Source organism: Falco peregrinus, chromosome 5 (genome assembly GCF_023634155.1).
Source record: "Falco peregrinus isolate bFalPer1 chromosome 5, bFalPer1.pri, whole genome shotgun sequence".
Lineage (NCBI taxonomy): Eukaryota > Metazoa > Chordata > Aves > Falconiformes > Falconidae > Falco > Falco peregrinus.
In genome coordinates this window covers 46,755,719-46,819,350 of record NC_073725.1, presented here as the reverse complement: position 1 = coordinate 46,819,350, position 63,632 = coordinate 46,755,719, and the positions used below count along the sequence as shown (strand labels likewise).

General features: G+C 43.2%; 1 protein-coding gene across 1 annotated transcript; it reads right to left on the bottom strand.

The window, feature by feature from the left end:
• Nucleotides 1-44,351: 44,351 nt before the first annotated feature.
• On the bottom strand, nucleotides 44,352-58,079 carry LOC101916009 (uncharacterized). The gene is made up of 6 exons (XM_005233959.3): nucleotides 58,016-58,079; nucleotides 55,689-55,842; nucleotides 53,712-53,872; nucleotides 51,147-51,350; nucleotides 50,862-51,043; nucleotides 44,352-50,568 (listed from the first exon to the last, which is right to left on the bottom strand). Exons 1-6 carry the CDS (start codon nucleotides 58,074-58,076, stop codon nucleotides 44,986-44,988), a joined length of 6,345 nt encoding a protein of 2,114 aa, XP_005234016.2. The 5' UTR covers nucleotides 58,077-58,079; the 3' UTR covers nucleotides 44,352-44,985.
• Between the last annotated feature and the right edge of the window lie 5,553 nt (nucleotides 58,080-63,632).

Genomic DNA, 63,632 nt, shown 5'->3' with positions numbered 1-63,632 from the left:
CATTGATAAGATCCCTCTGAGCCTTCTCTTCTGCAGGCTTAACAGTCCCAGGTCTCCTAATCTCTCATCATATGAAAGAAGTTCCAGTCCCTTCGTCATATGCTTGGCCCTTCACCGAACTGGCTTCATGAAGTCGGTATCATTCTGATGAACTGGACAACTCGGCAAAGGGCCCTTGTTTCTGCGTCCAGCAGAGGGCTTATGCCTAGGTTAGTGTAACTGTGCTGTCTTTATTCGACTTTCTCTTAAGCACGTTCCTCACTAGGTGGCCATGGCAGCATAATAACAAACACTCTGCATCATTAGATCTTTCCTTGTGATGTGATACAGCACATCAGGATTTTGGAAGGATTTGCAGTACTGAGGTTGAGTAACTCTTTTGCACTTTCATCACATTTCTCTTGCACTTAGAATATGCTATTATTATGAAACTGTCTATCGAGGCATGCTTATAGTCTGTTGCAACTCCCTTTTCAGAAGAGGTGCAGGTAGTTGGTAGTTCTATGTCTGTCTAAAAATGACAATGATTTTGTAATATATTTGTATAATCCCTTTCTCCTGAGTGTTATCTGCAAACTGTCAGCAGCTCTTTAACAGCCACTGTAGCTACTTGAGATCTAAGCCAGAAACTGTGTAACACATTAACCTTGAATACCAAGTTAGAAGAGAAAGCAAGGCAAAATACAATCCTGATTTGAAATGGAAGCCAAAAAGTAGATGGACACAGTCAAAATGTAGTGATGCTAATAGTACCCTTATACTGTTGCGAAAATTGTGATGGGAATCTACAACTCATATTCATAATCTTTTTTGTTACTTCTCATTTGATACAAAACAGTACCAGTAAATGAGCAAGCCTCCTTAATACCAAGCTGAGGTACTGATTTCCTATTATTTCTATGTTTCCACTGCACAAATGTCTGGAGACTTTCATTAGAATTGAGTCCAACTGCGTTCATTTCTGTGAAATCACAGGGCTTTTGAAACTGTTGAAAGAGGAAACTGGCCCTACTTATGCAGGCATTTTCCCTGTAATGTATTGAGGTTTTCTTGGTGATACCTGTCTCCAAATAGCGATCAGGCTTTATGTCCTGGATGGCAACGTTAAGTATAATCTGCTGTCATCTCCTCATGACAACATGTAAGCCAAAACACTTGCAAACAACCAAAATATTTTCTTCTGGATCAGGAGTTTGAATTAGATGACTGAATTTTCCTGGCAGGAGAGGATTATTCCTTGTCTTTCACCTAATCCTCTTCTGTTATACAATATATATAGTTACACATAGTTTTTTGTTTCCCATGCATTTGAAAAGATTACTTTTCCATTGAGTTTCCTGCATCACTGTAATACTTCCCCTTGATTCTCTAGTTTCATCTGCTCAATGCTGTGTTTGTAGTGTGTCCGGTAACCTGAATGAAGTTACAGTTTTTAGATCTGTCGTTTAGTCTTTGGATATACTACTGGAGTCCCTAAGGTCCTGTATTCAACCTTTAATATCTTTTGTTCCATCATCCACCATCCATTGTGTCAAAGTAGGTTTTCCCACAAGTGTTTCAATTATGAATTGATCCTTAGTATTGGTAAAGACTGGAAATCCTTTGGTTTCCATTTGTCACTTGAGCTTTCCACCTCAGGTCCTAGAAGCACACTGAGCTTTGGAAGCACTTTTGCAGATCTTGTATATATTTGATCCTTTGATCTTACGTATCCTTTGCATTCATGGTTGTTTTAACAAGATAATACAGGTTTAAATCATCTCCATTACAATTTGAGCTGATGAGGCACAGTATGTTCACTCCCGTAAATGGCAGGAGATTTTAAAGTCCTGCGATATGAGTAATTTCCTGTTTTCTGTCACCTTTTTGTAATCCATGCACCTTCCTCAAACAAAATTCTTTTTCAACGCACAATACCTGTGGCTCTATCTTGACAAATATTTGACAGTGCATGAATACCTATTGCTATTGCATTTCAGCAAACCTGTTATTTGGCTTTCCCATGGGCAGTCAGGGTTTCTGGGCTTCTGTGGGCTTTTGAGTTTCTTTGGCTGTTGGTTTTTCCATTAATTTCAGGTTTGTAGTGTTATTCAGTTATTAGTAGACAATACAGTGGTGCTTTTTCATCTTTATTACTGAATATAAAGAGTTAAAATCACTTCACATTTTGGCTTTTTTTCAGCTCTTTTTAAGATCAGTGAAATTAATCTCTTCTTGACTGGAATGTCAGCATGACAAATTTAATACAAAATTTTTTACTTCCGGATAATTTCTAAGGTTTACGGTTTGTTTCAATACATCTATATGCAATCGCAGTTGGTGAAATTAGAGAAATTCTTCACATGGTATTAAGAAATTGTTAAGTTTTTTTCCATAGGGGAAAAAAAGCCTTGCTATTAAATTGTCTTCCAGGAACCTAGAAACTTTTTATAGAACTATTTAATCATGAGCTTTTGTTATTTTGAATCTGTATATGTTTAATATCTGAATGCACACACTGAGCACGAGAGGATGTAAACCGTTAGCTGTCCAGTACCAGACTTCTTGTTTTCATTCACTACCCACTTATACAGGGCTTTGGCCCTGATCCTAGGAAACGGCTAACAAATCTCACAGTGATTTCTGTATGAGCAGAAGTAAGTCATAATGGTTTCCCTCTCATATAACATGCACTCTGTTCCCTTCACACTCTGCAGTGATTCCTTGCACGTAATCATGTAATACCTGTTTTTTTAGTCTTCTGTAGGTTTTGTTGCTTTCCTTCTTAATTTTTTTTTAATTTGGTCTCAACTGTGGCTTCTTGGTACATCACATTATGTTGCTCAGTGTTTTCAGACTCACTGAGTTACATTTTCAATAAGTTTTTGTTCATCTAATCTGATTCAGTGGGCTGTGGTGGAGAATGCACAATGCTATACATAGGGAAGCATTTTCACATAATATTTTGCTGTTCAGCATGTGTTAATGGACTTGTATAGGCAGAAATGGCCCATAGGGTTTTTTTAATTTGCAAAAATAGCTGGAGACTAACTTATTAACGATAATCAACAGTCATCGTCTTGAACTATTTGACATACTCTGGTATTTCCCTCTACTCTCTAGGAAGGATGATGTAATTTATCAGGAAATGTCAGCTTCTTAATACAAAAAAATATGAATGTGGGAAAGAAATATGGTAGAGCTGTTCTCAGGGGAAGTCTTACCCAGCTTGAGGGATCCTGGAAACGGGGTAAGCTGTGGCCTGAGGTCAGGACACAAGGGTGACTGCGGAGAACAATTGGTGGAGGGGAGATATTACAGAGGAGGCTAGTCAGGAAACCAGAGGAGGCTTTTCAGCCAGACAGAAAGGTCTGAGCAGATCATAAACTCCCCCTGCCTTGAAGTTTAAGCAACCACCTAATTTTTAGCCAAATAAGCAAGCACAGGTTCTATAATAGTACGTTTTCATAAATACATGTGCAAGTCAATAGCTCTTAAAATTGCTTAGAGCTTGTTATTTCATGTTTCTGTTTAAAAGAAACAGTCTCTCCCTGAGCATGGCTACAAGTTTTTTCTTGAGATATGACTTCCCATACAAACAACAGCTGTGCCACTCTGGCTGAGCACACACAGGGAAGGACCCGTTATGTATTGGCTAGATCACACCATGGGGATTTGGTGGCCAGGGTTCAATTTTAAGGCAGTTGTCTCTATGACCTATAAAAATGACACTATGTATTTATGGTTTTATTACCTTCCTTTCTTCATTTGTATATTTGGAACAAGAAAATAAGCTCCTTTACAGAACATCTCTAGTGATGGAAATCGTTGTGAAAGAGACAGACATTGCTATAGAGCCATACTGTGAGGCAGAAATAGTGTGAAATTTTAGCTCCAAATGCTGGATTGTGTCTTACAGGCACTACAAAAGCAAAGAAAGTCGATATGAGAAAGCTTCCTTTTGACCTTTAGACACCATAAGCTTTCTGCTTTCAGGGCACATTGGCAGATGGCTACTAGCCAACATGTGAAAGGGTCTTCCTGTATTACAGACATAAGTAATACTGGCTACTTCTTAATAGTTTCCTTTTATTTTAAAGCAGCATTCTTGCTACGATCATATTCTAGTCAAACTCAATGAGGTCCTACTTCTTCCTCAATACAAGCTGAAGGCATGGTCCTGCTATTCTGCCTGTGACATCTGAGGCACAGCAAAAGGAGACTTTTGCTCCTTTTGTACGTGGTCTCTGTGCTTTGAGAGCAGACAGTGCAAGGGCATGCTCTGCCAGTTGTCATTACTGCTGGGGAGAGCAGGGCAGTCCAGGGCTGCCAGCCATTCCGTCCTCACTAACTCCATGGAGCTGCAGTAGATTCACCGCACAAGCTTATGTAGCCCTGAGACTGTACTAGCAACACAGAAAAGGTTCATTTTTTCCCCACAGCTCCCATGGAAAGGCCCTTCCACCAGGATAAGTGATCAGGCTGACTGCAGGTTTCAGGATTTACTCTTTCAAGAAAAAAATTAGAGTTTTTCTTCCTTGCATAAAAATGTGCTAAATTGTGTGGCTATTAGTAAAAATATGCTAGCAATTAAACCAGTATAAACAAAATGAGCCTTATCCTGCTGTGTAATTCAAATATTCATATGTATCATGAAAGAGGCAGGCAAGCTCTGCCTAGATGTTACAGGGAACTACAGGCTGTAAAGGGTTATAAACTCTTAAGTAAAACCTAAAGCATGTTTTAATTAATAACCTGTACAAGAGATTGAGTAGGTCCAGGGCAAAAGTTGAGATTATAACCATCTGTATTTTAGGAAGAGTGTCATGTTGTTATTCTCTCACCTGTCAAAATGAAGGCCTCCTTCCTAATCAGTTTTCAGGAAGGAAATGTACTTGCCAATATGACAGATGAGTTACATGATTCAAGTGCCACAATATGAAGGAAAGAGTTTGTGCAGCTCCTACAATCTTGTTTTGACTAAAGCTAAGGAGTGGCTTTATTAGCTGTCCAAACAACCTTAATATATCCTCCACAGCACAGGCAACCAGGGAGCACTCCACAGGTCGCAGAAGCCTCTCTGAGTCCATACTGCTGCCAAAAGCAGGGACTTCATTTATTTATCTTTATTCCCACTTGCAGCTACATGCTCCCACTGCTGCCTGATCATGTCAGATCAGCAAGTCGGGCCCAGTCCCCCATGGCTGCGCTATATGGGCAGAGCGGGCGCAGGTGAAGTGGCAGGACCACGTTACCAAAGGGGGCGAGGGGGTCCCCCGGCTGTCAGTGGCAGCACAGTCTTAGGTCCACTTGAGCCGTTCCTGCAGCCCTCACTCAGTATGAAATTAGATGATTTCAGGTTATGCAGACAACAGGAAATTGGTAAGCTTTACGTCTGTAGGAAAATACCTTCATTTTCACAGCAGTCTATTATTAGTTTGCACTTCTCCATCTTAATTATGTAAATTAAGCAGAAAAAAGGACATTTTATCTCTACCAATTTTCTTCCAATTTTAGTTTAGCTTTATTTCTGGAAAATTTGGGCAAATATTTAGACGAGCAAATAGTTACCACTGAGTTCTATCTTGATTCATAAATAGAATCTGTAAGTCAGAATCTCTGTCTTGTGACAAAGAGGGTAGCCATCTGCTTGGAATACTGCTGTTGTAGATTCTGCAGACAAGTGATAAAAACTTTTAGTGGGAGAGATTAATTCAACCACGCAAGGATGATTTCACCCACCAAAGCTACGGAAACAGGATACAAAATTGCAAACATTACATCATCAAAATTTTATTGCCTAATAATACCCTTGTGTACGTGAAATAGGAGCCAGCAGCTTTGGGCAGTGGATGACATCTTCTGTAGACATCACATACACTGCTGAGCTCATTGCAGTGTCCTGGGAGTTTATAACAAGCAGATCATATATCCACAGGTGATATAAACTTCCATTGCTTTTAAATTATTTTGGAGGTATATACAACTCCAAGCTTGTTGTCTAGTTTAATTTTTCTTGAGTGGTGGAGACTGACACAATCCAAGTAAAAGCAGGATTGTTTAAGGAAAGAAAGAAAAGTTTTCATAAAAATTATTCAAAGACTGATAAAGTCTGAGGACTTGCTAAGAACATAGACATTTCTCACCACTGTGAATTAGATCATTAACTATTATTTTACTAATAGATGTCAGAAGAAGAATTTGACACTGACTATTGAAATACTTGAAGTTTAGCAGGCATGCAGAATTCAGAAACTTTGAACTAGTAAGCCTTCATAAAGTATCACATTATTTTCTGCTACAGCAGAACTCTAAAACTATTAAAAGTATAGAAATTGCTTGAACTTTTTGAACTCTTGAGGGTTAAATTGAGGAATGAATAACAAGTAAAATAAAAATTATCATCTTCTGGTAGCGTGATGTTTTATTTACTGTTTCTACTGCTTTTGGGCTTGCACTTTCCTTCTAAAGCTGGTGCAACATGCATATTGATCATGCTGCAGAGTACATCTTTGACCGGCCTCAGTATGTTGTAATCGTGTGTGTTTGGATGGCAGAAAAGTACATTGCCTGAGATGAGACACTGTGTATAAATTCTATAATAATTCTTCTAAGTAAGCAATCAAGGGCTGGATGGACCTCTTTCCATGGCTCCCTTAGTTTCAAGGGCTGGATGGACCTCTTTCCATGGCTCCCTTAGTTTCAAGGGCTGGATGGACCTCTTTCCATGGCTCCCTTAGTTTCAAGGGCTGGATGGACCTCTTTCCATGGCTCCCTTAGTTTCAAGGGCTGGATGGACCTCTTTCCATGGCTCCCTTAGTTTCATTATAGATGAAGTACAACACAAAACACAAAACATTTCAGTAAAAATATGTGGAGTTTTCCTCTTAATTCCGTGAAGTCTATGCTACTTCCTTTTATCAAAAGTATCATAATGTGGATTTTTCTGCCCTATCTTTTAAAAGTCTGGGCACCTAGTTTTTGCTCAGTAAACCTTTCACTGCATAAACAGTATCATCCTTTTTTTTTTTCTTTTCCTCTGCCCTATATCTTTGCACGTCTGAAATCTGGCTGCTTGGCACATCACCTTCCATCACAGCAAGTGGTATATACACATGTGTTGGTGAAGAAACCTGACCATATACTGTCTGTGTACTCAGTGTTCAGTCTAGTGAAAACCAGAACATGATAGGTTCATAAATTGTTTCCTATGATCTAAACTGATCTGTCTAAAGTCTGCTTTTGGGGATTGTTTTATAATTGCTGTCTGGAAGCTTCTTTCCGGGTTGCTTCCTCATCAGCCCTGGCAATGAGCCCCATCTCCTGGCAAGTGTCGTCCCAGCAGAGAAACTTTGAAGACTCTTTCACCTTTTGCTCTAAACTTCATGCTGAGCACAGAAGGCTGGAGAAGACCGCTGAGGGGGAGTAGGAGCCCTGATTGTGTCCTGTCCCGGCAGTACTCCCACCGGCTGGCATCCCGGAAAAATCAATGGCTGTGCTGTGCATCATGACACACCGGTGCAAATATTGAAATGCAGCTACGTGAGTCTAATCCTGTGTAACGTAGCCCATCTTCTGTCCCTTTTGTCTGTAAATCAAGCTAGACTCCTGCAGACTCGGTGTACTCATAGCGTAAGTAAAATAATCTCTCAACTCAGCTGCCAGGACCTGTTCCTGGTTTCACACTGGTAGAAGTCTAGAATCATTTTACTGAAGCTAGAGTTACTAAGCAGCAGCTGAAGAGGCTACTGGGGCAGCCACAGGACCTGTCTGCTCGTTTGTGGAGATTACAGTTATCTGCACTGCACCAGGGCTTACCAGACAAGCAGTAATACCTGAGCCCAGATGGCTAATTGTCCCCTACTGCCATCTCAGCCTGTATTTCCACAGATCAAAATTTTTCTCTGCATTAAGAATTTTTTGCCCTATGGGCAAAAATTCCAAAATTATTTATGCATGTGCTGGGCCCTCTGCCTTATGGAAATTCATGATGCATTATGAAATTACTAGCAAAACCATCCAGAATCAACAGGAATGACAGGTGAAATTCACAATTTTCCTTGTTTTACTGCTCTCTTGTGATCTCTCCTTACTTTCATCATTAGCACTGCTATTGAGCTGTTACTGGCTAGCAGGGAGAAAACACTGATGGAGCTGGCAGTTTCTAGCGACATATTTGACAATCTGATGAAAGCTTTGCAATAGAGCGAACCTACCAGGTTTTAGGTTTATGGTGGGTTTTTTTCAGCAGTACTAGTCCATATCCCATCAATGGTGGTAACAGCAGGAAAACAGTAATGATAATATTAGGAAAGAGCACGCTGACTAGACGCTAGTATGGGAATCATTTTTAGGTTGCTTGCCTTTTCTGCAATCCTGCTTTTGAAGTTCTCAGCTGGTAGCAAAGGGCTCTGCTGCTGACCTGATAGCAGCGGTGTTGCTGCTTGCAGAACTCTCTGATGACAGAGAAGCCATGGAATTCAGCAGCAGTGGGCACAGAGCTCACCTCTGCAGCACCCACTGGGTGAGAACCGCTCACTGACGAGATAAATCTGGTTACCAGCTGAAACTTTGCCAGGTTCTTCTTCCTACAGTAAGGAGCTAACCAACTTGAGGTGTGTGCGCTGACTTTCACCCTAGGTTTTCCTTCCTGCCATCCTTCTGGTAACTCAAAAATTCAAATGCCAAGGCCTATGCCCTTTCGTAGGACTGGAAATTTGAAGGTCTGTTCCCAGAAGTCTCTGTTCTCCAGACTTCATAATCTGGGTGGGAAGGAGCTGCCCACAGCACCTACACTCTGTGAAGGCTGTGAAGCAAATGCCATGAATGAAGAAGGTTGCTGCCAGAGCATGTTTTCAGGCAAGACCCTTTGTCTTCTCATGATTCTCAGGACATAACGCAGTATCTCCCATTTCTTTCCTATATTCACTTGGGCCACAGAGAAGATCTTTGCTGGGTCAGGATGAGGCTTTTACACTCAGTTCCCTGTCCTTCTCCATTGAGAAGCAGGACACTAGTCCAGCTACTAAACAAGCAAGTTGAAATTATGTCTTATTATCATAATCCTCAATATATTTTCAGTATAAAGTAATATTATTGAAGTTGGTGCACCGAATAGAAGAGGAATATGTGTGCCATTTTGTGTCATCCAAGGCAAACTAAGAGAGAGAGACACATGGCTGAATGATTGAGAACTTTTGCTTTCTTAGCAAAAAAGAAGCAGACTTGATTAAAAAGCTCCTTCTCCCACAACCACTCCTGATCCACCTCCCCAGCTACATTTTGGGGGTAAGAGTTCGTTATGGTTGACAGCTGACAGAAAGAAATGAGGAGAGGTCTGTGGAAAGGAAAAGCCAGACAGCATTTTCACAACACTGTTTTTAGAGTGATACCTCCCTTACACGTTTTCAACATTGTAAAGTCTATTTAGTGGCCCAAATCTGCCCAAAGTGGCAACATCCAGCTCGCACCTGAAAAAAGTTTTAGCTCTAAACACCAGTCATGTATTATAATATTTACCATCATATATCGTCATCGTACCTCTTAGGAGCTTATAAACAGAAAAGTCTAGCAGCATCATAGAACAGGAAAATTGTTAATAGATGTGTGCTCCAGAAGGGTCTAGAGACCATCTGCTCCACTATGTGGCACAAGAACAGTACTTACCAGAGGAGGCTTCCCCACCAGGGTGGCCAGGTAAGGGGTTAGTGCTGATTTCTTTTCCTCCTGCTGTAGACTTTGTATCAAAGACGCGCTGCTATAGAATGAGATCCTGCGGTTATGTATCAGTCCCAGTGCCCTTGATAACTTTGATAGCTCACTGATAGCAGCTTTAAAATCTGGCATGACTCCACAAATTGTCCAGCCTGTTCCAATACAAACAGATGGCTTCAAAGCACCCAGATGTCTGGTTTTGTCCTTGGCTTTCTCATAGCATGAGAGAGCCTTCAAGAAATATTCTAAATGTGGCATGGATTTGTATAGCAAGTGTGACATTCCTTAGCTTTTCCTTTCACAACGTCAGTGGTTCTTCACAGACATCCTGAATATCGACTTTTTCCAGAAAGCACAATGTGCCAGGCCTCTGCATTGCTGTCAGTAGAGGTAATTGGCATGGCAGTCCTTAGCAGTGTTTACTGAAAGGTTAGAGTGTGCTCCAATATGACCCTAAGAGCGTGCCACTGCAAACAAGACTTATCCTAACCATGCACCAGTATTTAAGTAGGGAGCTGTCATCTGGTCAGCCTCACCTCCGTGCAGGATTGGGCACAAAGGGTGAACGTATGGGGCAGTCCTTCTGCAATACTGGCAGGGTGAAGCAGCAGCTGGAAATGCACCTCTTGGTCCAGGAAAGTTGCAGTGGCCTTTAATATGCTTTGAAAGAGCAACATTAAACACCTCCTGCCTTGCCAGCTAATGGCATCATAGTGCTGTGGGGTCATTTCAACACAGCAAGACTAAGCTGAGTAAACCCTCTACCACCCACGTAGGAGAGCTGAGGAGAAGGAGAGCTTTTGAGGTATGCTCTGTAGAAGTTGTAAAAAAAATGCATCTGTGGAAAGATATAACAGATTTACTGATGATCAACCTTTTTTTTTGATGTAATAACAATTTGATGGGTTTCTATATTGTAAGCCCTAATCAAGCCCTAACTCTTACAATTTGTTGCAGACTTTGTAATCAGCTTAATAGAAACAACCAGCTCTGTACCCTTGGTTTCGCTCAGGCAATGTATGGAATTACAGCAAAGAATGTCGCTGATAAAATGTAAGCCATGATCAGCTTCCCACAGACTATGTGAATGTTTATAGAGAGAAACATATTGATCTGCAGCAGTAAAACATTGATTTGTACTGCTTAATTTTATTTTTTAATAGAAATAAAAGCAAGATTAATACAAGGAGGAAAATTATACTAATTTCTTTGGAAATATCATGAAAGTTAAATCTGCTTTTCCTGGGCTTTTCTTTTTTTAAAAAAAGGACTCTGGCATTTTTATCCTTTTAGTAGATCTTGATACTGAATCACAGAAGACCAAGGGACCAAGCTGTTTTATTGCTTGGTGAACCAATTCTGTACAGAGATATTTTTTTCTCCCATTTAATACAGGTAGTTTGCTTTTCGTAGAAGCTACTTATACCTCTCCTTGTAGGGTTTGTCTGAGGTTTTTTTTCAGTATTTCAGCTCCCCTACAAACCAACTTTATTTGCCCAGTATCACAGATATTCTGCTAGTTCTACAGTTGGCCATTGTGTCTTTCAGGAATAGCAGGACACTGCACAATTCTGTTTTGGATGTAAACGTATGCCGAAAAGTTCTAAACCCAATGAAACCTTTTTGTATTTTAGTGCCTGGCCATAGCTCCTATAGCTATCATAAATTTTTGATCTTGCAAGAAACAGCTGGTGCAATAACCTTTAACTAAGTTAGAAGGGGAAAATATTGATGCAGCCTGACTCTTAGAAAAGAAGATGTGAAAATTGTCCTGAAATTGTACGTTGTTAAGTTTTAACGTATTTGTTGTTTTCCAAGTGTGAACCGTATGTAAGATGCAATAAATGTTCTTCCAGTCTCTGATAGAATCTGAATTTTTTCTGTAACAATTGCACAGATGCCTTTCGTGATGTCTACAGGAGAATAACTCAGTTTTCTGACATTGTAAGACAATATTCACAAGCCTTTGGGATAATAAGTAGAGATTAGTTTCAAGCAGGACTTTGTAAATGCTACAAGTTCAGAGAGCCTTGAAGTAGAAAGGCACCAGAGCAGAATTCACCCTGTCAGTACAGTCAATTTTTCAAGTGCCATAAAAGCTTCTACTCTTTCCACTGGCTTTAAAGGATGACTAGCACCAACTATGGGCATCTACCTCATAGCTGTTAATTCAAATGCATCCTCACTGCACTCACTGCTAGGCCAAAAAGGGCCAAGCACGACCACCACCCATGCCAGCAATTCCCAAACTGAGGTGGTGACCCAAAGTGGGGCTGTGGCAGCCTTGGAGTGGAGTCACAAGCCTGACAGAAATGCGGTCATTCATGTCGATATTTTGTAATTCTGAACCTGACTGATGTGAAGCTGCAGGTGGAAAAGCTGAGTACTGCAGATCGGGTCCCAGAATAGTTACCCTGACAAAACACACTTGCTTCAACTAGAATGGAAATTTTGTGGCCTTCTTTGGAAACAAAGGGCCCCCGTTAGATTTCGTTGTTGTCCACTTTGTTGCTGAATGCTTTGTAGTCATATATTAAACAGAAAGAAGAAAACAGTGGCAGCAAGAAGTTGAAGCGATCCACTGTATAAAGGAAAATGTCTCCTCTCTGAAATATTCACACAAAGAAAGGGGAGGGAGGCATTTGAAAGCACCCAGGATACACTGTATGTAGAATAATGGGACATAAATGGAAGAAAGAAATGCCAAAGCTATTAAATTATGTTTTGTCTGTCCTTGATGTTGAAAATTGTTATTATTCAGCAGAGTCCAGTCCGTATTTGTTTTGTTTTAATGTCTGGAATACTTCGCATTTCACCCTAATAATCCACTCTGTTCTAAATGTTTATACAGCATGATTTACTACAATGTGGATGTGTAATTATAGTGATGATTAGACAAAACATCTTTGACAAGAAAGGAAAACAGTAGTTAATAATGTTTTCCATCTGTTTGGTAAAACCTCACTTAAAAAGAAAGAGCTCCTTAGCATATAGCAGGGTCCAAGGCAACACCTATGTGAGTACATGACAGCAGGATAAATGCCTAATGAATTCATTCTGATCATTGCTCACACATTTTTGAAAGCACTACCATCTGTTTTATAGATAAATATTAAAGTAATTAATGTCAGCACATGTTTATATTATATCATTTCCAGAGTCTTATTTTAGAGTTAAGACCTTTTTCTTCTCAGGGAGAATAATGGCATATTTTAAGCTATTGGCAGGAAATGCAATGTTATTAGGATAAAATGAGTGCATTTCAGTAATGGCTCACTTCTTTATTGGAAAACCTTAGTGTATTTAATGCTTCTGTTCTTCATTAAAGGCCAAATACTGGGTCAGTGACTACTCATGGAAAGCCCAAAAGAAACTTAAGCACTGCTGAATGAGGTAAAACTATAGCAGATAATACCATGAAATCTCTGAGCTCCTGAAATTGGTATTTTAAGTCCCTGTGGCACCCTCCTGATGACTGGACATTGAGGGTTTATTAATACCTTGCAATGGGCACTCTGGCCCCACATTAGCAAATGATCCAGGTTTAAATTAAATGCATGGATTAGCTCACATCCCTCTAGGACTCTATTGTTTCTTGCTGTTTGTAAGGCCCTGGTATTGTTGGTTTTGTCACTAACAATGCATTTGCCTCATGGCAAGAAAGCAAAGTATTTTCATAAAAATTTTGCTGCTTCCCCACCCAAAATGCTAGGAAAGGTGTCCACAACAGTGCAAAACAAAAGAATTAATCTGATTCTCATTTAAGACTTCTGCTTACATGATGTGCCAGTCAAGGGCTTGGTGAAAAACCGTCTGAAGTAAATTTAAAGACTTATGTTTACTTCTTTGGGCTTCAGATGAGGATTTATCTTCACTTGTGCTCCAAGAAAAATATGTTCCAGGTGCACAAAAGTGTGGGTGACAGTCCTGAAACATAGTTGTTTTCATTGTGTTCATTATATCAATAACTTTCTCTCCTTCCCAGTGAAACTGAGTCACAGCTGAGCTTTTATTGTTCTGTTGTAAATATTCCATGCACCTGTACAAGGACCTGCTATTTGACAATCTTTGCCTAGTGACTGACATTGGTGAAATTTGGTTTTTTATATGCTATATCTCTTCTTCCCTTTCCAGATTCCACGCTGCCAGTTCTATCTTTCATATGAGTATTGATATTGCACTTTAGCATGGTTTATTAGCATCTTACATTTATTTGACTTTCATATTTTTTTTATTTTATTTTATTTTTTAGCAAGAGCTGCAGGAGATGCTGAAGTTGCTGAATCTAGTTGAGATTTAAGCATCTCTGGAGAGACTTAAATCTTCCAACACTACTCAGTACAATCTGAGCCGCCAATAGATTTTCCTGGATGTCTTCCACCATGGATTCCACTTAAGCAAGGTTCCTAAGTATCCATCTCAGTTTCCAACCAAGTAATTGCTGCTAAGATGTCTTGCAACGAAAGCTACTCCATGCTTATTTCCATTAGAAATAAAGAAATAACTGGAGAGGGCAAAAGAACTGGAGACTAAAAGAGGAATGAGAAATAAATAGCAGTCCTATCTACTTGCAGAATGAAACTGTTTCTCCCTGAATATCAGTTACCTGCTAGCTAAAACTTCACTCATTTCTGGGTGCTTGGAGGAGCTTCCTGTGATAGTATGTTTTCCTGGAGGACACAATGTCCAAAAGTTTGGTGAGATAAGGTTGAAATACACAGAACTCAATGCAGTTAATGGGAAGACACCTACAAGGATCCAATCTTCTCTTCCTGAAAAATCAGAAATGTTACCATAATTTTTAAGAAGGCCAAGAAAGCTGACAGCAATCTGCCACAGGCCACTGAACTAGAACATGGCTTTCATCCCTCTTAGAGCCAGCAAGAGAAAACAATGAGCTACCAGCTTCCTGTCCCATTCTTTCTCTTCATTTCCATAGTGGTGATGGTGACTTTGGAAGAATAAACTCCAGAAAGACTGGAAAGCCAGTCTAAAGTTAGGAAGGACTTTGCTGTAGAGGTACAAAGAAGAAACAAAAACTATTTTGGAGAACAATTTATAGTCAAGATAGAGTGATGTGGTTGCCAGTGGCACCATGGGATATGTGCAAAAAGACCAAGCCACAAAATTCATACTCATACCTAGATCTGACCTATTTTATCCTCTGAGGGAAGGGGAGGGAAAATGTCAAAGTTTCAGAAAATTCACTTGTATCACGACTATGAGTCTCTTGCAAAGTTCTGCTCAAGATTTAAACTGCAGTCAGTTGTGAGAGGTGTTCAACTCTGGAGTTACGGAGCAAGCTTTTAAATGCACCTACATTCATGTAGCCCTTCTGCCTCCTATATCTCCTTCCTTCAGAGTCTGTTGAAGGATGAAATATTACATTTTATACAGTAACCCCAAGAGTTAGGAACTCCCACCCCAAGAGGGAGCACAGTAGCTGCTTAACAACGAATGATTTTGAACACAAGCTTAGAACTGGAAGTAGAGAAGGGTATCATATACTTCTTTAACAGCTGCAGGATTTGGGTAGTTGGAAAGTAATGACATGTGTGGCTCTTGGCCGCAGTTTTGGTGTTGACACTACAAAAGTAGTTTAAGCTCTCTGATGACCACAAGAACTGAGGGTCTCAGTTTTATGTCTTATCTAAAATATGGTGAGTGCCTTCCTCAGAACAGGCCTTCTCAGTATAGGCCTGGGATGCTCATTCAGTCTGTTCTGATGGTAGAGCTCAATCTATCAAATCACCCATGCCATTTTCCAATCCAGAGATTTTCCAGTTATGTAGCAACTTGGATTAATTCTGCCTATTGAAAGGGCTATTTAGAGACTGTTTGTAAGGTCCCTTGGCTAGAAAGGAAGTTTATTCCCTTGCTGATATCAAACAACGTGCATGCAAAATGTATTACAGTGATCAATGTAAATATTATGGCCGTGTTTTGCAAACATTAGTGTGTGCAAATGGAACAACTGTTACAACCTTTGGCACTCCTATGTTACACACATAAAATGTAAATCAGGTTAGATTTTCTGACTATGATTTTGAGTATCCCTAATACATGAAAAAAAGAAAAAGTAGACAAAACAGTGGATGTACTCAAATTGCACAGAATAAAGGGTTATTTCTGAAAGTATACACAAACATATTAGTCAGGGAAGCAGAGTCTGGAGTAGAAAATCCAGCATTACACTTACAGATCCAGGAGAGCTTCCAATTGTTTTACCTGCTTGTTCGTATTTCAACTTTCAATTTCTCTCTTTCTCTAATAAAATACAGAGCCAGGATTGGAATCCTAAGTCAAAACTCCCATTTAACAGAAAAGTCTTAACCACATTCTGCCCAAAGGTGTTGTCATGTTATTTCATTTCTCGCGTTAAAGAATGACAAGAGAATGATCCAGTAATTTCAAGGTTAGCATTACCGACTCTTCCTATATCACAGCTGCTCTCTATTATTTTCTGAATAGGGTATGACTGTGTGCTTATTACTGGTGTATTTCTGTATAAATCTGTTGATTTAGTTTAACAGCACACTGGAAGAATAAGCAAGACATATGACAGTGGCTGAAGACTGCAAGTCTACTAACGCCATTAATAGAAAGGGTATTCGCTTAGATGTTTTACTCTTAAGCCACTGTTGAACTCACTGGAATAGGTTTTCTTGTGAACACAGTGGAAAGAGATCAGCAAAATGACGAATACAGCAAATTAAAAGGACATGTACTCTAAGCAGGTGAGACACTGTTAAAAGCAAGGCAGACATGCAGAGCCAGAAGAGTAGGCCAGTTTGGAGCAGGGGAACAGCCCACAGTCTAGGGAATTGAAGGCTGCTTGAGATCAGGACGGCAGGTACACACACATGTGATATAAAAATGCTACTTAAAATCCTTTTTTTGTAGCTGTGATTATGCTGCTATTGTTAATACAAAACAATGCTTCAATTAAAGAAAGCTGCCTGCTCCCTCTGTTCCTCACAGTTCCTGCAAAACTGAGAGGAAGAAGAGGGCTGAAACCAAAGGCACTGCACTATAAGCCAAGATCGAGAGGAGAGCAGAAATCCCTCCAACAGGAGGGAGTAGAATCCCGTTCCTGGTCTATGGTCATCTGAGCCTAAGCTGCCTGACGTTTCACACTGCCTAGATGGTGGCAGGGTGGTCTGGAGCAAACCAGGAGGCTCTCCCTGCAGAGAAAGGCAGGCATAGAGTAGGGACTGCCTCAACCTTAACGTAATAGACTGAGTTCAAGTCTTTTGAACTCTGAAATCTTAAACATACTTACCAACGGATGGCTACGGAGACACGGAAGACAATGGAGTTGCTTGTGATCTTATACACGTTGCACTTATTTCTCACAAAATATGGTGTGCCCCCTACTAAATTCATGCCGTCCCCTGGCTCAGCTGTCACAGGCCTATTATCTGTTGTAAAAGTAGATAAATTTACTCAGTCTTGTTACTCTCCACTTCCCTGATGCAAGAGGGTATTCAGTCCTCAGCAAGCCATAGTATGCTTGTAGTATTTTAACTGGACCAAATGGCACATGCAACATCTATGTCACAACCTATGCATGTGGGTTTTGTCAGCAGTTTCATCCAAAGGATTAGAAAGGCAAAAAAAAAAAAAAACCACACCCAAAAAAACCCAAAACCAACCAAACAAAAACTCACAACCAAAAATAACCCCAATGCCTTCTTCAGAGCAGGAACAGAGCATGAGGCGTGCCCTAGAGACTGGAACAAGTGTTCTGGAGCCTGTGTTCTCAGAACAGATAGTAAATCATTTAAGCCATCAAGGGAAGAGCTGAGCCAACTAAATCAGTCTGGATAGTAATACTGCTATTAACAAGCAGCCAAGAAACTATAGAAGACTGTGATTAAGCACTTGATGAGTAATTTTGCATCCTTTGTTGTAGAAACAGACTTCTGAAATGGGGCTTTTCAAAACTTCTTTTTTCTGGTAAGTTATTTTTAGACTGTACCCCCTAAATTTTCATGCATTTTCAGGCTGTTTTTCTCCATCAGTGGAGATACCTTATCAGCAGAACACACATTCTCTTAATTCTTCATATTAGAGCATATAAAAGATTTAGATTGCAAACATTAGCAGTTGATGTATTTTTTTCCTCTTATACATTTTCCACTGGTTTTCATAAGAGCAGGTTTGTATTCTTCTACTCAGATCCTTTTCTTTTGCTGAGAGGACAGGATTTAAGATAGAAAGGCTTAGTGTATTTTAATTTTCTGCAAATCACTTCTTTAAAAAGACTTGACTTTGACGCATGAGTTTAAGTGGCACAGAGGCATTCCAGCAATTTGTAGGAATTACAATCAGAGATCTACATGAGCTTCAAGAAGAAAACGTGCATCATAAATAATGAGTCTTGGCTCATTGCTGTTCTGAACATCCAGAAATAGCAAAGAGAACTTTGTACCCTATGAGTTATGCAAATGCGGTGTACCTGCTCTGACCTCAGACAAAGCATACAATACCCTATTTAAAAAGCAACTAATATTATTTAAAATAAAAATATGGCTTTCAAACAGATTAAGAGTGTTAATGCTATCATTTTTTAACTAACTGGTTGCTTTGTTTGATTTTCCATTATTTTTACAGGCCTTCTGCCAATAAATCACTAGAAATAAAAGAGAGGCACACTAGAAACCCTACTACTATGCATCTATTTTGCCACTGTGTAGCAAATGGGTATAATCCATCATCTCCAATACCCCTTTCAATAGTATCCTTCATATTTCACATAATTTAATAGTCCAAGTGACAGTCTTAATTCTTTCCTTTGATAGCCAAGATGTTTTAAAAAGTAAGTTTTTTCCCCCAGTAGCACTTTCTGGATTCTCTGCTGAAATAGTCTTTAGATGCAAAATTCCTTCCCTTTTTGGCCAACTTGAAGAATGTTGGAAAGATCTGGAAAAGACATTTTCATTTTCAGGTCTCTCCCAAAAATCTTCACAATCTTCCTGTCATTTCTATTCCTTTTCCAATCCATCTGATACTGGATCCTCATCAAATGCCTGAAAATATTTAGGTGAAATGTTTCGTCAATGGCAATCTCGAGACAGTAGATTGTGGGGTGATTCTTCTGTTCCATCCTGTCAGGATCCATTAATGGGAAACGAGTATTTATACTAGCAATGGGCCATGTATTGCTTGTTTGACGGAGCTGAGTGCCATCATCCTTAGTGGAAAGAGCATGGAACGATCTCAGGATATGACTGTATATTTGGGTACTGTTGGGACTTCTGCATTGCAAGGTCTCCCTACTAGTTTGTACAAATAACACAAACCCCACTGCTTAGTACTAGGAAAACAAACAGGGAAAAGCAAAAATAATTTAGCAACGGAGTATAATTTAGTCACTCAACAACACAGTTCATGTCACCACTTCAGCTCTCTCCTAGATTATGCCCAGAAATCAACCTAGTTGAAGCCTTCTGAACAGGTCTATGCCGAGGAGAAAAACTAGCCCTGAATCTGTTGTTTGTAACTTCTTTTCACAGCGTTGGATGGTTTAATCAAGTGTGTTTGTAATTGTGCTAACAGTATGATTGTTTTGAAATGTTATATGCTGCTAACATTCATGGTTCAACAGTGATACCCAGGGGACATATAATGCTAAATACTCGTCATTCTCTGAAGGAAAAGCAGACAAATTCAGGACAGTATGTGCTTCCCATCTGTGCCTTAGAGTGAAGTTGCTTTTCTCTATCAGTCATCAGCTTTCCAATGCCTGATAATCCAATACATTTTGCTGTTCTTCACTTAGGCATGGTGACGGTTGCAGCAAGCAAGAATTCAGTAAGAAAGTGAGATACACATTTGCTGCTGTGGCGCTTCACGTAGCTCGCCTTTATCTTTATAGTGCTGCTGCCTAATGGGGATTTCACGTGGCAGCTCTTTCTAAATACTGTACTGGAAAAATCCTACGTATCCTATTTGTCAAGACCGTTTCCTTTCTGCAGCTGTACAGCACTGGTGATCCAACTGCAGTAACTGATGTTGATACAGCAGCAAGTGTATTGTATTTATATAATATCTGTTCAGTTCAAGAATCCAGATGCTTCTCACAAAGAGGCAGCAAAAGGAAAGCACTGGGAATTGGTTTTGAAATTACATAAGTGGTCTGACAAAAACTTCACTGAATAAATAGCCCCTTTCAAGAAGGATGAGCTTGCAGTGCTTCTTGTATCAGAAAGCAAAGCATTCAAGAGGGCAAGAAGTTCAGCAGCACCAGAAAGAAAAAAAAAAAATGAAAAGAAAAACAGGAATGGAAAATATTGCTGGTTGCCATGTGGAATAGTATTACTATGAAGACTGTCACTTTTTCACCTCTCACTTGTAAGCTAGCAGCTTTAGATTTAATCTTAGATTTTCCATTTTGAATTCTGCACGTTCTGTAAAGAAGAAGAAAAAAACCGAAAACCACCAAAACCCTTCCCTCAAAAGAAAAATTTATACTATAGGAACACAAGGTCCTCAAAATTCCTCCATAGCTAATATAATATCCTTGCTAATATTTGTGTGCTATCATTCATTCACTCATGTCACCTCTAACCAGGCTGTTAGCTACTAGAGTATGCTTTAAAAAGTCGCTGTAAATGTGTGGGTTTAATTAAACAAACGCTTTACGCGTTGTCTGAGCAAGAGCTGCACAACGGGACCTGCACAAGGTTTTACACCACCCTGGGCAAGCAGAGAACTGCTGACCCTGCACCCAGCGGCGCACGGAGCTCCCCGCGCCCGCAGCCACCCGCAGCGCGGCCGCTGCCGCCCTCGGTGCCGCGGCTCCCTGGGAAGCGGCCACCCGTGCCCCAGCACGGCCAGCACGGGGTTATTGCCCTCAGCTTCGCCTGCGTGCAGCACAGGGCGCACGCTCCCCGCGGCCCCGCTCTCCCCCGCACGCTCGGCCGGCGATGCCGGAGCAGCTGGAGGTGCGAACGCAGCGCGGCGAGTGCGCCCCCGGCCCGACGCGGCCCGGCCCGGCCGCTGCTGGGGGGCTGGCGCCCCCTGCTGCACCTTGCTGGCATTGCAGCTCTGCGGGCGGTGCCCGCCGCGGGGCAGCGACCCGATCCCCCCGGCAGCCAGGCACGGTGGCAGGTGGCTGGTACCACCAACAGCCTTCCACCCGCATCCCGTCCGGAGCCCCGGCGGGAGAAGGACACCGACCTGTTGGAGCGGGTCCAGAGGAGGGGATGAAGATGATCAGGGGGCTGGACCATCTCTCCTATTAAGACAGGCTGGGAGAGTTGGGGTTGTTAAAGCGGGAGAAGAGAAGGCTCCGGGGAGACCTTACAGATGCCTTCCAGTACCTAAAGGGGGCTTCTAAGACCGATGGGGACAGACTTCTAGTAGGGCCTGTTGCAACAGGACAAAGGCTAACGGTTTTAAACTAAAAGACGGTAGATTTAGATTAGGTATTAGGAAGAAATTCTTTACTGTGAGGCTGGTGAGGCACTGGCACAGGTTGCCCAGAGAAGCTGTGGATGCCCCGTCCCTGGCAGTGCTCAAGGCCAGGCTGGATGGGGCTTTGAGCAACCTGGTCTGGTGGAAGGTGTCCCTGCCCATGGCAGGGGGGGTTGAAACTAGATGATCTTTAAGGTCCCCTTCCAGCCCAAACCATTCTGTGATTCTGTGATCTTTTGAATGAACAAATTTCATTGTTAAAGGACACTATATACAGGATAACACTGAACCACTCACAGACTTTTTGGAATAGATGAGCATTTAAAGGCCTGATTTGAAACCTGGTTTCCCATTTATTGTCCCAGCATCACCAGCAAGAACATTAAAAATCATTATTGAAAATTCTGCTTTCTGATATTCATGTCTTTGTCTCGACTTCCAAGCTTTCAGTAATAAGTACTAGAAATATGTTATATTATAAAAAAATTAATTCTCACATAGTCTTTACAATTCAAGAAACTCAGACCCTTAAAAAAAAAACAAAACAAAAAACCAAAAAACCAAACCAAATTAAATAGCTTGGTATTTGTGATAAAAGCATGAAAAACATCTACCTGAGGTTCAAAACTAATGGTAGTTATTACACGTGTCATGTACATACTGAGGCACATAACTTGCAAGTTCAAAAGTCAGTTTCAGATTTGGAAAGCTCTATCGCACTATTAATGAGAACATATTTTAAGTGCTTTAAGGAAACACAAAGATTTAAAACATTATCTACTCCATGCACTTTTCTTCCATGTCCTCCAGCTGGCTTCCATTTTCAGAATTAAATATGAACAATATAATTGTTTCTAAAATCTCCCATTACAGAAACCTCCCTGTTGCCACTCCTTCTTTTCCAGCACCAGAAACAGAGACAACAGATCCCACTCCACCCTGTTCCACACCATTTCTACCATCTCCTCCCAAGTCATCCTGCTGCTAATATCATTAATGGCCACTCAGAAAGCATGTGATGGCCTTGAAGAGTTGACCAGACACTTAAAGGGAGCAAAAGAAAGTGGCCATGGGGAGGGAAGATAATGGTGTACAGGAAGAGCATCTATGAGGTCCCTGGAAAGGGAATTACTCTTCTCCACAGCAAGAAAGTAAAGGGAAGTCTTACCCAGCTCCTTTTTGGTTTGCATTTTGGGTCATATTGTTGAAAAAACTAATGCTGAAAAGGGAGCCCAAGGCTGTGATATCTCTAGTGCTGTAGTCTTGCAACCAGTTAGAAAAACATCTGCATGGGAGCAGTTCCTCAGGCAACAAACTGACTATACTGTCGGTGGCACTTCCCCCCCCCCCCCCCGCCCCCCTTTCCATGAGCAGATGAAAACGGGGAAAAGAGCTTCCTCCTAAAATTTCAGCCCAGGAAATGAAGAGAAATGTAGTTAGACAAATCATTTTGCTTTCATGTACATTTCTTCTTTCTTCTCTCCCTCTCAGCTCTGCCTCCTGATTTTCAGCTCAAAGATGTGATAGTGGCAAGGTCTGAGGTGCCACTGTCACTGGTCTGTGCAAGTGTGAGGCAATGGCACCTTTAATGGGCGAGTTAGGAAGGCTGGAGTTGGAAGTGTCTGAAGCAGAGGGAGATTCCTATTTTCAGAATTTCAGACCTTTGGGTGACATTAAGAATTCCTTTTCAGCTCCCTGAAAATTGCAATATTAGAATGAAAAAGCACCTTAGGCCTTCTAGCTTGTAGATTTGTCATCCCAAGAGGTTACTATACGATTTAGCTAATTGGAAGATGGTAGGAAAAAGTGAGAAAGAAAAATCCTTTAGAGTTTGAGAGGAGGCACAAATCATAAGGGAGAGCCAAGAAATTATGAGAGGAGGAGCTGAGGAAGATGGGTTACAACAGAAAAAGGGCATGCAGGTAATTTGAGAAGAAATTACCATCTAATGTCATCTTTCACAAAGACATGTTTTAAAATGAAAATAAGTACATAATTTTCAAGTAGGACTCTTCTCTAAGTGCTGCCAAACAACAGATAACCAGTTTCTGCTGTAAGAGAACTGGGATAACTTTTCCTCAAACAGCTAAAAGGAAGCCCAGAAAATTTGCTATTGATAATGTCTTAATGTTTACTCACTTTATGATAGTCTGTAATCATTATTTCAGAGGATACTCTATAGGTGAGTTTTGTTGCAGCTTCTGTACAGGTATTTAAAGGCCAATATTTGCATATTTTAATAATTTAAAAATCTAATAAAATAAAAAATACAAATTTTAAATTTTAATAATGAAAAATATGTTAAAAATATCACCAAGTAAGTGTTGCGAACAGAGTAGGTAAACCTGTCCCATAGGGACTTGGCAAAGGGTTTTAGTCTTGTTGCAGAAGCCTTGTTGGTCGTTTCTGCAGACACCTGAAACATGGGTTTACAAATAAACTTGTGGCAGCCCTACACAGAAGTGCTCAAGGAAAAAGCAGGATGTTCTAGAGTCTGGTGTCAGACTTAGGAATTTAAAAATCGCTTGAGACGCATACAAAACCTGGGAACTTTTCTGAAAAGAAGACTGAAAAAAGCAACTTACAAAATGTAGCCTTTGCGTGGGGGCCATTTCTGATGCATTTATGGGTGATACTGATGTAGCACCGTAGCCTGCCACATCCCACATTGGACCCCCGGCAACAGGACACTCCTTTACCCAGGGGCTGCTCATCCATATGCAGTGTCAATGTACAGCAGTGGACAGCTCTAATTATAGGAAAGCTTTACCCTCCAAGAAATGCATTCTTGCCATATGCCCTTCCAACAAGCATTTAGGGCCATTGCCTGCTTGACTCTTCCCCTCTTCCCCAACCACAAACAGCATCCTTCCCAAATTCTGGGAATTTTCCCTTCTTTCTGTTGCTTCTTTTACAAACTCTCCTTCTGTTGCTTCTTTTACAAAAATCTCCTTACAAGCTGGCATTGCTTCTTTGACCTTGGAATAAATTTGGACTTTTTTGAAGGATAGTGGAGATGATAAACACTTTTCCATGGAGGGGTGAAGTCAGGGTGAGGAGCAGTGGACTTGCAGGATGAAGGGAAGGAGGTCACTTGCAGAGCCAGCCTGGATGAGCAGGAAAGCACCCGCTGCAGTGGTAGCACCGTTCAGACTCCTGTTCATTCCTCTTGGAACTGGGACATTGCTGTTTGATTTTGAGAGGTTTTCTTTACTATAACAGCCTAGCTGACTTTAGCCTCAAGCAAATCAGGTAGCTTGAGTTTAATTCAAAAACTCACAAACAGCAGAGGGAGGGAGAATGATACAGGGACATGAAGTGGGATTGGGCAGGTCTCTGCTTCCAAATCCTGGTACTTTGCTAAATTATAGAACATTATAGGATGGCATGTATTTCTCTGTAAGTATTGTAACTCTGCAGTTGAAGACATCAGCTAAAGAAACCTCTGTATTAATCATGACAATAATTTTTTTATATTTTCATGGGGATTAAAGTGAAGGGCCACCTTTGCATTTTCCTATTGTCCATGTGCCTTCATTGTATATTACTGCTAATTACTCATATCAGTACATAGACTTGAGAATGATTCCCCCATCAGAGATGAATATTCAACTTATTTACTTGCTTCTTTTTTCTACTAGATCCCCTAATGAGCAGACATCTCAAAATGGCTTGCCTTTCTTTGTGCACTCATAATGGCAATTTATAAGGGCTGCATTTGTAGGTACAGATCACATATCTGTTCACATGGAATTCCAGGAGTGAAGATGGGAACATCTGCTAGTGTAAATCCATATGTAGAGATATATGACAGGTATGAGGATTTTTAAATTCTAGCCTGAGGAAGCTGGTCCCTCAGCCTTCTCCCTCTTTCCTTTGGAGCCCAGCAGAGAAAAACTCCGGATAGGTTAGTACTTCTTAGTTGCTGAATTTTTCTAGGATTTTTGCTGTCTTTAGAAAGGCATATGCACAGGACACTACACTTTTGACTAAGATTTGGATTGTCTTTGTTTCTGTGTAGAAGAATGAGCAGTCAGTGGGCTGAGAAATGACAGCACTCTGTGTACGGAAGAAGCTAGCAGAGAAAGCACAATACCTTACTTGATGTGTCCTTACAGGCACTTTGAAAGCATCACCAATTTGACTCTTGTAATTATTTTCTGATGAACTGTTATGGCAAGAAGCCAGGCATTGCCATGACCCCTGATCAGACTGTAAATTCTTCCTCACCTCAGAAAGGACTCATATGGATTTGGGCCAAGTTCTGCGATGGGATTTGTGCCTGAAGTTAAATAAGCCATTTTCTATTTTAATCACAGGCCACGGCAAGCTGTTTATGGATTCTGTCGTCCAACCGTGCTGCTGTGGCTTAGGCCTTGAAGTGCTTCGTTGCGACTGCTGACAAGAAATATATTGCAAAATCCTCAGATGATCAGTTCACAGAAGCGTTTCCTCAGCACACATGCTGGAACTGAATTGACTACATCTGGTCTAATTCATGCTTCCAGCAATTCTGGTACAAAGCTATGTGAGGACAAAATTAAGAGGCTTGACTTAATTTAAGGAGATTTATTTTTTTTAAGTAACTTTAATTAAGTCAAGATAGGAAATTCTTACTCCTAAGTGAGCGTTCACACATAAACGTGCACTGAAGTATGTGCAGCTGTGAAGGAAAAGATTCAGTTACTCTTAGAAAATAGCTCAAGACAGTGTCAGAATCCCACTTCTTGCATCTTTGCTAAAAATCCCCATGAACTTTGCTTTCCTAGTGGAGGAACACACTGGGGGGACTTCAGGCACCACGGTGTGGCCTGGGAGGAGACACTTGAAGACAGCGGAACTCAGCCCTTTCCCTGGCTGCTGGGAGCATGGAAACAGGCTGATCTCAGCATCCCCCACTACCCAGCTGAACCTCTCCATGTTGGCCCTGGGGCTGCCACAGGCACCGGCTCTGTAGGGCCATCGACCCATGGTACGGCAGCCACGGAGCCAGTTTGCCCTATCTCAGCTGCTGCCTGGAGCTCCTGCAAGTTCCTGCACCAGATCAGCCAGGATGCCTTCAGGGAACATTTCCTCGGAGACACTGCCCTGACAGTCAGCTGGATTATCTGAGAAATACCTCCTTAGCTGGCAGGAAAGTGCATATATTTCATCAGCTTAGTGCGATCAGGATCTGTCAGCTTTGGGAGATTTGCTGTGCAAATAAATGGCCGAGGCACCAGGAATTAAGAGGGGGGAAACCAGAAGTCATTGTCCCAAAACATTTCCTCCTCTCACTGTACATGTCACAGAGAATTAAATGTTTCTGTGTAGGAGAGATGCATGTGTGTGTATTTCTGATGTTACTCTTGCAGCCTGACTACTACCATGCAGGCAAGGTGACTCAACAGCAGTAAAAGAAGGATGAACTGAAAGCTTTGCATGGTGATCTCCTTGTCCCTTGCCCTTTGGCATGCAGAAGTACAGACACTGAGGGAGGCTGAATGAAGCAAGGCATAAATGCTTTTGTCAATACAAACATACCTCTCTCAGTCAATTCTGGCTTAGGGACTCAAATCACTTTGGCATGCCTGAAAACATTGCTCAGAAGATTTACCACTGCTTTTGGAAAGCTGAGGGTTGTGAAGCTGTTCAGTGGTATTGGCACAGTGCTTAAGCAGAGCCCTTAGCCATGATGCGGTCCCTTATGGCAGGATTAGTACTGACAACAACAAGAAGCAGAAAGAATACACAGCCCAGAGGTGTATGCGATGAAAATTTTAAGTAGCAAGTGCTTACAAGCATTGCTTACTAACTCATTGCAAAGCCTGGAGGATGAGAAAAAAATGGATGTTTCCTCCCTGTGCCTGATCTGCAAGCAGTAGCAGCCTGTAGAAGGTCACGGCATATTCATTCTTTGAACTGATGTGGAAAGTCGTCTGATTTCTGTTTAAGCTGGCAGTGGTTTAGGTCCTTTTCTTTCAAGCATAAGCATCAAAGCCACTTATTGCTCCCTCTGTCTCAAACTAGGACTTCCATCTTCACCATAAGCAACTTCTAGGTATCTCCATGTCCGTCAGAAAGCAGGACATTTAGTTTTCCGTGCATATCTTCTGTTTGCTTTTGTGAGCCGACTGCAGGGAACAGAACCGGCATTCTCTCTTTTCTCGCATGTAATGCCAAAGGGAGGGTTGTTACTCTGCTTTTTAGAAAAAAAAATGAAATTCTAAAAATTTCGCTTTGCCGTTGGGGAAAAGAAGACATGTCCTCTCCCACCTCACACTTTATTTTTTTTGTATCCACAGTACAGTGAAAAGAGTTTCATTTCTGTTGCTTTTGCTCATTGTGCAATAAGTGTGTTTGCTACTTCTTTGAAACGTCGGGATGAACATCTGGTTTTGGTGCTCACCAGCCTGCCAAGTCGGGAAGCTTTGAATATTTTGCCAAACCATTTACCCAGCCCTGAATTTATAACTAATATCAGGAAAATCACTAGGGGAAAATGTAAGCAGCTGCGGACTGTGTAACAGCCAAGGTCAATTCTTAAAGGATAATTTTTACCGTATTAATTTTATCAATGTGGTTCACAGACAGCTGCCTCTGGTTCACAGCAGCATATTCATGTCAATGAGCTGCTTTGAAAATATGCAACCCAAATAGTTTCATAATGAATGTACATCAGTGAAAGAATTTTGGGCAATAAAAACAGATTTTGGAACTGAGTCATCAGCAAGTGATAGATAGGAAACAAAACAAGTTGCCTCGATGTTTTAAGAAACCAAACACAGAGCTTCAAAGCTTCAGAAGAGCCACATAAAGAACACAAACTACTCCATGGAAACGGGCAGGATGACAGGGAAGGGGAAGTGCTGAGCAGCACCGCAATGCCTCAGGAGCAGCTTTCCCCACAGCTAAGCGCTGCAGCAGGTTACTGGAGGGTGCTGTGGGATGGCCACTGCTGGAATTCTTCAAGGGTCACGCTAAACCACTATCTGCCAAGGAAGGTTTCAGGAGAACCCGCCCTGCCTTGGGTTCTCTCTTAGGATCTTTTCTTTGCTTGTCTTCGATACGGTAAACAGAAGAAAAAACCCTGGAACAAATCCCTCCTGCCTTCCCCCGCACTGCCCCGAGCTAACTGGGCTTTTGCTGGGAGGTTTCGCTTGTTTCTGTTCCCAGCCCGCAGCAGCCCCCGCCCGGCCTGGGCGCCCGGCGCTCCGTGCCTGCACCGCGCCCCCGCCCCAGCCCCGCGGCGCGGCCGAAGCCCCAGCGGCGCCGAAACGGGAACTCAACGCAGACCGTGCGCCGGGACACCCGCCCCGGCACGCTACCGGCAGCCCGAAGGCTCTCTGGCTGTCCGCCGCAGCCAGCGCTCCCCAGCCGGTGAGCTGGCCCGGCGCTGGCGGGAGGAGGGCGCGCAGCGGGGCCTGCCCGTAGCGGAAAGCAGGCGGGACCGCCCGGCGGCAGCGCGGTGGCCCGGCCGGTCGCCACGGCAGCGCCGCGGGTGCCCTGCCCGCCCCGCCCACCGCCCCCGCGGCTGCCGGCCAGCGCAGCCCCCGCCCCCTGTCGGTCGCTCCGTGCCACTGCCGCCCCGGGCACCGCGCCGCCTCCGCGCCCGGTGTCCCCCCGCCCTGAGCGGGCGCCCCGGAAGGGGCGAGCAGTCATTCGCCCCCGGCGGGGCGAGGTGGCCGAGGCGCCTTCCCTGCGCTGCCGTGGCGCTGGACGGGGTGTCCCGGCTCCAGCTGGAGCTCAGTCCCTGCAGCCTGGCAGCCCCCTCCCCTGCCCGCGGAGGGCGGGAGCCCTTCCCTGCGGTGTCTTTTGATTGTCTCGCCGTGGGCGGGAACCGCTTTGCCATTAACAAATCCAAAGAAAGAGGGAAGGGAAGGGACAGAGAGGTGTCGTGGGACACCAAACGAGAGGGAAAGACAACGGGGAGAACAGGGGGAAGCAGAGGCTCGTGGCTGGGCAGCCAGGCCACCTCCCCGCGGACATTCCCAGGCACGTGGGCTGGAAGTCGGGGATGGCTGGAGCTCTGTGGTGGCACACAACACAAACTGCTCCATCCATCCATCCATCCATCCATCCATCCATCCATCCATCCATCCATCCGTCCATCCATCCCTCTCCCTCCCCTCTCAGAGACCAGCCCTCCTACTGCACTTCGGACATTTACTCTGCGGGGTGCGTCCTTTTCAAAGGAAAGTTAGCCAAAGACATCCAGACAGATAATCACCGTATTACGGCTTCAGACGCGAAGCAGGTTTTAAGAATTTGCCTTTCCTTGCAAGACAGGCCAGAACCACGCAGGAATTAAAATCTGGCAGCACCACAGGGAATACGTGAATTCCGGGCTGCCAGAGAATTTCCCTTCAGGTTTCCGGGCAGTTTTACTGAGGACAGTTCAGCAGAAAGTAGTTCACTGGCTGGTGTCCAGGAGAACAGCAGAAAGCTATGGGATCTCCCAGAGGAATGAGGAAATCCTCGCAGGCAGGAGGGAAGATTCCACCACTAACCATGTCCCTAAGTGCCACATCTACACTTCTTAGATATGTCTATGGGTTGTGACTTAACCTGGGCAACTTCCCTGGGCAGCCTGTTCCGATGCTTGCACGGTTGAGCACATCACATCATGCTCCTTTCAGTGGGGAGAAACAAGACTTAGTTCTGAGCCCTCTGCCTATTTCTGTATGAGAACTTTATTTGTGGTTAGTTGCCACAGAAGGTCCTCTCTCCCCCCTGCCATGAAGGGAGTCTGGAAACCTGGTTCAAACACAGAGACCTATGTGCTTAGTCAAATGAACCCATCAGGCCCAGGCAAAGCTTACTCATGGCTGAGATCCAGATTCATGTCCATGCAACAGGCCTAGGAAACTCCTGAATCATGACAAGGATAACTTTTTTGATATAGTTACTATGGGAGCTGACTAGGAAAAGTGCTGTCCTAGATCTATTCTTTCCAAATAGGAATGGTCTCATGGGTGATGTGATGATTGGTGGCTGTCTTGGCCAGTGTGATCATGAAATTGTTGAGTTTCAAATCTTTGGTGATACAAGAAAAACTGTTAGCAACGCTACTATGCTGGGTTTTGGAAGAGCGAACTTCAGACTGCTTAAGAAACTAGTAATGTCCCCTGGGAATCTGCTTTGGAGGGCATGAAGGTCCATAAGTGCTGGTAACTTTCTGAGAGCCACCTTTTAAGAGCACAGGAGCAGGGAATTCCAATGTGTTTCAAGTCAAGCAAGTGAGGCAGAAGGCTGGTTGGCTGAACAGGGATCTTCTGGAATTTGGTGGAAAAAGAAAGTATATGGACTTTGCAAGCAAGGTCAGGCTACCCAGGAGGACTACAGGGATGCTGTTCACCACTGTAGGGAGGAAAGAAACATGTAAGGCAAAAAGCACAGGAAGGGCTGCTGGCTCTGCATGTCCTGGGCTAAAGTAGCCCACCATGTATAAATGCCTTTCCCAGGCTGGCCCGTAGAAACCCTGAAAGCCTTGGATTTCTTAGAACCATAGAAGAATCATAGAATCATTTAGGTTGGAAACGACCTCTAAAATCATCAAGTCCAACTGTAAACCTAACACTGCCAAATCCACCACTAAACAATGTCCCTAAACACCACATCTACACATCTTTTAAATACCTCCAGGGATGGTGACTCAACCACTTCCCTGGGCAGCCTGTTCTAATGCTGGATAACCCTTTTGGTGAAGAATTTTTTCCTAACATCCAATCTAAACCTCCCCTGGTGCAACTTGAGGCCATTTCCTCTGATCCGAACACTTGTTACGTGGGAGAAGAGACCGACCCCACCTGCCTACAGCCTCCTGTCAGGGAGTTGTAGAGAGCGATAAGGTCCCCCCTGAGCCTTCTTTTCTCCAGACTAAACCATGCCAGTTCCCTCAGCTGCTCCTCATCAGACTTGTGCCCCAGACCCTTCACCAGCTCCGCTGCCCGTCTCTGGACACGCTCCAGCCCCTCTGCATCCCTCTTGCAGTGAGGGGCCCAGAACTGAACACAGTATGGAGGTGCGGCCTCACCAGTGCCCAGTGCAGGGGGACGATCACTGCCCTTGTCCTGCTGGCCACGCTGTTTCACATACAAGCCAGGATGCTCTTGGCCGCCTTGGCCACCTGGGCACACTGCTGGCTCGTGTTCAGCCGGCCATCAGCCAGCACCCCCAGGGCCTTTTCTCCCGGCAGCTTTCCAGCCGCTCTGCCCCAGCCTGTAGCCCTGCCGGGGGTTGTTGTGTCCCAAGTGCAGGACCCGGCACTGAGCCGTGTTGAACCTCATACAACCAGCCTCAGCCCATCGGTCCGGCCTGCCCAGACCCCTCTGCAGAGCCTGCCTGCCCAGCTTGGTGTCATCTTGAAATTTACTGAGGGTGCACTCAATGCCCTTGTCCAGATCATTGATAAAGATATTAAACAGAACTGTCCCCAGTTGTATTGTCCCCAATACTGAGCCTTGAGGAACACCACTTGTGACCAGCTGCCAACTGGAATTAACTCACTTCACCACCACTCCTTGGGCCCGGCCAGCCAGCCAGCTTTTTACCCAGTGAACAATACACCCATCCAAGCCATGAGCGGCCAGTTTCACTAGGAGAATGTCATTGGAAATGGTATCAAAGGCTTCTCTACTTATTTGCGAACAAATACTGAGTTAAGACTGAACCTGCGTAACTAAATATGTTTTGAGGAGCCTATCTTTGCCTCCCTGGTGAAGGGAATGGGGAAGCTTGTTGCCTTTACAGTAAATGGAAAACCCACTTCCTTGTCCCACCCTTCCACAGAAATGCCTCAAATACAGAGATACAGTCCACACCCCATTGTACTAACTGGAAGAAAAGAAAGTGACGTGTCCACCACTTTCAGCTTTGCTCCTGAGCATGGCCCTGTGCCATGCCTGGTGGAGCTGCGTCCCTGGAGTTTCACAGTGCAGACCCTGGCACACAAACTTAACCCTTGGCCTAACACATCCTGGTTTACTTCTTGTCAGCACTTGTTTATGATGTCATGTCCATCAAGTCTAGCAGCACTATTTTGTGAACACTGCAAAAACTTGCAAGAGGAAATACAATTTTCAGGAGACAGATGTAGGTGATGCTACAATTACTGGCAGTAGTCGCTGTTCTCAGGTTTCTGCTCTATTTCATAAAAGCATCCCTAACTGTTTAAAAAATTTTATTCTAATGCTCAGATGTTGTGCTGGTTTGGGCTGGGATAGAGTTAATTTTCCTCATATTAACTAGTGTGAGGCTGTGCTTTGGATCTGTGCTGAGAACAGCGCTGATAACGCGGGGCTGTTCTCGTTCCTGCCGAGCAGGGCTTGCGCAGCCCCAAGGGCTTTTCTGCCTCTCACCCCCCACCAGCGAGCGGGCTGGGGGGGCACAGGGGGCTGGGAGGGGGCACAGCCGGGACAGCTGACCCCAGCTGACCAGAGGGACATTCCGTACCACATGGCATCATGCTCAGCAGGTAAAGCTGGGGGAAGGGGGGGACATTCGGCATTATGGCATTTGTCTTCCCCAGTAACCAGTAGACTTGGTTGCAGCTGGCTTTCCTGGGGATGGCTGAACACCTGCCTGCTGTGAGAAGCAGTGAATGAATTCCTTGTTTTGCTTGCACTCTCAGCTTTTGCTTTACCTATTAAACTGTCTTCGTCTCAACCCATGAGTTGTCTCACTTTTACCCTTCCAATCCTCTCCCCCATCCCATAGGGAAGTGAGTGAATGTCTGCGCGGTGCATAGTTGCCAGCTGGAGTTAAACCATGACAGGTGTCTTGCACCTGTTCTTTCTGTCTGTATGACAAACATAGTAATGGAATTTAAGTTGAGCAAAATGCCAGGGTTTTTACTTAGCTTTTGTATTTTTGCCACTGCAGCCTCTGCCTTTGAAGTCCATAACTAGCAATGAAAAAGCCTTTGACAATTCGAGAGTCAATACTTCCCAGCCACAGAGATGTCCAGACAGACCATGAGGTTTTTTTGTGATCAACTGGAACGGCTGCTGGGACACTCTTATTAATGATTCACATGAAGAACAAATGATGCACAGATGTTCTGCCAGCCAGGATTACACTCCAGGTCAGACAGACTTGTGACATTCATTGTTAGTGCACAAGGAGGAGTAATCCTCCTTTTCTGCCAAGTGTCTGTTAGGTATCACTTAACCTCTCTGAGCCCACATTCCTACAGATTCTTGGGTTTTCTCCTATTTCTGCACTATTGCTTGCCTAAAACCAACACGACCTCAAGTTTTTCACACATTGCACAGTGACCTCCTCTGCAGCCATCCCAGGCAGTGTTGAATCTACTTCTGTTGATTTAAATCAAACTTTTTTCCCTGTGGTTTCTAGTACTGGATTCAAGCTGTGGAACACAACAGGAACATTTAAAAAATTAAGACAGACATTCCTTCCTGCTGAGCGCTAAAGGCAATTACTTCCGCAAAGCACTAGCAATCTTGACATTTCTATGGGCAAGTAACTTGGCAAGTCCAGAGAGAACAATTGGTTTCTTGCATTCAGCTGCTCAGCTGTGTTTTCTCTTGTCTGTTTGAGGTATCAGTTTCAAGTGCAGAAAGGAGAAGTAATTGCAGTGTTCCTCTTCAGGAAGGAGCGGCCTGTATTTGCATAAGCCATTTCAGACCTCATTTCCCCTAAACCTAGCCCTGTTTATCCCCACACTGTCCCAAACTCATCATTTGTGTAGAGATACTGAAAAAAGGAGGTGCTACTTCAGGAATCTGCCATGCAGCTATTTAAGGAGCACAAATATTGAACAATGTCTTCATTGATGTGATGTACACATCCTTAGAAGCAAATTGGTTTAAGCCCAGTTGATTTTCAACCAAGTCAGTCTCCAGAGAAGGCATGTGTGAAGAGTGCTCGACTGATGAGCAGTCAACTTAATAAATAGAGCAGAAGGAGTTTTCTTGTTTGAAACTGATCTGGGTTTGCAACCAGAGTACGGACCATCTGTTGTCATTTACCAGACTAGTATTTATAGCAAATAATCTAGAAAGTACAGCTATAATAGTCATTCAGAAATGTCAATGAGAATTATCAAAGCTGTTCCTGCCATGGTGGCTAGTGTTCAACAGCTCGTGTGTTTCTATAGTTTTTAATTACTTCTATGTATTTGAGGGGATACATGCCTCAAGTTGTAAAAAAAAAAAAAGTCTCTCACCCTATTGACTTTATGACCAAAAATATTTGGATCTGTATGTTTGGTCCCTGTGTCACAAGTTTCCAATGTCTTGCTGCTATGTGTGTGAAAAATACATGACTTCTACAGTATCTTCTTCCCACCAGAGAGTGCCCTGGGAATTGCTGCATATTCATTTCTAGTCTAAACAGCAGCTCATGGGGAGCTCTCCTTTAAGGAATCCCATTCTGAGAAACATAACCTTGTGTTTGAAGACCTGGACTGTTTTATCCACTGTTCTGCTGCTACAAGAAATACCCTGTTGTTAATGACAGGCCAGGTCTTGTGGTTTTAAACTTTAGGACCCCTCCCCAGGAATTTTTCCTCACACTTAGCTGTGAGTAAAGTTATCTTGACTTCAGTAGGTCTGCTCAGTTCAATAAAGGGCTTCTGTTTACTGTTATGCAGCTTCAGGAAGCAAACTAAACATTTTCTCTAAATAACATGCAGAGCAATTCAAGTCCTTATTCACTGAAATTATTGGGAACTAGTTTTTTCAGCAGAAAACATTCCAGATACTTATGGTACATAGCCTGATATATGTACATACAGAGGTGCGCAAACACCTGTTGCAGTACTATCAAAACTAGCCGGCTGCAACAATGCTTTTATACCATCCCACACCAGGTTAACTCCAATAAGTAGCTCCCACACCCTGCCCCAGCACAGCCACCAACCCCCACAAGGTTTCAACAGTTCATCTACTGTCTGTGCTGTTTCTTCATCCTCTTCAGGCCAACCCACCCTACTTCTTGCCTCTGCTGCATGCAGAGTCTTCCTTCTCTGGGCTCCTCTTCCAGCCAGCCTCTCCTCATCCAGGCCCCTTTCTTCCCCTGGAGCCTCTCCTTGTCTCTCCTGCATCCAAAACACACTCTCTCTCTTCATCAACTCCTCTTTTATACCCCTTAGAGCAGGAACCAGCCACAGCTGCACCTTGTCCACATCAGCCAACCCACCACCCCTGAAGCAAGCCCACAGCTGTATATTATCAATGTTAATTAACCTGCCTCATTCATCTATAATTCCTCTACAAACCCGCCTTTAATCTTTGAAGAACTGCTTCATGAGTAGGCTTATAGCTCGTTATCAGCTATAGTCCCATCTTGTGAACTTCTCTTTTTTACAAAGGGGTCTTGCTTAAAGCAGTGCTGACACAGCAACTATGGTATTGCTTAGAGGATGCTTGTTGATTTGGAAAAAGGTTTGCAGCATCAGCAAGCAAGTTAAAAACATATTTCAGCAGTTTCCAAAGAAGCAGATTCATTCTGCTGGATTTGCACTGAGTGATCCTGGCCATGAAGGGACTCCGCGTTGTCCCCTTAGCCACATCTAGCCACAGCAGCAAATGCAGAAGGTGAAGGCACAGGTAAGTTGCCCTGTGTGCCCATCTGCCCTTGTGAAAGAGGCTCTTACCAAATAACAGCTGAGAGATGTAGAACTGTTAATCTGGACATGACCATAAAAAGAGATGGGGAAAGTTTCTAAAATAAACAGTTCAGGGAATTACACAAAAGATACAATCTGTCATCACCACTGCTACCTATGGCCCTTCGGGGATTTAAAGCCAAGGAGCTGTACCAGACAAAGAATGGATTAAATTTCTGGAAGCCTAAGGAGTAACTGTCTACATGCTTACTGAGCAGGCTTCCACAACTCATGAAAGCCAGTGTTATTTACTTCATGAAGAACACAATTAGTCACTCCATGATAAAAAAACTAATTAAAGTTTTAGATCACAGTAACAGACTTACCCATAGGGAACGCAGCTCAGACTGGGCACATTTTTCCCTGTGTGCATCATATTTTTATATTAAATCTTTCCAATATTTCCATCATAGGAATTTTGTCTACTTCCAGAAATTGTCAGTTCCACCAACTATTGACTTCATTACTTAAAAAGCAGAATAACCAGCTATTTTGTCCTCAGTTCACATATGGAAGTAAAGGTACATTATGTCAATATGAAACATTGCCTTCTTTGGATTTCCTGATGGTTTGGGAAGAAATTGCATCGATGACAAGAAATTACAGTTCTGCACAGAAGCCTCTTCTTCATATTCTTGACTATTGAAAAGAAACCCACACCACCTGGATGAAACCTTCCTTCACTTCTGCCTGAGGAATGTGAGGGTGTCTTTCTAAACCAGTACTGTGGCTCAAGTGGTTTCATCAGTTGTCATCCGTATCACAAGCATGGACAAACTACTCTCCTTCTGAGGGCTGATACACGTAGACATGACATGAGTAACACCTTAATGAATTTTGTCTGACATTTCCCATGCTCAGCCCCTTGTCCAGTTGCCACAGACTTCTGCCAAATATAGGCCAGAAGGCTAAAGAGTTTCCATCCATCCCTATGTAGGCTGAACTTTTATGACTATCCAACAAAATCAGTTTAGATGTTTCCAAGAGCGCACTATGTGAGCTGACTGCCCTGGATTCCTCCTGCTGCCAGCAGGAAAGCAGGTATTTTAGAGAGGGCAGTCATCAGGCCTCATTCAATTTTTTTTCTTGGATAGAATTTCTTTTTTCTTGTTTTTCCTGGACGGGTGTGATTAACTTTGCATCAAGGATGTCACTCTGCTGAATCTAGCCTTCAAAGTGAGACAAGAAGAGGTCAGCTTGTTTCTCCCAGGGTCACATGCTATTGTCAAAATTGTCAAAACTAACATTGGAGCTGAAAAGAGCAGCCTGTCTGCTCTGTGAGGTGTGTCAGCTATTCTCATCTCTGCTAGGAATTTAATATGAAGTACTGTTCTCACCCTAGACTAATCTAGAATGCTTTGGTCTGAGCTGAAGAAACTAACGGAAGGCCTGTGTTTGAAGCAGTAGATAAGGTCATCATCTCTTAATGAATATCAGGTATTATATAAAGTCACAAGGAATGACTGCATGTATAGAAATTGTATTCTGTATTTGACTGATGCATAGGATTTGCTTTTAAGTTTGCAATAGAAAATGCTTTCTTAGAAGTATGAAATTGATGTCAGATTTGAAACTGAATACAATGCTCTGATTTTTAACAAAAATGCTTTTAAAAGTATGCTGGGATTTCCAGAATTAGCTTACAGCTACATAAGTATCATTAAATTTGTTTCTCTGGGCACTTCTTTCCAAAGGTCTTCCTTTAGAGCATGAAGGATGATCAAAAGGGACATAAAGAGGAAAAGGGAGATCAGTCACAGGCTTCTGAATTGATCGCTTTTTTCTATGAGGCTTTATTTAATGTGGTGGTGTCAAACATTCCCCAAGATTTGACTGATGGACATGGTCAAATCCATTCGCCAAGGGATTTCACAGAATCACAGCACGACTGAGGTTGGAAGGGACCTCCAGAGGTCATCTGGACCAGCTCCCTCCTCAAGCCAGGATACCTAGGACCTCTTTCCCCGGACCATGTCCAAAAGGCTTTTGAATATCTCCAAGGATGGAGACTCCACAACCTGTGCCTGTGCTTGGTCACCTTTACAATAAAAATGTGTTTCCTGATGTTCAGAGGGATCCTCCTTTTTTCAGTCTGTGCCTGTTGCCTCTGGTCCTGTCACTGGACAGACACACCACTGAAAAGAGCCTGGCTCCATCCTCTTTGCACCTTCCCTTCAGGTATTTATATTACATGAATAAGATCCCCCTGAGCCTTCTCTTCTCCAGGCTGAACAGTTCCAGCTGTCTCAGCCTTTCTTCATATGTGAGGTACTCCAGTCCCTTTAAGCATCCCAACAGCCTCAGATGTCTGAAGAACTTTGCTGTAGCTCTCCAAGGATCCTTCAAAATATGTACCTTGTTTTGCTATTAGCACTACCATTTCTGGTAACTGTCTTATAACTGTCTCTGAGGTCACAGGTACAAACACTAAGTAGCAGTCAGGACTACACCAGCATCATAGGAACAGCCTGTTGAGTAAGATGCATCTTAATTTGTTGACTACATTAATTAAAACATCTACGTGGATCCATTTAGGATAGAGCATTTATACTTTACAGTGATAGTCAATGTCTTTTGCAGTAACAAGCTATGACTGAAGGAAGCCATTCTCAGCAACATTGCCACTATCATCTGAGTAGCTGCTCCTCTGGGATGTTATCTGAAGAAGAAAATGCTGGTTGGCTTCATAAGATCCTGGGGTTTGGCTGCCTGGCTTCAGGGCCAAGGTAGCTCAGCTGGGACCATGGGGAGAGGCTTCCAGAGGCACTGCAGGGAGGCCACAGCCACAGCCAGCTCTGGTCTTGGGGACATGCTTGTAAGCTGAGGCTCCACCACCCAGCCCCTGCCAGAGCTACAGCCACCGCTGTGTCACAGTCCTGCTGCAGCCTGTGGCTCCTGACCCAGGTGCAGACCTCACCTGTGGGCTGACGTGCATGTCATCAGGCATCATGCGACCCAGGCAAAACAAGAAACAGATACTGGTGTACTTACAGGAAAATGAAGTTGTTAGTTCAGCCTGCAAACTCCTTTTACACAACAGGAGGATGTTTTGATAAATTGCCTCGGGCAGAAAGCAAAAAGTACATCCATGAACACATTTTGCAAAGAAACGGTGGGGCTCTTTGCCATTAATTCTGTATTTATGTTGCTGCTCTTTAGAACTTGTCTGACTAATTGCATTTATGGTTGTACTCAGAGAAAGGGAGACAGATGTTTTAGCAGTTTGGCTAAATGTTATATCACTTGAGGCTCTGACTGGAAAAATTAATACTGTTCCAAGTACTGTGCTAGAGTCATGATTATCTTATTACTGAATATGCATCCTGCTAATTGGATCCTTCCTCTGATAACAGGATTGAGAGTTTTGAGACTGAGAGCACAGAATCTTTAAAAATATACCCCATGTACTTAACTCTGTCTGAGATTAATTGCAAAGACTGAACAGCATTGTCACTAAAAGCCTTCTGTTAAACAGATACAGACTTTTTTCACAAGTGATTTATCTAATTACAATTCTTATTTTGAGCAGAACATCATTTTTCAGGAGGAAATGACAGCCACATCTTTCTTCAAATGATCATGTTTGACAGCAGCTGATGAAGCAAAAAAACCCCCACCTTTTTAAATTAATTCAGAGGCATAAGCAAGAACTGCAAGGTCCTGTTTATGTGTTCCAGTTATGATGTTTGGTACTACAGAGCAGCACTCAGGACTTTGTCACTGCTCCTACAGCACTGCGGGTTGCTTCTGTGTTTTTACAGTTCATTCTGTTGATTGTGGGTAACTTTTCCTTCTTCTCTAGCTGGTGGTTGCTTTCAGGACATCAAACGTATCTTGGAACTAACATGTCATCTGTGTGGATTTTCCAGGCTGTTTTTCTGGTCATATGTTGTATGTATTTATCGGACACAAATGAAAGAGCAGTCAGTGCTCTGTCGTTGTTGTCTTACCCTGCGTTACAAACTGCTGCTGTCAGAATGGTCAATTCTAGTTGCCCTGGCTGCAGCTGAAACTCGATTTTCCAGAGTATTTTTCAAGATCAGTTCTATTACCATATTTTTGGGGGCTGGCAATGGTTTTATTCAAGTGTTCTGGCCTCTGGAACATTTATGGCAGATCCACAGAAGCAGTCAAACCCAAAACAAATAGAAGATACAAGCTCCCTCAGCAATACCTCAGAATAAAAGCCTTATTAGTAGATGATGAAAACCCAGCTTTCATAGTGCTACCAGAACAGTGAAGACCAAGAGCAGCACTGGCTGTAGCCAGCCAAAGTCGGTGCTTCAGTCTCACAGAATCAGACTTGCCTTTATCAATACTAGAATCAATAGGTTCAGTTACAACTGCAAAATGTGGAGATGAGTGAGAGATTCTCACACCTGCCTAACAACACAACCTGGCTGCCTACAGGCGTCAATGTATGTACCAGCCTCAGGAGCTGGGGGTGCACGCTTCAAAGTCATCCTTCTCTGCATGACCCTGTCAAGCTCTGGCTCCCTTCCTTCTCTCTTCCCCACTACTCCTCTAGTTTCACATCCCATTTCTGCTTCCATCATCATAACACAATAGTGGCTTACAAAACACAGGGTGGACAACTTCGTTTTGGAGTGACAACAGATTGCTTTTTCAAATGTAGGGCATCATCAAACAACGTGTTCAACAACTTAAAGCAATAGTAAGATCACCTATATAAAAATTATATGAAAATTTTCGATTATGTTCTTCATATAGTTATGGCTTAATTCTTAGATTATCAAAGAAAATATCTGGGCAGAGTACAACAATCACAATACTGGAAGCTTACAGGGCAAATAAAAGCATATCTAGAAAAATACATCTAATGGCCATCAAATATAAAAACTTGTCTTTAAAAAATCTAAACAAAATATTCAAAGGTCTGGAAACTAACTGGCTGGAATATAATTTTTAAACTACATAATAATGTGCCTCCTTATGTAGTGCAGTCATCAGCCTCCAGCTTCCCTCTACACAAAAGGCATTTCTGTGTCCCAGCCAAAGCCCTGCCTTCCTGAAATCCAGCAGGCAGGAAAACCCACCTCCCACTGATCCTTTTCCAATGTCCAGCTCGTGGGTCCCTAAGCCACACTTGGACTTCTCCCCACTGCCTGCCTACCCTGTGGACCTACCCGTTGGATGCTCCATTCACGCTAGGCCTCTTGCATGGGCATCTGCCACCATGTTGTCCCTGGGACACCCCATCCTGCACCCATGAGGTGTCTCAAGGCTGGCCACAGCCCGGAGCTGCTGCTGCTTCCCTGCAGCTGCATCAGCACTGAGCGGCGCAGCAAGCCCCAAGCAGCCGCTGGGCAGCTGTGGGCCAGCCATCAGCAGGCATCATGGCTCACCGCTTGGGTTTTTGCGTTGCAGAATATGTCTGCTCGCTTGAAGCAAGCCTCTGGCTGATGAGCTTGGGGATGGAGCAGGGGTTTTCAGGAGCTCAGCTTTAACTGCTTCATTTCCCAAACCATATGCCAGCTCGGAAACAGGCTGCTTCGTAATGACATTCCTTTTAAGAGACCAAGGAAGAGTCTTTCTCTGCAGTCCCTCCTCCTGCCGCTGTACTAAGTAAGAAACCATAGCTACCCTTGCTTTGAACTTTGATGGTGACAGTTTGTCATGGGGTGTTGAGCCTCCTTGCATCTTCCACATCTGCTGCTCTGCCAGGAGTTGACATAGATGGCTTTAGCATGGTTCAATTAACACATATATAGCAGCTCTCTGTAAGTTAGCTGCAGTGCCTGCGAGGCCAAAGAAGCCACTTTTGAGTTCAAATTGTCTTGAAGTCCCAATGATGCTTTACTGCACTATCTTCTCAAAGGGACGTGCTCCTTTGGCTTAGGTGTTGTGTTGAGTTCCAAGCACTTCAGTGACACTGTGTATTTTCTCAGCAGCCAGAAGAGCATGCTGAGCTTCCTAAAGTCCATGTGAAACCTTTGATTCCACCTTTTTCTTTGCAGAATAAGATGACTAGAGAAGCTCAGGGCTTTGCTCTCCTCCTCTCCAGAGCACTTGTCACATTTTTGTGGACTTGCTGCCATGTTTTTGCTGTTGTCTGGCACAGGTTTGTTCTTTGGAAATGATTTATGGGCTGTGCTTGTAGTCAGGCCTGATGTATTGGAAGCTGGAAAAATACTTATTAAGACTTTATAGCAGAGCTGTAATCTTTGATTTCTCAGTGGCCCTGCAGCACTTGCTTTAACAGCTGCTTTATTGTGAGATTGAAATGTGTCTCATAACACAGATTTAGTAAAAGTATAAATGTATATATCGTAGATCTATCCACGTATAGAGACACAGCAAAGAGAAGCTTAAGCAGTGTGATATCAGCCTCACGCAGGTGATAGATAATCTATCCACTCGTGGCAGTAAAGGTGACACGTTAGTAGTCATTTTTCTCTCCTCTCTCTTCCACAAGAGATTTTCTCAGCCTTTCTTCATAGCAGTGATGCTCCAGTCCTTTAATCATCTTCGTAGTCCTTCCTTAGACTCTCTTCAGTATGTCCATGTCTCTCATGTACTGAGGAGCTCAGAACTGGACGCAGCACTCCAGATGTGGCCTCACCAGGGCTGTGTAACATTCAGACAAAAAGTTTGCTGTTTTGCAGGTTGGATGTGTTTGTTACTGACACAAACATTTTGGATGGTCAGGATGACACAGGGCAATGTTTGTGGTATTGCTGCCTTGGGCAAGTTGGGCGTATGGTGCAGTGCAGAAGCGGTCCTCTGAGGCAATGGGAGCCTCCGCTTCCTTCCATTACAGTGTTGCACCAGTGCGGACATTTATAGCAACTGCTATTCACTCTGGTTACTTCCCTGGTTCACATATCATGCTCTGTCAGTGCAATTCTTGTGACTACTGGCTGTGTTTGAATGAACCACAACCAGCCTTGGCATCACAGTTTCCAAGGAGTGCCCCTCAAGCCATCAGCAGACCAGAGACCGATGTCCTGAAGTGTTTTCCAGCCTCTGCGTCAATGTATCTTTAATCTACACTTTCTGTGCAAAGCAGCCCCATTACATTACTGCTTTGATATTGCCATCAGTACTGCAAGGTTCTTATACTTTTGTACAGGGAACAGCACAGGCAACAAATATGATCAAATAAATGTGTGTGATTCTCTGCTTTGTGAGTTGCCTGGCTGTTGGTCATGTTCTGCCGCACCAGAACCACTCTGGATTTAAAATCCTCCCTGTGCCTTTCTGCATATGTGTATGTATACGTATACATACAGAGTTATTTGCTCCTCACTTCTTTACCATGCCTTCCTCCAAAATGTTTGGGCATGGGCACGGGGATCTCTGCCCATACAGAATCAGAATGATTCAGGCTGTAAGGGGGACATGAATGCAGAAGTGGTTGGCAACAACCAGCATAGATTTTCCAAAGGCAAATGGTGCTTGACCAGGTTGATTGCCTTGAAGAATGGAAAAACTGGCTCTGTGGATGAGGAGAGAGAGAGAGAATTGTTACTCACCTTGATTCCATCGAGACTTTCAGCACAGTCTCCCAATGCATCCTTGTAGACAGATTGATGTGAGATAGATTGAGAAAGAGGACTATAAGCTGGACTGCCCACTGGGCTCCCAGGCCTAAGAGGTGATGATATCAGCAGTGCAAAGTCCATCTGGCATCGAGTTAGTAGCAGCATTCTGCAGGGTCTTTATTAACAGCCCAGCCGACAGGACAGAGTCCACCCTCAGCAAATTCATGGAGGACATCAAGTTAGATGAGAGCATTTGACACATCAAAGGGGAGGGCTGGTATCTGGAGGGACAAATAGCTTAACAGAATCTTCATCAATTCCAGCCGTGGTGAATGGAAGGCCTTGCGCCTAGGATGGAATAGGCCCCTGCACGTGAGACAGCCTAAGCTCCACAGCGTTGTGGGCTGGGGACCAACTGGCTGGGGAGCAGCTTAGATGAAAAGGACTTGGGGTCCCTGATGGGCAGTGGACTGAGCACGGTGTCACCACGCACACTGACTGCAACAAAGGCTAACGGCCAACTGGGCTGTACCGACAGGCGCAGGTCAAGGGAAGTGATTCTTCACCTTTACTTGTTACATCAACTGGTGGTGTAATGTACACCACACTTTACTCGTTACACCACATGTGGAATCCTGGTCCAGTTCTGGGCCCACCAGTGTAAGAAAGATATAGATAATATTGAGCAAGTTCAGCAGAAGGCCATCAAGATGCTTGGGGGCTGGAGTACCAGAGCTATGAGGACAGGCTGTGGGAACGGGGCTTGTTCAGCCTAGAGAAGAGATGGTTTCGGAGGGGCTTCATTGTCCATGGATACACCATGCACTGGAGAATACTACCAGAGCTGCAAGGGACATCTCAGGGTGAATGATAATTAGATATAAAAGGGAGAAACAATACAAGGACCCTATTCCCACAGTAAGAGACTATATATATAAAGTTTCCTTCAGTGTCTTTGTGGACAAATCTGTATTTTCTCACTAGAGTAAAATAAGGGTGGGTGTCAGAATTAGGAAAATTTATACTAGGAGAGTGGATGAAGCACAAAAAATTAAGACAAATATACGCTTTAGGTTTTGCTTTTTACACTCTTTTGCTATTCTTGTTTATTTAGGCTTTTACTGAAAATGGTTAATTAATAAAGGAGAACAGTTACTTTACTGTGTGCTTTACAACTGGTAAAATTTTAATATTTTTGCAAACAAAAGGAAAAAATGAAGTTTAATGTTTTGACTAAAGAACTCTGCAACTCACAACATCTAGAAGTCTTTAAAAACAATGCCCCCATTTATACACATTTAATAATATTTTAAAAAGAATAATACTTTAAAATACAATAATGAAAAAAATGGTGACAATCCTGTGCTGTTTTACATGTGCATTCATCACTGAGTGGTGCAAACATACCATTTTCATCAAGACTTTAATATAGCTTAAAAAATGCAATGTGCATTGAACATACAAATTAACCAAATGAAAATGTGTATGTATTAACCTACCTATTTCCGTTTTAAAATATTGAAAAATGAAGATAAAAAATATTGAAAGCAACAAGTCAAACAATTGACTGGAATTCATACAGCTAGCACAACAGCAGAAGAACCTGGTGTGGGTTTTTCTGGGTTGATGCAGAAGAGTATATTTAGCATACTAAATATATGTCTGCAGTGACATATATATATATGGCTGCATTCTAAGATTCTACAAAGGGTCCAGGTATCTCCAAAGTTACACAGTTCCTGAATGAGAAGGCTCCTATAGCCAGCTCCCATTTTCTGTATTTTCAACTGCAGCATTTTTTTCCTGAACTGTTCCATTTGCATTTCTTGTTTCTTCCAGAACTACTACTAAACTTGACAGAGTTGTGTGAGGGTCAAGCAGTTTCAGAAGAGGTATGTCCACCCTTCTTTCTTGGAAGACACGGTTCTGAATTGTCATAGCTAACATAGAGTCTATGCCCAATGATGAAAGTGATGTATTCATGGTTAGTTCATCTACGTTCACTTGGATAAGGTCACTCACCAGTGAGATGATATAGTCTTCAGATTTGATTAAGGCAGTATCCTGGACTTGGGTTTCCTCAGCAGTTTCAAGCTTGTTCCCAAATTCTTCTGATAGAAGTGTTATGAAGCGACTTTTGAATGAAAAAATCCGAGAAAAAACATGATGCAATAAAGCTTGGAAGTTTAATTTGACAACAGCTTGCTGCGGGTTATTCATAAGTAAGCTCTTCCTGAGATACTCATGAATCTCAGGCACTTGCAGAACATTTATGCCCTTGGATCCCAGAATGTTCTGAATATGGTTTTGATTGAGCAGTATGCCAACATTCAAAGCACCCCAGTTAATGGACTGTCCTGAAAGCCCACAGTTTCGCCTGTAGAGGCAGAAGACATCCAAGAAAGAGTTTGCAGCTGCATAGTTGGCCTGGGTGGAATTTCCCAGAAAGGAAGAAACAGAGGAGTAGCACACAAAGTAGTCGAGCTCCTGGCCTCTGGTAGCCCAATGAAGATTTAAGGTCCCTGCTACTTTTGGGCTCAGCACTTCCCTAAAGTCGGCCAACTTCAGAACTTCAAGATGGCCATCGTGTAAAGCAACAGCACTTTGAAATACACCTTTGATCGGAGCCCCTGCAAAGATGTTTGCAATGGACTGGAAAGCTTTCTCAACATCACTGGTCGAAGTAACATCACACTGCACAAACACTACTTTGCTCCCTTTATACTGCTGCTGCAAAGCCTTCAGCTCTTCTTGCTTCTCATTGCTTGGAACTCTCCTGGAGAGTATCGCAATACAACCTCCTCCACCCTCAGCTATGAATTTCACCGTTTCAAAGCCAAGTCCAGTGAGCCCCCCAACAACTACATAAACAGCACGCTGCTTAAACAGCTTCTTCTGGGGTTCATGCAATGGTATGTCTGAAAGCATGGTGATGTCCCTCTGCCTTCTCAGTACAGCAAGTGGAACAGATTTGCAGGTAAAATAGGACGTCACAGAGTTTATCCTTTCAAAGGTCTCAGTCTGCTGAAAAACAGAACCTGACAGATGTTTAAACTGTTTTATATCCATGGACTGGATCCACGCATGCACAGTCTTTTGCAATTCTTTTAGAGGTGCTTTCTGGAAAATGGTGGCAGGTGTAATTATATGAAAGCTGATATCTTCATGATCAATTTCACTGACATTCCAGACACGTTCAGGCTGTTGGTTGCCGCACACTATCACCACATCTTTAAGAAAGTACATGTGGGCCAGATCCTCCTGAGACAGTCTGTTTACTGGAGGAAGAACAACAAGGGCATTGCATAAGTTTATATACTGGAACTTATCAGGAGTGGGCCTCGCAAGTACTGTTCTCCAACCCATCTCTTCTGCTGCTGCAGAAAGAACATGGCAGAAGACTGATGATGGCTCTGTAGAAATAATACCCACTGTTCTGCCATGTTTCCCTTTGGGTAACCTCTGGCTGAAGATTTCCCATGCGATGATGAAGTATGACAGACAAGGGACATTCTGAAAGAATGGGAACTTCTTTACACTGAAACAAACTGTTCCTGGAATCTGAACTCTGGATGATGCCGCAACTGGATAACATGAAACCACGTGATCTCCCACTTTAACTTTCTTCACATCGGTGCCTATTGCAGTTACTGTGCCGCTGAAATCAAGAGCTAAAAGTCTGTGTTTTTCTACCGCTTGTGAATTCCAGTACAGTGTATTACCAAAGTTACGACTAGAAATACTAATGGGAAAATAATCTTCTGAGTGGAGACATATTTTATCCACTTGAATTTCAACTCTCTGTTTGTCAAGTTGAGTAGTGGTGGTGCTGGCTGGTAATTCAGCAGTGCTGGTGGATAATTCAGCAGACAAGTCTTTTGCTTTGTACGGATCAGAAGTGTACAAAGTGAATGTTTCTGATTTCTGGAGGGATCTTACGGGTTGGCTGTAATCTGCATCTATGAAAGGTGTGCGTCTGATTTCAGCCACATAAATTCTTCCTTGGCTGATGTAAACTTCTGGATAGTTCACACCTTTGTATTTGACAAGAACATCTGCTAGCACCGAGATGTCCAGGGAATTGGAAGAGCTGAGGTCAATCAACTGAAATGTGATTTCTGGAACTTCAACGACACAAGTTCTGGTCATGCCATACAATGCAAACCCACAGTTAATGTGGTCTACGAATCTTTCTGTTGATCTGTAGGTGATGACTCTGATTGAAGAGCGGGACTTTTTCTCTCTTAATGCCACAACAACTTGGCGATAGGCTTCACAACACTTTGCCAATTGGTCTACCACTTTGCTTGGGAAATTTTCATTTAACTTTTGAACTCCCCACAGGAACAGAATTTCATCATAATCCTCAACCTCTGCTCTCATTTTATTCTGTGAGTGGCCTTCCAAGAGGGCTTCCCAGTCTTCACACATAACATATCTTGAATCAGGATGCAAATATTTTTTTAGCTGCTCAGCTATCCCAAATTTGTCAGCAAACACTAGGACTCTGAGCATAGCCCCCAGATGTCCAATTGTCTGTGGAAGAGAGGCTTCCTTCCACTTGTTTTCAAACATGAACTCATTGTCTCTGTAAGATGTTTGCTTCATGAAAGTGATGGCAACGCGCTTGAGTTCAGCCAAAACAGAGCCACGTTTATCCATAAAGCATCCACAGACCTCTAGGCTGTTCCCAATGGATTTGCTTGTTCTCATGTATATCATCATTTCTTCCTCCAGCGGTCGGAGCACCACCAGGCTGCCTATCCCTGAAGGAAAGCCTGCTCTGGACTGGAATGTCCTTGAGGTCATGACAGCGGTCATCTGCAGAAAACAGTCAAGCAGCACTGGGTGGATACAGTAGTTGTACATCTCTCTGACGGTCTCCTTGTTCACCTTGATGCTTGTAATAGCTTCCTTTAGTTCCTGACAGCAATGCACATCACTGAGCTGCCTGAATACTGAACCATACTGAAAGCCAACCTGAGACAGTGCTTCATAAACCTCCCCTCTGCTAATCACTGACCTGCATCTTTGATAGATGTCTTGAAAGGAGATGGTGCTTTCCTCCACCACAGCTTCAGGCCCCTTTGTAACCTGGCCAGCAGCATAAACTGCGTTGGAGGAAGAGAGTATCTCGAACACTGTCACTGCTTTTTGCGGACTCAGCTTGATACTCAAGACTTGGGGAGTCTGTGTGAGAACACATGGTGCAGTAAAACTGATACTCATCTGGCAAGTACTCAGAGGTGCTTTAGGTCTTGAGCTGTTCATCACAGAGGCCAAACCAAGCTCCACATAAAAAGCACCAGGGACTAAAGCCACACCATTGTTCTTGTGCTCATATAAGTATGATGTCGTGTCCTCAGACAGCAGGCAGCCAAACTCTGTGTTGTCCCTGTTCATGCCATAAATCAGAGGATGACTGGTGCTGACAGCTGTTTGGTTTACTTGTTGATGGATATCCAGGTGAGCCATGAGTTTTTTGCGATCAAATTGATATCGCGGAATGGCCACTGGAACACTTTGATACCCATTATAAAAGTGCTGCCAGTTGGGATTATATCCCAGTTCAAACAGGTTTCCTACCAGGGTGAAGAGTGTCTGATACTCTGCATCAGTTTGCAAAGAAGAGAAGACTTTCGTGCCTTTTCCTAGAGTTTCCTTTATGCTTCGCTGTAATGCTTGGTGAGGACTTATTTCCACAAACACCATATTTTCTCTGTCTTTAGCTGCAGTCTTGATGGCTTGAGTGAAAGCAACAGGTTCACGAGTATGCTGGGCCCAGAATCTGCCCTGAGCAAAGTCCTTTTCAGAAGCAGCCACTCCTGTCAGCGTTGAAATCACTTCAATTTCACCCTTCTGTTTTTCTAAAGGCTGTATGGTCGCTTCCAACTCCCCAAGTATTGTATCCATGCTTGGGCTGTGGTACGCAGCTGGGACATTTAAAACATGAAGAAAGATGTTCCTCTGGCTGAAAGCTTGAGCTAAATCTCTCTGGACAGCATCCATGGAGTCTGAATTCCCAGACAAGGTGCAGGAAACTGGGCTGTTGAAAGCTGCAATGCACACCTTTCCCGAGTAGGGATGCAGACATTCAGCAATCTCTTGAACAGGGATGTTTCCAACCACCAACATTCTGCCAGCAGCAGTCTTTGCCTGCAGCCTGCTCCGGTGATGAATCAGTTTGACTGCATCTGCCAGGGAAAGGTACCCAGCAAAATGCGCAGCAGCAACTTCCCCTACCGAGTGGCCAACAGCAGCGACTGGCTTAATACCCCAGTATTTCAGAAGGGAAGCTAAGGCAACCTGCAGGGTAAAAAGCAAGGGCTGGGAAAGCTCTGGATTCAACAAATCCTTTGGTCTATGACCTCTTGCTGGCAGGAGGCTGATGGGAGCGTGTTTCTGAAAAAGCGCTTCTATTTCCTTACACTTGTCTCTGAACACTGGCTCTGAGCTCAGCAGTGCCTCACTGAACTCCTTCAGCGTTACGCCGTTTCCACAGAACACAAACACCAGCTGTGGTTCCACCTTCGACATGGTGGGTTCAGTGCTCGCTGCCGACATAACCTCTTGCTGCAAGTGTTGGAGAGAATTTGTGACAAATGCTTTTCGGTACCTGTAGCTGGCGTGGCTTCTTCTGCAGGCAGACGTATAGGCCAGACTTGGCAGAGTTACAGAGTTCCTTGTGCTCAGCTGGTCAGCTGTATCGGCCATTGTCATCTGAAGGGATTTACTTGATGCTGCTGACAGCAGAACTAATTCAAGGGGTCTCTTAAAGGCAGGAAGAGGCTCTCGCTGCTTAACCTGCCTGACTACAACGTGAGCGTTCGTTCCTCCAAACCCAAAGCAGTTGATGCCAGCTACTCTCCCATACTCACTGGATTCTTCCCAGGGCTCTACAGTTGTGGGAATTGCAAGGTTTAATTTCTCTGTATCGATGCTGCTCATGTCCTTTGAGTAATGCAAGGATGGAACAATCTTTCCATGATGCATCATCAGAAGCACTTTGATTAACGCTGCTGCTCCAGCAGCCGATTCGGTGTGGCCAATATTTCCTTTCACTGAACCAATTTTCAGAATGGAAACTTGTGAAGACCTGTTTTTACAGATGACCCTACCTAGGCTTTCAGCTTCAGTAGGATCTCCAGCAGCAGTTCCTGTACCGTGTGCTTCAACGTACTGCACAACTGAGGGATCAACATGAGTTTCATAAATGCTGCGCAGTAACTTCTCTTGCTCTATTTGAGATGGCCTTGTGATAGGAGTCATGGACCTACCATTCTGATTTACTGCACTGATGTTTATAACACCCCAGATTTTGTTGTAGTCTTCCTTTGCCTGTTTCACAAAAAAAGTAAAATTATCTTTAATAATCTCATACTTTCTCCGTATAGGAGAAAAAAACCCAAAACAACAAAACCAAGAACAGACGGTATGATACTAACTTTTAAATGCATGATCCCTTTCCCATGGTAGGGGAAGTGCATACGTGCTTAATGCTTAATAAATGCTTCATGAATCTGAAGCTTGAATTGGAAAATCTTTTCTGGAAAAGTAATTACTAGAGCTAAAGATACAAAATTCAAGTAAGCAACTGGTCTTGGTTTAGGCTGCTTCACAATCAGTCTTACCTTTTGCAGTGGTTTAAGGAAAACAACACCACAGCCTTCTCCCCTTCCATAGCCATCTGCCTTTTTGGAGAAGGGTTTGCTTATTCCCTCTGGAGAGATCATTTTTGCTTTACTGAGAGATACAAAGGTGCGGGGATCTATTATGCAGTTCACTCCACCGCAGATTGCTGCCTCACAATCTCCTGGAGTAAAACAGAAACATACTCATGTTGAGATGCCCAGGATGATAGACAGAAATAATAGCAATCCTAATTTCATTGCCCAGCATCTCTTCAGCCCCATTACCTGATTTAATTGCTCGCAAGGCATAGTGCAGAGCAAAAAGGAAAGATGAGCACGCAGTGTCAATAGCCAGCGATGGTCCAGTCAGATTAAATGTGAATGAGACCCTGTTAGCAGTAATGCTCATTGCTGTTCCGGTACCATCATAATGATTTATTTCACTCACTGCTCTGCTTGTTACGATTTCATAGTCTCGATTCATAAGACCTGTAAAAATACCAAATATGTGTCATGCTAATCCAAGTGAACGAAAGTGGTGTACAGCTCTAAACCTGATGGCGTGTTTTGGTTTCCCAATAGTAAACTACATGACATCAGTGTTCCTCTGGTGAAACTTCACTTCAGCGCAAGTCAAAGGCAAAACTCTCAGCCATTTCCCCTGGACCCAAGATACACAAAAATACCTAACGTTTGAAATTTCTACCTACATAGTAACTGACAAGCCTTTCCTGATGGCTTAGCTCATTGTATGATGCAGTTGAGCTCTGTGTAGCCTGCTGAGACCCCTGTATCTCTGAGAGAGGTTGTTTTGATTTAGCTATGGGAGTATATATTAAGAAGTTACAATGAAGATAGCTGGGATATAAATGTACAAGACATTAGCTTCAGTTCCTCAGATGTACCAAGTTGAAGGTCACAGCATAAGCTACACATGATGCTTTTTATTAATCTTTGGTTTGCTCACTCTTATCCAGTAAGACAGACAGAAATAGAGAAGAAGAACAACAGGGCCTGTGAGAGGAGTTGTGTCCTCTGTTCTGAGAACACATGCTTAAAATACAGTGGATGCCCAAGTCCCTGGGCATGTGGAACATGCAGGGTCTCTATTCAGAAAGCAAGGAATACTCGGCTCTGTGGAAGAAGAGCATGTCTCAGACTAAAAGGTAACCTAAAGAGTTTGACCTTATAGTTATGTGACCCTAACTATGCCAGAAAACTCCTCTTAAAAGATACACAGATTACACCAGTAAAAATGTGCTGTTGGTCTAGCTCCTTACCTAAATAGTATAGAATGGAATACAATGGTTCAGTTGGAAGGGACCTACAACGATCACGCAGTCCAACTGCCTGACCAGTGCGGGGCTCACCCAAAGTTAAAGCATGTTAAAATGCCTCTTACACACTGACAGGTGTGGGGCATTGACCTCCTGCAGCCTGTTCCAGTGTTTGACCACTCTCTGTAAAGAAATGTTTCCTAATGTCAAGTCTGAACCTCCTCTGGCACAGCTTTGAACCATTCCCACACGTCCTGTCATAGGATACCCAGGAGAAGAGACAGGCACCTCCCTCTCCATCTCCCCTCCTCAGGGAGCTGTGAAGAGCAGAGTTCACCCCTCAGTCTCCTGTTCTCCAAACTAGGCAGACCCAAAGTCCCTAACCACTCTTCACAGAACATGCCTTCCAGCCCTTTCGCCAGCTTTGTTGCCCTCCTCTGGATGCCTCCTTTTTAAACTGTGGGGCCCAGAACTGCACGCAACACTCCAGATGAGGCTGCACCAGTGCTAAATACAGTGGGATAATCGCCTTGTTTGACCAGCTGGTTACACTATATTTGATGCACCAGATCCCTTTCTGCTGGGCTGCTGTCCAGCTGCTCCTTTCCCAATTTACTCATGTGCTCGGTGTTACTCTGTCCCAGGTGCAGAAGAATCCAGCATTTGGTTTTGTTAAATTTCATGCCACTGAGGACTGCATAATGCTCCAATCTATCTAGATCCCTCTGCAAGGCCTCTTGTACCTTGAGTCAACAGCACATCACAATTTATTATCATCAGCGAAGTTACTAATGGTGCATTCAACTCCTGCATCCAGATCATTGATAAAAATGTTGATTTGCACTGGCCCTAGAATTGAGCCCTGAGGAACACGGCTGGTGACTGGTCACCAGCCAGATGTAGCCCCATTCACTACAACCGTTTGACCCCTTGCTGTTCAGCCAGCACCCAGTGCACCGTGTACCTGGTCATCACACAATTGGACTTGTCCAGAAGGATGCTGTGAGGGAAAGTATCAAAAGCCAGAAAGATGACATCCACTGCATTCCCTTCACCCACTAGGTGGGTGACCTTATTGCAGAAGGCTAGCAGATTAAACAGAACTTTCCCATCGTGAACCCGCATTGTCTGTGCCTGATGATTGCACTTTACATGTCTTTCAACAGCACCCAGTACAATCTTCTCCATAACTTTTCCAGGTACTGAGGTAAGCAGTTGGACAAGTGCACCTTGCCAGCATACTAATATCTACATGAGGATTTCTGCTGGTTTAAAAGGATCTTAGCTTAAGAGTATCATTCCTAGGAAGGGCTGGCTTGGGGAGGCAGTTTAATTGTTTCCTGCTTCAACTTCGGTGCCTAAAGACACTAAGAGGAGCACCTAAAGCAGATATGTGGATTATATCATGAACTTCTAGAGTAGCCTATTAATTCTTAGCAAAAGTAACCAGTAATATCATAGCACAGCAGCCTTAGATCTACAGTGTTAGATATGTATATAAAGTTTATGAAGGAGTGCGCCAACCTTTGTGAGGTTTGAACATACTCTCTTCACCATGAAATTTGCATCTTACCAACAAAAACACCTGTTTTGGTGCCACTGACAGCTTCTACAGGGACTCCTGCATCCTCCAGGGCTTTGTATGTGCATTCAATCAGTAACTTCTGCTGTGGATCCATGCGTTCAGCTTCCATATTATTAATCCCAAACAGGTGGTTGTCAAATGAATTAAATCTGGAATACACAGACCAGAAAATGGTACAACATATATACAATATGCATTTACTTCTAGACTCAGAGCACACATTTTCTGCAGTGTCATGAAAAGTGAAGCAGAACTGGGGTTTAGCCCACAGTGCCCATTTATGACATTCAGAAGAAAGTGTTCATGGGTCAAGGATATTTTATGTCCCACCACAAAACATGTTTTTTTATCAGTGATTCTGCATTTCACAGTTATGAGCCCAGTCCTAGAATTTTTTATTCATGTGGTCATTCCACCAGACTCCTTAATTCTCCACTTACCAACAGGACCCCTCAGACTGTGAAAATTTGCAGAATGAGACTCCCTCTGCTGTAGTGTGGGTTTACCCAGCAGGTTTTAAACAAATATTGTCTTCTAAGTTATTTTAAGGAAATATAGACCAATGCTTTACAATTTAAAGTTAGTAAGTAGAGGATCAGCTCAGATGTTTCCGAGAGATACCCATACTTCTCTAATAAATAAAAAATACCTTATGTGCATATGTGTGTCTATCTTTGAAAAAATCTTCAAAATAGGTCCATGCTTACAAAAGACCAAGCCCAGGCTTAATCTTGTATCCCAAGATCAGATTGGTATGGCCGCATATCATTTCTTCATTTCAGTGGAGAATTCAATATCTAACATGGGACTAATCACTGAAGTAATTCTGGGTCCGACGGTTCAAACCTGCTAAGTATTATTCTCAAGAGGCAGTAAGATTTCTTCTGTGAATGTGAACTTCTCACTTGAATAAAGGTCTATAGCCTAAGGATTTAAGATGAATGTGGATTTAAAACAAAAGCTAGCTTATGTTGACCTTACTGTAATTTGCTATTCTTCACATTAATCATAACCCCCATACAGCTGTACCCATGTGTCTGGGATAATTTGACATGAGACATGAGGAGACAAGTGAAGGGACGCACGCTGCAGTTTGCTTCTCCAGATTTTCTCTTTACACTGGTATCTTTACCTGATACTTGTACATATATAATCCCTCAGTATTATGGAGGAGGGACTCAAAATAAAGGAAAAGTTTCTCTTTTTTTTAAGACATGACAGTATGAGCCTAGAGAAAAGCAAGGTTATTATGAAATTATTAATAGTCCAGGTTTACAAGCAAGCGTAACACTCAAATTAAGCATAAGATCCCCTTCTTGACTATCTAGCAAAACCAGACTTCCTTATTTTGACTCTAAACTGTCACACCTGCACATGAATTAGAGCTACTTGTCCCTATAAGCACAGGATTAGGACCTGAGGTCCAGCAAGACTGGCTAACTTTCAGGCTGAAACTTGGAGGAGAATTACCAGGCAGTTCTTACAGCTCAGAGTCCATACTCCACCACCTTCCTCTGCAGTCCATAGTATTGTAGGCAGAATTAATTATTTGACAGGCTAGAGCCCACCCCAGATCCGGTATATACCCCCTCATGCATAATGCATGTGTACTTCTGTATATCCAAAATGCAGGCACCCCCATCACATGGTAGGGGACACCACCACATGGTGAGTATGCAAATACACGCTGGATCATGTAACCAAAGACTGTATGTGTTCCCAGCCATGTACGTGTGCCTAACACAGCCTGCAACTGCATTTGCTCATCGATGTCACTCACCAGGAATAGCTGCCATTTGACAACGGCACGTTCATCACGTGAGATAAAAGAAAGTCACTTCCTAGCTCTCCCTGTGCCCTGCAGCCTCTGAAGGGCTGGACACATTAGTCTAAGTGCAAAAAAAACCACCAAAAAAAGCCCCAAAAAAGCCACTAAACGGTGGCACAGCAGAGTAACAGACTCACTCATTGAGAAGAGCAGCTCGCGTTGTACATATTTTTCCTGGCTTGTTATCATCTGGATCATACCACTCTTTGGCATTAAATCTCTCAGGGGGGATTTCTACTGTGCAGTTTTTGCCTTCCTCCAGGACTTTCCAGAAACTGTCAATTCCATCACCTGTTGTGGAAAGGTTTTAGAGTAGATTAAATTATGTGCTCCCGCTCCCTGTGCAGATTCAGAATTGCACACTCAGTTACAAGGAACTCCAACATATAGATCTAGGTTGCTCGAGTAGAATGACCGCAGAAAGAAATGACCATTCTTTGGTGAGAGGAAATTCAAAAGCATGATTGATCCCCTCGCTGCTTGCCTAAAAGCAAAGGAACCCATCAAAATCCTTAACCTTCTGCTGTCCCCATTTCCCTACCATGCCACTGCATCTACGATATACATACATTATGTCCTTAATGGCCACACGGTTATCTCTACAGCACCACTCCTCAGGCATCTCCACTGGCAGCAAAAGGTCATCTCTGGACATCAGCTCTTGCAAGACAGACTGAGCTTACAAATACCAGGAAAATGCCAGAGGCATTATCCTGTGTCTCTAACACTAATGCTGGAAGGGCATCTAAATCAAACACAAAAATATGTGCACGTTCAACGCTGACAGAGCCCAACACCCCACTGCTGGATTGCGAGGGACCCTGCCTTCCTTACTGATTGAGATCTGGAGCTCCAGCTCCAGGCACTGTGGATATGTCTAGGCCCTCTTCTTAGCCCTGACACCAACTGACAGGGTGTCCACACAGTGGCCCACACTCCTCCTCTGCCCAGCTTCCCCTTCGCCCAGCGTACATGGCGGCCTGACCCGCCCTCACTCCGCCGACAGCCCCTTGCAGGTGCTGGCCTGTGGCATGGCCAGGCATCGGCCAGGACAGCTCTTAAACTGGCGTGGGGCAGTGCTGGGCTGGGGGCTGTGCCAGCAGTGGGTCACAGTGATTGCAGGGTGGCATTCCCACCTAACCCATGGTTGGCCAGTCCATCGTCACAGGCACGGCCTCAGCCACCAGCCGGACACAGGGTAGTTTGACAGCTCCCATCCCAAAATGGTTCTTCTGAGGCAAGTTCAGAAGTGCAGTTCTGAGCATGCACAGTGCAGGATCAGGACACGTGTTGCCTTACTGCACAGCAACGTAATTAAGAGCAACGTTTCTGAAAAGAGCCCCTTTACTGGCACGTCTGGACCAACAAATGGCTTGCACCAAATTAGTATTTAGTGCTCGGGCAAGAGACTGCTGCCACATATTTACTAGCACTTTACTAGATTCAGAACCATTCGTGTCTGCTCACAATTAGCTATGGGCCACATAGTTATCAGTGCACCGCATACACCTAGCGAACCTTGGACAAAGTGAAGCTGGGTACTGAAATGTGGTGAGGGCAAGAAAGGAGCATGGAAAGGGAGAGACCAGCATGGTCACCTTCAAGGCTCAATGACTCACAAAGACAGAACTGTATTCCACTCCCTGGATTACTTTGGGATTTTTGTAATCCATATCTATCTAATGTAAACAGTACTGGCAGTTTGACACTGGCATCCTGGACCTAGAAATTTCTCTCACCGCAGTCTAAACGTTTCCACCCATCTAATCTCAGTTAACCATCTAATCTCAGAATACAATCAACCATCACTTTCATAGGGCTTAATTGCAATTTTAAGACTGTAAAGGCCCAAGAAGGTAAATATGAGACTACTGTAATATACTCTGTTGTCTTTTATTACAGTAGGCAGCATCTGTTCTTTACTGAAGTCAGTTTCCCATCTTGTACAAGAGGCAGCGTTTAGGTGTGTATTTGTAAGAGGCAGAATCTGACTAGACACAGATGCATTTATCTAGTGCTGCTCTCTTCTGGGACCCTTCAAAATGAATACTCTAATGAAGCAGGAACCTTCTTTCAGGAAGGCCCAACCTACTTATATTACAGGCTCTCGGTCTGTCCTGTCCCTATGGATGCATAGTCCTGCAAGAATGCAGAATCATCCAGCTGGTGTACGTGCAGAACGTTCAAATCATCCCAGACCCATCTAGGTCGTTTGTGTGAGTTCCATGAGTGCAGCTCAATGGCCTGCCCACAGCCAGCACTGCAGGTCTGTCTGTCAGCAGACAAATTTGAACCAGTTTCCACCGCAGCATGACCTTTTAAAGACATCCTACAAGCAGCAAAGCAACAAAATATACAGAAGTAAGGGAGGAACATACTGTTTTTCTCCATTTCAACATTAATAAATGACTTGTGCTTTTCAGTGTTCACTCAGCAGTCTACTTTGCTTTTACCCAAAACTTACCTCCTGGAAAGTTGCATCCTATTCCCACAATAGCAATTTCATCTGCAGTGTCGATCTCCATCTCCTGGGCTGCACAACACAGGTATAAGCATCAGCCAGCTCAAACAATTATTTGTTTATCATTAAATATATATTAGGTTAAAAAGTGATCTTCCCACAAACGCACATACTTGTTCAAAGCTTGATTAACCTTTAACAAGCTATTATTGGTTGTGATGACACTCCCTACAGGTAACCAGGGCTTCATGGTATTTTCCTTATTGTTTCTACTTCTGGAGGAAACCCCCTAACTCCCTCTTCACAGACACTTCCTTCTTACTGTTTAACCTCTGCTCCTCCTGCCACCAGCCGACCTGCTCTTGTGCCTCTCCCTGGATCAGTCCCGCTTCACTTCTTGCGAACAGAAGTGAACTGTGCATTGACCAAGGCACACTTCCAGCTCTATCCTCTCTATCCTATTCATGAAGCAAACCTCCCAAACAGTGTCTGCAAATCGCCAGTTAAAATCAGACCACCTAAAAGGCAGCAGACGACCAAGTAGCTGAAGGAACAAAAGGTGTGTCTTCCACACCCTGGAAAAGTGCCTGGGAAGAAAAACCTTCAGAGCTCTGCCTTGCTGGATCCCAAGGCTGCCTAGCTTTTGTCCAAATCAGCCTCCTCTGTAGTCAGAGGTTAACCCCCACAGACCGCGCTCAAAGCCATGAACAGCTACAGGGTCTCTCTCTTCCTGACAACGTGGCAGCCCCACCACAGCCATACAAATAACTGGCCTTTCAGCTCATCTGCAGCCCCCGCAGGGAAAGCTTTTTGTTGTGAAGCAACTCAAACTAAAATATAAATTGTTTTCAGCAAAATTAGATGGCAAAGAAAAAAATTGATTGGGACCAAATTGAATACCTCAGTGTAGAATTTAAAGCTATTTTTTTCCTTAATTATGGGAAGGGAACATGTGAGATCAAAATCAGTTCAGTTCATTGAATTAGAACTCACTAGGATGCCCACCTCAGAACCCTTTCGGTCCTCCTGGACTTGCTTCAACCCACAAAGAGGAGAAGGTTCCTGGGGAAAGAGATTTTGGGGGATTCTTGGCAGTAGTGATAGGTTTTCATCTTGGTGATATCACAGTAAGTCCCAAAGAGCCTTTCTCTGTTATTGAGTGACAGCAGTAAAGCAGAGGTGAGGCTGTTTTACAGCCCCACACATCACTCATAGTTACCATTTCTTGGAGATTTACTTTGAAATGTGAAATTAAAAATGACTGCTCAGATTCACACTTTGAAAGTTTACTTCTTGGTTCCATTAAGTAGAACAGAGAAACTTGAAAGGCCACCTAGCTAAAACAAAGAGATCAGGATCTGGCTTTCTAGGATTAAATTCTATTTTATCAATAATATGCTACAAAAATTGTTTTCTTCTAGTTCTTTCAAAATTGTCTATAATTTCTACATTTTTTATATTTTGAAATTAAATGTCATTGCTAAAGATGCAAAGCCCAACATAGATACTCGTATCACAAAGGTACTTTTAAGAATTGTTCCTAAGTTAGCACATAAATAGCATAGCATATAAAAATAAGGACCTCCCGATTATAACATAAAATATGTCTTTGGCACCTACAGAGCTATCCAGTGAGCTATGCAACTCTTACCTTATATCCTCCCAGCAGGGTGTACTAATAGGCTGAGTCTCAACAAGTTGTTTATATAGGATTCTGTGAGGTTTCTTATCCAAATACGCAACACCAAAATGTGGTTAAAATGTTAACGCCTTTCAAAGGAAAAAAAGCAAATGAGTCATGTCATTCGTCAGTGGCCCCGACTAAAGTTCAAAGCTGCCTCCCTGAAGTAGTAAATGCTTGATAAAATCAGGTTTTACACCAGGACCAGAGTAAAATCTCTATCTTATCTATTTTCTTCCGGTTAGCAAACAAATAATTGGCAATATTCTTGTGAGGAAATAGACCACACAAATTTTAGATCTTAAGAATATGATTTTAAAAACTGTCTTTAAAGTAACAACTCAATTTCGTTTGCTTTTAATATCAACAAAGCTGAACTAGGATATAAAGCCCCATGTATTTGTTGTAGGCACCATCTGTGAAAACTAAGCACAAACTACCTATAAACTTAAACCCAGAGTTTCATGTGATTCCACAGCTTCATTCTTCTATTGAGCAGGAGCATTTAAACATGAGAGCACAAAAAGCCTTGTCAGAAGACAAATAGTCCCAAAATATTTCTGAGTCCACCAGGCCATTAAAAGCAATATTGAGCTTTCTTTCTAAAAAATCCACAAGTAACCTCTGAAGGGATCAAGTCCAGTAGTCTCTGCTAGATGCCTTTTTAACTCTACCTCATCTGATTTCACCCCAACCGCCCAAACTCATCTTTCTCCTCTTCTGACTTTATAATGGAAACACCATGTTGGATGAGCCAGGAGAGTTCATATATGGTTAACGTTCTCCCTCATTGTGGGACCCACCGCTTTCCAAAGAGACAGCACAAATCCACTGTCCTGAGAAGAAACAGTTTATTCTGCTACAGAATAGCTTCATAACCTGCTCTGAAAAGCTCAGATTCTGCTCTCCATTTCACAGCTCTAAATCTCAGCTCCTCACTTTTCTGAATTCTGAGGTTATTGGGAGTTACTTAATGAATTCTTTTAACTAAATTAACACACTTCTCTGACGTCCTTACTAGGCTGATGCACAAGATGGTTGGTCTGCAGCTGACTTGAGAATCCCCGTATTCCACGCGTGTCTAAAAAGCTCCCTTGTCAGTGCTGGTACCTTTAACATTCCCCTGGCAGAGCAGAGCGTGGGTTCATCAGATGAAGTAGGAATGCCCTGTGGAACCTCCAGTACACAAATTTCACAATTACCATCTGAAAGCAATAAATGCTAAGCTATATTTTGAGGTATTGGTTAGGTATTGGGAAGAATATTGACATGAATCCTGCACAACTGTGGCTATTAGTTTCAATGCAAGTTAAACCAATCTGAACAGCAGTGACCCAAACACAGTGTGAACAATACAAACACTAGTGCAGTACTAAGAAAGGGATGTTAATGTCATTGGTTCAAAACGTGAAACCTGTTTACAGTTATCAGTGCGTTGCCTGGGTGTTGATGACTTGCACTTGTCATCACGGAGTATATTTGTAAATCCAAAGCACTAATTGCTCAATCCTTCTGAGTAATGCCAGTAACAGAAATATGAACTAAGTATGGAAGCACATGTAGCAATATTGGATTGAGTCAACAATTATGGACATAGGCAGCCTATTTATAACCAAATTATAAGAAGTTGGTTTGTCATCCAGTTTATTACACATTTCACCTAAATTTAAAAGCTAAATGTTCAAAATGGAAACAATGAAGACCTGTCATATGGGAACCACTACATTTGCCTTGTTTCCCATGTCATTACTGTGCGCATTTCTGAACCAAACCTTTGGTTTGTTCTTTCCAAACCTATGTCTGATAATTCCAAAAGGACAAATGAAATATGTGTGTATTTCCTTAGGTTTTCAAACCAACAATTACATCCTGCCAAGACTCAGATACAGGAAAACAGGTATTCATTCGCCTAGTCTTCATTATTTCAATCAAGTTTTTCCTGTCTTCTGGTGGGAAAACATGCATGAGTAAAGTTCCTGTGGGACTGGATTTATTTAATAGACAACACAGAGAAAAAGCAAAAAAGAAAGTCTCTTGGAAGGTTTTTAGTTCCAAGTAGGTATTAGGACAAAAACATTTGTGGTTTCTCTGCTTTCATCACGACACAAGACAGATTACTATGCAAATCACGAGATGTTGTTTCTTCACTGAAGCAGTGCTCTGACCAGCGAGAAGGTGGCAACACAAATATCTCATTCTGCATTACCATGAAAACCTAATAAGAAAAGGCACTGGCTCCTGGGCAAACCATTTTTTAATAAGTCAAATCTCAAGAATTAGCTTCATACATAATGATCATTAATGGATAATTACGTGTCATTGAATGAGAGTGCAGTATTTACCTTTTTCATTCTACATTTAGGAAATGTTCCAGTACACTGTTATTATCACTGTCGTTACTGTTGACACCAAGCACAGCAGGGCTCTGCTATGCCAGGAGCTATACTAATCTATAGGGAAAAGAAGGGCCTCACCACAAAGAGTAATGTGTGTGGCAACCCCTAGTTCTTTTTGTTAGTTTCCAGTGCTCTGCACTATGGAACTAGAAGGAGCAAAAGGAAGAGAGTTTTCTGATAAAAAACATCTTACAAAGCATATGTTCACCTACCACTGTCAACAGGAAGATAACACAGACTGGATCCAAATAAAGATTTCAAGAGCTACCTCCAGATTTCAGTGAATGTTAGGCATTTCCAAGACTAATTTAATTTTAAAAAAACCAACAACCGAATTTGCTCGCTCAGCAGTCATCTAATCTGGAGGTGAACTGACAAGATTCCTCTATCTTCAAATTAAAAGATGCCTGAACTCTTCTTGTTGCCATCCTGTTCACACCCAAAAGTGCTGAGGGCTGGAAGAGCAAGCAACACATTCTAGGCAAGCCTAAGACACACTAGATGCTGTGTCCTCCTATGAACTTAATCTGATTAGGAGACCCAGAGCACACCTATCTCAACCAACATGAGTGGGCCATTTCAAAACACAGCACTGACGACATTCATTTAGCTTTGTTTTGGTTGGCACTGGAGACGGTGACACACATTGTCAGCCATTAGCCAGAGCTAATTCATTGTTCACCATAATGAGGTTCCAAGTCATCTGTCCTGCGGTACTCCTCTAGGCACCAGGGAATCACTAGGAAGGTTCTGTACTTTCTACCCTGAATTATTTTGTTACCTTAGTCAGTAACTGTTTCAGGTAAAACCCTTAGTCTTGATTGGGAACCAGAATCAATCATTTCCACCCCCAAAATGAACACCCTAGCTTCTAGGCTGCAGAGCCAAGCTCCTTTGTGCTTGCCCTCTTGACAACCTCTCCGTTCTCCTTATGCAGCCACTCAGCTAAAGGGACTTGTATCCATGCTCTGTCCTTCCTGGGTAGGGGGTCTAACCAGTAAGATGCTGCTGATGCTACTGAAGAAGCTGGCACCTCTTTACCTGGTTGCTGTTCACTTCTTTTGAGCTCCAGATACACAGAAGTACCCATGTGCAGCCTGAAGTTAGGTATACAAAACATGAGATGATCATTGTCACCCTGAGATGTCATTTCCTCTACTTTTCTGGTAGGTAGGACTTCTTCCCACTCCTTAATCTCTGCATTTGTTGTTGTGCAGCCTTCAGAGGCTCCTGTTTCCTCATCCTTTAGCTTCTGGATTCACCGCTAAAGGCTGTAAGACTATGTGAGGAACCAGTATATTGATAATTGCCTTAAACATTGCTTAGTGCACAAATTCAAGCAGAGCTGGTGCAAAGCTGTTCTGCTCAAATCGGAGAGGAACTAACACGAGCTGCGCAAAGTCGGCCGCTGTTGCCTAACTGGGCAACCACAAGGTGGTACAGGATAGAGTGGCTTTAGGTCTCGCTAAGGCGAGATCTAGCTAGCGCTCCCTGGAAGAAACTTCTGCGGTAACATAAGGCAACTGCTCACGGGCAAGCAGGG

Coding starts and splice junctions, on each gene's coding strand:
- LOC101916009 (XM_005233959.3), bottom strand. CDS start 58,076: ATGGAGATCGACACTGCAGATGAAATTGCTATTGTGGGAATAGGATGC. Junction 53,873..55,688: donor CGAGCTGCTCTTCTCAATGA/GTGAGTCTGTTA, acceptor TGTGTATTCCAG/ATTTAATTCATTTGACAACC. Junction 51,351..53,711: donor CAAAACAGGTGTTTTTGTTG/GTAAGATGCAAA, acceptor GTATTTTTACAG/GTCTTATGAATCGAGACTAT.